This window comes from Pongo abelii, chromosome 20 (assembly GCF_028885655.2).
Source record: "Pongo abelii isolate AG06213 chromosome 20, NHGRI_mPonAbe1-v2.0_pri, whole genome shotgun sequence".
Lineage (NCBI taxonomy): Eukaryota > Metazoa > Chordata > Mammalia > Primates > Hominidae > Pongo > Pongo abelii.
The window spans coordinates 57,235,140-57,304,483 of NC_072005.2; the positions used below are offsets into that span (position 1 = coordinate 57,235,140).

General features: G+C 50.0%; 3 protein-coding genes and 1 long non-coding RNA gene across 14 annotated transcripts; 1 reads left to right on the forward strand and 3 right to left on the reverse strand.

Moving 5' to 3' along the window:
• Positions 1-3,662: 3,662 nt before the first annotated feature.
• On the reverse strand, positions 3,663-13,059 carry KLK13 (kallikrein related peptidase 13). 8 transcript variants are annotated; one of them, XM_054541071.2, is made up of 7 exons: positions 11,983-12,339; positions 10,961-11,230; positions 8,890-9,269; positions 7,673-7,732; positions 6,938-7,206; positions 5,642-5,778; positions 3,663-3,866 (listed from the first exon to the last, which is right to left on the reverse strand). In XM_054541071.2, exons 3-7 carry the CDS (start codon positions 8,922-8,924, stop codon positions 3,678-3,680), a joined length of 690 nt encoding a protein of 229 aa, XP_054397046.1. In that variant the 5' UTR covers positions 8,925-9,269; positions 10,961-11,230; positions 11,983-12,339; the 3' UTR covers positions 3,663-3,677. The 8 variants fall into 8 exon arrangements, with proteins under 8 accessions (XP_054397046.1, XP_002829683.2, XP_054397043.2 ...); XM_002829637.3 differs by lacking the exons at positions 8,890-9,269; positions 10,961-11,230; positions 11,983-12,339 and adding exons at positions 12,401-12,491; positions 13,023-13,059 and having other exon boundaries at positions 7,546-7,732; XM_054541068.2 differs by lacking the exons at positions 8,890-9,269; positions 10,961-11,230; positions 11,983-12,339 and adding exons at positions 12,401-12,491; positions 12,619-13,028 and having other exon boundaries at positions 7,546-7,732.
• On the forward strand, positions 12,409-22,768 carry LOC129052022 (uncharacterized). 3 transcript variants are annotated; one of them, XR_008516695.2, is made up of 6 exons: positions 12,470-12,654; positions 13,116-13,314; positions 13,620-13,806; positions 15,455-16,740; positions 18,559-18,770; positions 20,439-22,767. It is a non-coding gene; the product is annotated as an uncharacterized LOC129052022 (long non-coding RNA). The 3 variants fall into 3 exon arrangements; XR_008516694.2 differs by having other exon boundaries at positions 12,409-13,314; positions 20,439-22,768; XR_008516693.2 differs by having other exon boundaries at positions 12,470-13,314; positions 15,455-16,198.
• A 3,384-nt stretch (positions 22,769-26,152) lies between these two features.
• Positions 26,153-33,397, reverse strand: KLK14 (kallikrein related peptidase 14). The gene is made up of 5 exons (XM_054541074.2): positions 32,643-33,397; positions 31,453-31,624; positions 28,645-28,898; positions 27,044-27,180; positions 26,153-26,385 (listed from the first exon to the last, which is right to left on the reverse strand). Exons 1-5 carry the CDS (start codon positions 32,680-32,682, stop codon positions 26,233-26,235), a joined length of 756 nt encoding a protein of 251 aa, XP_054397049.1. The 5' UTR covers positions 32,683-33,397; the 3' UTR covers positions 26,153-26,232.
• A 13,282-nt stretch (positions 33,398-46,679) lies between these two features.
• CTU1 (cytosolic thiouridylase subunit 1) lies at positions 46,680-58,452 on the reverse strand. Of its 2 annotated transcripts, XM_009232970.4 has the most exons (4): positions 57,936-58,452; positions 53,661-54,189; positions 48,175-48,750; positions 46,680-47,716 (listed from the first exon to the last, which is right to left on the reverse strand). In XM_009232970.4, exons 2-3 carry the CDS (start codon positions 54,166-54,168, stop codon positions 48,212-48,214), a joined length of 1,047 nt encoding a protein of 348 aa, XP_009231245.1. In that variant the 5' UTR covers positions 54,169-54,189; positions 57,936-58,452; the 3' UTR covers positions 46,680-47,716; positions 48,175-48,211. The 2 variants fall into 2 exon arrangements, with proteins under 2 accessions (XP_009231245.1, XP_024094194.1); XM_024238426.3 differs by having other exon boundaries at positions 46,680-48,750.
• Positions 58,453-69,344: the final 10,892 nt, after the last annotated feature.

The window sequence follows — 69,344 nt, forward strand, 5'->3', positions numbered from 1 at the left end:
AGAGAAGCTTCATTCAGGCATGAGTTACACTGCCATCAGCTGTGAGTTCAATGCATATATATTAAGTTGTCTTTAAAGAGAAACACACCTAAAACAAGGTTATACATTGATCAGGTGACAAAAAGATTGTGACCAGAGGCTCGAAGGAACTTAACCCTATATTTCCCCCTAGAAGCAATGCTTTAATAGTTGCTAATTCAGTGTTAGAGGTGACTTTATAGAACATAACTACTGTGAATAATAGGATTGATTGTATTGCTAAGTTTCCTCAATGTGACTGCAAAACTCTCATTCTAATCCATCTTCATCTCTGTGGGCTGAGCCATCATCTTACCCACTGATTACTGCAGTAGGCTTCAGGTTCATCTCCTCGCTTCCAATATTCCCTCCTGGCACCTTGTCTCCACCAGTAACCCAGCAACCAGAATGATAATCCGATTTCAGATATGATTCCTCCCCTGTTGACACTCCCCAGGAGCTCCCCCACTACAATAGGAGAAAGACCACCTCCCTGACTACGGCTAAAAAGATTCCGCATATTTGGCTCCAGCCAAATCCTCCAGTCTCATTCCCTACCCAGTCACTACTTCATCATTACTGTACAGTCATGCTGGCCTTCCCTCAGATCCTGAAATAGGCTAAACTCAAGGACGTTGGCCCAGTGGCTTCCTTTTTCAGAGGTATTTCCCCCATTCTTTGCTAAACTGGCTCCCTTTAACCCTTTGGCCACATGCCACCTCCTCCAAGAAGCCCTTCTTGATCACCCTATTCAAAACAGCTTCCTCCTTTATTCTCTAACACAAATCCTTGTTTATATCCTTCACGGAAATGATTGCATTTATTATTATCATCACACAGAAATCATCATAATCTGCAGTTATGTAGTTTGTGTAGTTGTTTCTTTTCTTTCTTTTTGAGACAGAGTTTCAGTTTGTCGCCCAGGCTAGAATGCAGTGGTGCAATCTTGGCTCACTGCAACCTCCACCTCCTGGGTTCAAGTGATTCTCCTGCTTCAGCCTCTGAGTAGCTGGGATTACAGGTGCCTGCCACCACCAGCTAATTTTTTTATTTTTAGTAGAGACGGGGTTTCACCATGTTGGCCAGGCTGGTCTTGACTCCTGACCCCAAGTGATCCACCCGCCTCAGCTTCCCAAAGTGCTGGGATTACAAGTGTGAGCCTCCGTGCCTGGCCGCCGTAGTTGTTTATTTTCTATAAATTCTCAGAGAACAGTTTGTTTCCGCTTGAGTGTCTAATAAACAGTTCGAGACAAAAGTTCCTCATCTCTGCCCTAAAACATGTTCCTCTCAGTTTCTCGCACTTTTGTAAATGAAAGCTCCATCCTTCCTGTTGCTCAGGCCAAATTGCTGGAGTCATCTTTGACTCTTCTCTTTTTGACACACTCCCCCATCTGATGTTGGCAGATATGGTCCAACAGTCCTATCAAACAGATCCAGAATCTGACCTCTCGCCTCCTCTACAGCCATCACCTCGGTCCAGGAACCGTCACCTTTTGCCTGGGCTAATGTAGTCCCTTCCTCTCTGGCCTCCCTGAGTCTGTTCCCCATGGAGTAGCCAGAGGAATCCTGTGCACATTCAAATCAGTTCAAGTCCCTCCTCTGCTCAGAGCCCTCTCATAGCTCCTGGCTCCTTCAGAGGAAAACAAAGTCCTCATCGTGCCCCACAGGACCCGATGCAGTCTGCTCCGTTCATTCTCTGCCCTCACCTCCCAACCTCTCCTCCTCGCTCACTCAGCTCCAGCTGCACCAACCTTTTCACTGATCTTCAGACACACCAAACAGGCTCCTGCCTCAGGGCCTTTGCACTAGCTGTATCCCCTGCTCCAGCAGCTGCTCCTCAGATATGCGCTTTGCTCCTTCCCTTCATCCTTTCGGTCTTTCTTTAAATGTTACCAACTCAGTTAGGTCCTCTTCCCCGACCATGCTATTTAAATTGCAATGCCACCCCTTCCACATATACAACCCTACATTCCCAATTCTTAATCCTTTCTTCTACCTCTTCCTCTTCCTCTTCCTCTCCTTCCCCTTCCCCTTCCCCTTCTCCTTCTCCTTCTTCTTCACAGGGTCTTGCTCTGTCACCCAGGCTTGAGTATACTGGCACAATCACAGCTCACTGCAGCCTCAAACTCCTGGGCTCATGCAATTTTCCCGCCTCAGCCTTCTGATTAGCTGGGACTACAGACTCGTGCCACCATGTCCAGCTAATTTTTTAAACTTTTTTGTAGAGATGGGATCTTGCTATGTGGTCCAGGCTGGTCTTGAACTCCTGGTGTCAAGCGATCCTCCCACCTTGGCCTCCCAGTGTTGGCATTACAGGCATGAGCCACCACACATGGCCCTTGTTTCATTTCTTGCCATGGCTTGTAGCACCACCTGACAGCCTATTTCTTTATTCATTGTTATGGAGACTTCCTGAAAAGAATGTAAGTTCTACAAGGGCAGCAGTTTTTATCTGTTTAACTCATTGGTTATCACTTGTCTCTGCAACAGTGCCTGGCTCATGATAGGTACAAATATTTGTTGAATAAATAAACTATATTTAACAACACCCAGGAGAGTGCCGGCACATAGTCAACACTGAATAAATGTCTCCTGAGGAAAATAAATGAGTGCAACACTTTTTTTGGACACTCTGCAAATTCGAAGGGCTGTTATTAACATTCTAAGGTAGTATTTTATGGGAACCATGCAAATAATAATAGTGATAAATGCTTGACATTTATTCTTGTAATAATGCTACAATTAAAAAAATTATGAACCCATTTTACAGATGAAAAAGCACAGAGACTGTGAGTTTTATAACTTATCCAAAGCAATGATTTGCACTACATTTTAGGGTCATGGACAAAGATGTAACAGCAAGGGACACTGAACAAGGGTGTTCATGGAGGGGATACAGGACGGAATATTTGGTAGACAATATAGTTCAGGCAAGGAGACCCTTTGGTATACTGAACCCCATAACTCTAGAGACTAGGGTGCCATTGATTCAGAGAGGGAATGTTGGCAGAGGTGAGGTATCGGAAGAATGTGGGATGTAGGTTGGGTTGGGACATCTGAGACACCCATAACAGTGTGAGAATGAACCATTCTGAAGATCCAATGTTAGCTGTGGTGAGTCACAGAGGTACATAGAATGTTGTCAGGGCAGAAGATGGTTGGCATAAGAGGATATTTTCAGGATGAACTATCATGGGAGTCTAGAGCCTTCTTGAGTGCAAAAAATAGAAGGTCTAGGATACTGGCATTAAATAAATACTTGAAGAGTTAGAGGATGTTGTCAAGGATGGTCCATTTATAGGACATATATTATTGAGATGGGCTGATGGAAATATTTAAGAATGTGCCACAGACAGAACTTTCAGGTGGTGATCTGGGCTTATAGAAGCGGCGCTGATGCAGTTGAGAGACCTGGGCCATTGTCTGGGTTGGGACATTCAGGTTGTTGAGATGTTTCAGGGACGCAACATCTGGGAGACTGCAAGCCTGGCAGTGCGTGAATGCTTCTGAAACAGGGAATGTCAGCTGGGATTGAGCATTTTTCAGGACATGGATCACTGGTTCAAATGGAACACTGGGAATAAGGAGCAGAGAAGGGCTAAGCAGACAATGTGAGGAAGTCATGGTGACAGGATGGAAGCCGGTACATTTCTCAACTTTTATTGTGGGCCCTTCAACCATTTTTGCTGCTGGGTTTCGTATTTTCGGATTGTTTCACGGATCCACAGGACGTATCTTGAGACACGGGTGTAGACACCAGGCCGGTCAGGTTGCCCACATGGGAAGTCTCCCCAGGAGACGATGCCACAAAGTGTTCTGTTACAGACCAAGGGGCCCCCAGAGTCACCCTGAGTTGGGGAAAGAAAGAGAGAGAGAGAGGTGGGTCCTTGCTGGGGCTAAACAACGCAGGGACAGGGAGGTGTGGGGAGAAAGTGAAAGATGGAGAGAGATACACACAGAGAAGGAGACTCAGAGAGGCAGAGTCAGACACACACAGTGTGAGAGAAAGCAATGAAGACAGTGAGAAACAGACAAGAAGACAAACACAGAGGGACAGACAGCAAGAGACAGAAATAGGGACAGAAAGACAGAGATAGGCCCAGAGAAAGAGAGACATAGAGAAATTTCTGTGTTTTTCTCTGTTCCTCAGTTTCATTAAAATGGTAACAACTTACTTCATACCCATTTTTGTTTCCCTGGTACTAAATCCCACCTTGCACCCCTGCCCCATACCAGCTGACCCTGCTCCTACTTCAAGGCTCCTTTGTGTCCCTCACTATTGAGTGAACCCATCCATATCTGGGCAGGGTATGCAATACACGTGTAAGTCTATTTCTCTTCCTGGGCCCAAGGCAGACATCACTAATTGATCAAGGCACATATCATTAATATAGTATCATACTCTTTCTCACTGAATCAAATCTCAACTTCTTTATTGATAAAGGCTGTTTTTTGCTCATGTAGTATCCATTTCCTCTTATTTTTAAAAAATTAAACATTCATTTTTAAATTTTTATTTATTTATTAATTAGAGACAGTGTCTTGCTCTATTTATTTCTTTTTGTTTTTGAGACAGGGGCTTGCTCTATCACCCAGGCTGGAGTGCAGTGGCATGATCATACCTCACTGCAGCCTTGAACTCCTGGGTTCAAGTAGTCCTTCTGCCTCAGCCTCCCAAGTAACTAGGACTGCAGGTGTACTCCACCACACCTGGGTAATTTAAAAACTTTTTTTTTTCTTTTTGTAGAGACAGAGTCTCACTATGTTGCCCAGGCTGGTCTCAAACTCCTGGGCTCAAGTAATCCTCCCACCTCAGCCTCCCAAAGTGCTGGGATTACAGGCATGAACTACTGTACTTGGCCATTTCCCCTTATTTTGGTAACAGCCTCTCCTGATTTTTTCATTTGGGGAACTGCCCTTCTTCACTCCCAATCCATGCAGTTTGTCCCTGCCCCTCTCCCGCACCCACAGTTAACTATGTGACTCAGGTTTGGCCCATCAGAGAATCCCACAGCTCTGGTGGAGTGATGGCTCAAGACACATGACTTAGGTCAGCCTAGTGAGCATCATGCTCAAGACTTTTGTGTGAACTATTGGAAAAGAGAGGTTCTCTTTCTAATAGGGTTGCCTAGAGGGTAGGATGTAAGCTCAAAGCTGCTGGGGCCATCTTTTCATGGGAAGAATCTAACCGAGAATGAAGCCAAAACAGAATAAAGAAGAGCTGAGAGTTAAAAGAAAGACAGAATTCCAAATACACAATTTGCATACCTGGATCCATCTGTGCCTAAAGCCAGACAACCTGGATTTTCAGTTACAAAAGCCAGCATTTTATTTAAGCCAGTTTGAGTTGGTTGTCTATCACTCACAAGTGAAAGAATACCAACCTTTATGCATCTCAACACAGGGATCTGGGCAGCCACTCAGTCAAAGCTGGGGCTTATGATGAATTATTCCTGCCATCCCTAGGTACCCCTTTTTGTCTTGACCTCCTATGTGAGGGGACATTGTACCTTATAAAGATTGGTTCCCCTAAGGCTGGAAACAAAGCTTTTTCCCCAGCATCTGTCACTTCCATTCTGGCTTTCTATCCTGTCCAAGGCACCCACCAGCCTCCCGGCCTCACCTCACAGGAGTCTTTGCCACCCTCTTTTGTGCCGGCACACAACATGTTGTCAGTGATCTTTCCTGGGTAAACTTGATGACACTCCTCATCTGAGCGAAGTTGGATGTTGGCACATTGTAGAGTTTTGGGGTAATTCACTGGGGAGAAGAAAGAGAAGGTCTAAGGTATCCGACCTGGATAGGATATGGGATGAAGGTTAAATAGGCGAGTTGAATGGGTAAACAGTAGATAGAAAATTGAGATGGGAAGAGAAAGATGGGAGAAGAGATGAGCACCTATCTGGGTAAAGCAACGGAAGTGACAGAAATATGGAGGGACATGGGAGAGAGGAGAAGGGAGAGATGAGGAGAAAAGTGGAGGGAAGGATAAGGAGGGAAGGGACAAGAGAATGGGAGGTTGATAAGGAGAGTGGTGGAGCCAGTGGTGGGGAAAGAAAGTTGGAGAAGAGGGAGTTGGAATAGGGAGATGGTCAGAAATAGAGAATTAAAGATGGGAAAAGCAGGAACAGGGATGGGAAGAGTTATGGGAGAGTTGGATAGAATGGTAGGAAGAGAGACAGGGCATGTTGAGGAGAAAGATACAAACATGAGGCTGGGAGAGAGTCAGGGATTGCTACGGAGATGCAAAGGGCTCTTGTTGGTATATACATCAACTTTATATTCACATATATAATGTATTATACTTACTAAGTAATGATATATAATTAATTATTAAATTGAATTATTAGAACTTTCATTAATAAGCATATTTAATATATTAAACATTTTATAAATTATAGAAATATAACAATTTTATATGTATGATTTATATATTATAAATGATAAAATTCATTTACAGTATATAAATATATAAATGTATACATTTATAAAATATATTTATAATATATAATTTAAGTATAGATTATATATTTATAATATATACATTATGCAGAAATACATATTTAAAATACATAATCGATAAATTTTATAATTTATAAAATACATTTAATTTGTATACTTTTTGTATAATATATAAATATATTACTATATAATACATAATATACATCATATAATATATTCATATATTAGATCTATTTATATTTCTATATATTCATGAATTTATATACTCATATATATTTTTATATATTCATGAATTTATGCTTATATAAAAGATACAGTTAACTTTAAATATATATATTTATTTACTTATTTATATTTTTATATATAAAGGAACCTACCTCAGACCTTCCCTCCCATCTCTGCCCCTGTTTCCCCAGCCACTCCTATGGGGCCTCAGGCCACCTGTGTGGGTGCATACCCTGGGGGCTGGTGGTGGTGCCCCAGCCAGACACCCGACAGGTGGTGCCAGGGGTTAGGCGGTTGTTGTGGGAAAGGGGCAGGGTTTGGATGTAGCCTGTGAGCTGGACCGGGGACTGCAGCTCCAGAAGCATGATGTCATGGTCGTGGTTCAGGTGGGTGGGGCTTCTCCGGTATTCAGGGTGGGGGATAGAGTGGACAACTTCCCTCACCTGCTCACCAGCTTCCACACGCCCTAGGGCGTGCTTGCCTAGGTAAACTTTGAGCCCGCTGTGGGTGCAGAAAGAGGGTGGTTAGGAAAGAAGATGAGCCCATTTCCATCCCCATCCCAGCCCCAACCTCTTCCCATCCCCAACCTAACCTCTTCTCCATCCTACCTTCCTCATCTCCAAATACATCTTCCCCATCCTCAACTTCAATCCCATCCAGATCCCCTACTTTGATTCTATTCCCATACCCAATCCCCATATCTCAACCCCAAACCTCATTCTCACCCCCATGTCCATCCCCAACCCTAACTCCAACTCCATCCTCAAATCCAGCTCTACCCCATCCATAATCCCAGTCCCATTCTCATCCCTATCCCATGCTCCCCTGGCCCCCACATACTCCTTTAGACAGTGTGCGGCAGTAAGGACCCATTTGGGGTGGACCAGGACTCCCCCACAGAGTAGCCGCCCTTGCACTAGTAGGGCAGCCTGCCAGGGCTGAGAGTGGGGAAAGCAGGTGTAGCCACCTGGGAGAAACCCACTGGTCCCATTGGTGTTGAGAACCTTGGAAGACTCCTGGGAGACACCTGGTAAAGAAGAGAGATTGTTAGAAAACTGGAATCCAGGGGGCAGAGGAGCCCTGGAGCTGTGGTTCCTGGGTTTGGGGAAATGGTCAGATTATTGCCCTGGGTGACCGGGAACTGAAGATGAATTTGCCGACCTCTGGCAGTTGCTATTCTTGACCAAGTGGAGATGACTTAGGGCAAAGAGGTGACATTCTTTTCCCAAGAAGTACCAAATCCTCCACTGGGGGTTAACAGAAGAGGTCACAAAATGAGCATGTTGCTGATAGGTAAGCAGGAGCCTGACTTTCTCTCCACGTGCATTTTTTATATCATTCTACCAGAAGATGGATTTCAGGAGGTAGAAGTGAGACTGACCTACACATCCACCTAGGCAATATCTATCCATCAGTCTATCCAATTATCCATCCCCCATTCATCCTACTGATTTGTCCATCCATCTACTCATCCATCTATCCATTCATCCATTTAGGTAGTCATTTAACCATCCATCCATCCATTCATCCATCCATCCATCCATCCATCCATCCACTCATCCATTTATCCACCAATTCATCTGTGCATCCATCCATCCATCCACTAATCCATCCATCCACTCGTCCATCTATCCATCCACTCATCCATTTATCCATTCATCCATCCATCTACTCATTCATTATCCATCCACTCATCCATCTATCCATTCATCCATCCATCCACTCATCCATCCATCCATGCATCCATCCACCCACTCATCCATTTATCCATCCATCCATCCACTCATCCATTTATCCATGCATCCATCCATCCATCCAACCATCCATCCACTCATCTGTCCCTCCATCCACTGGTCCATTTATTCATCCATCCATCCATCCATCCATCCATCCATCCATCCATCCATCCATCCGTCTATCCATATATCCATCCATGCATCCATCCAGTCATCTTTCCACCCATCTCTCTATCCTTTCACTGCATATATACTGGTTGCCTCCATGGCTTTAAATACCAGCTATAGGCTAATCATCTCCAGCCCTGAACTCTTCTTTAAGCTCAAAACTCAAACACTGTTGATTTGGATGCCTTACAGGCATCTTAAGCTTTGTATTCCCAACTTGATTCTTCTCAATCAAAACTGTTCACTCCAGTATTTCCCACCTCAGTGCTCAGCCCCAAACCTGGGAGTCATCTTTGCTTCTCCTCTTTCCTTCATCACTCACAACCAGTTCCTATTGGTTTTATCTCCCAAATATCCAGTTATCGCCACACTTCTGCCATCATCTTGGTCCATGCCCCATCTTCTCTAGCCCAAATGACTACAACATTAACCTAAATCCTTCCATTTTTACATCCCTCCGATCCAGTCTTTTCAAAGTAGGCTGAGGACTCTTCAAACAAAGAAAGTCAGATGTTGTTCCCAGGCTCAACTTCCTTTAAAATAAAATCCAAAAAGCCTTCCCAAGGTGTGCAGGACTCTGTGCTGTCTGGCCCTTGCCAGGCTCTTTGACCCCATCTCCAACCACTTTCTTCTGACTTCCTCTAGTCCAGCCTCATCGACCTGTTCTTCAAACACACCAGGCATTTAAAGAAAAAAAGAATTTAAATCATCTTGGATGCCCCCATACTAGACATTTTATACTTGCTATTTCCTCTCTCTGCACAGTCCTTTCTCCAAACCTGTGTTGTTTAATATGGTAGCCACTAGCTACATGTGGCTATTTAAATTTAAACTAATTAAAATGAAGTAAAACTAAATTAAAAATTCAGTTCTTAAGTCACACCAGCCATATTTCAAATGTTCAATAGCCTGAAGTGGCTAGTGGATAATTGGACAGCACAGATATAGGATATTTCATATATACATCTATGGAATATTCTACTGGATGACCCTCAGAATTTAGAGGTTGTATGTCTGGGTCCTTCTTAATTCTGAGAGGTCAGCTCAAATGTCTCCTCTTCAGAGAGGCCTTCCCTGACCACCTGGTCTAATGTTGACTCTCCTAGTCCCGACCCATCCCCCATTACATTCTTCCGGTTGGTTTTCATCAGAACAATGATTGCTATTCATTTCTCTTCACATTTGTATACATTCATTTGTAAAAATCTCTCCACTTGGACTGTAAGCTCCATTGACAACAGGCACCTTAACTGCTTTATTCAGTACCATATTCCCAGGACCTAACACAGTGCCTGGCACACAATGGGGGCTCAATAAATAGATGCTGTGTGTGTCAGGCACTGTGTCTGGCATTGAAAGCACAGCAGGGGTCCGTGGGACAGGGAGAATCCAATCCTGAACATGCATGCCATTTTGTGACTGTGTGACCTTATGCAAATCACCAGCCTCAGTTTCCCCAGCTGTCAAGTAGAAAAAGTAATAGTTCATCTCTCATTGCGTAGTTGAAGGATTCAAGATGACCCTGCATTTCAAACCATACAGCACAGCAGGTGGCACAGAGAGCACTCAGTCAGTGGGAAATGTTATTATTAATTATTAGCTACAACAGGAGGTCCCTCTGCCTCCCTAGCTAGTTTCCCCAACTACAGGGCAAGCAGTGGGATTAGCCCAGTGGTTTGCAGTTAGGAACAGAAGTTATCGGTGAGCACAGGATCATTTTAGGTGGTAGAGAGATGAGATATAAGTAACATTAAATCGCACACTCAGACGCTGAGCCAGCATCCAGTTCTCTTTTAATCCTGATTTTGTCAAGGTTAAAGTCTCAGGATGGTGCTAATATGGTTTTAACACCTCCCTAATCCTCACTGAGCTCACTTTTTAAAGCCAGGAGGACACAGAAGCCTCATCAGGCCAGCTAACATTTATTATGTTGAACCACCTGCAAAAGTTGTTTTAGGAAGGTCGAAAAGGGTCAAGTATCAGCAATTTCAGGTGGTCCAACCCAATAAACATATTATTTTCTTTTCATTGTGCAGGATTTATTTCCTTCCTTACCTTCTATTTACGACAAAGAATTCTGTTCTCTATTCAGGACAGTAGTATAAACTTGAACATGCTTTTGTTTGAGTGAAAAAAAAAAAAAAGAAAAAAAAGCTAACTTTAAGCAAATGATTAGGTCAAAAGTTATAAAAATGGTTTTCAGAGCCTCAAGTCCAGGATATGGAGGACAGGGCAGACAACCTTGATTAGGATTCTGACTCAGGCATCGCCGGTGTCATTGGAGCAGGAGGCTTCTGTCTTTGAGTCCTAGGTTTCTCTGCCAGAAATTGGAGTAATTACAATGCACCTACCTTGCCAGGTTGTTGAGGACTCCACAAGGCGTAGCATGTGGGTCTCCTAGCCTAGGGTGTGGCACTCAGGAGTGGCACGGGCATGAATCCAGGGAGTGTCGCCAGAGGAGAAAAGCCACCCCACCTTCAGGCCAAGGATGGTGCCAGGTGCCAGGCACCCACAGACCCCTCCTTTTTCAGGTCTTAGCTCAAGGGTCAAGCCCTTTGGGAAGGCCTCTGGTCGGGAAGCCGCCATTACATCTCTAGGCCCCTGGCTTGGATCCTTGAAGTCTTCACCTCATGTCAAGATAATTATTAACTAATTATTTGGATAATTGTTTGAATAACATCTGCATCTGTCCCTGCTAGACTCCAGGTGCTGAGAGCAGGGACTGTCTCTCTGCTTGTACAGCACCCAGCACAGTGGCCGGTGTTTAATAGCTGTTTGTTGAATGAATAAATGATTCATGAATGGGGTTTCCAGAGAACCTGCCTACAACGGCAGGGAAAGATGGGAAAGATCCATAGGGATCTTAAGGACAACCAATCTGCGGTGAGGTCACATAGGTCTGGGGTCAACCCAAGGATTAGAATAACAATCTAGAAGGTTGTGGAAGGGACTGAGTATGAAGACAGAATAATAGAGGCTGGGCTCGGTGGCTCATGCCTGTAATCCTGGCACTTTGGGAGGCTGACTCGGGCCACTTGAGGTTAGAAGTTCGAGACCAGCATAACCAACGTGGCGAAACCCCGCCTCTGCTGAAAATACAAAAATTAGTTGGGTGTGGTGGTGGGCGCCTGTAATCCCAGCTACTCAGGAGGCTGAGGCAGGAGAATCGCTTCAACCCGGGAGGCGGAGGTTTCAGTAAGCCAAGATCGTGCCACTGCATTCCAGTCTGGGCGACAGAGCAAGTTTCCATCTCAAAAAAAAAAAAAAAAAAAAAAAAAAAAAAAAGGGAATACTACTAATAAAGTAATAACGGCTAAGTGGCTAACTTTCAAGTCCTTTCTACTTGCGACATATTGAAGGCTCGACGCATTACCTCGTTTCAATATTCACAGTGACCTTCTGTGGTAAGCACTTATAAATTGAGCCCATTTTCCAGATGAAAACAATTTAGGCACAAAGCAGCTGCTAGGCTACTGGCTCAAAGCGGCAGCGTCAGGACGCGAACCCATGTCTTTCAGCTTTCCAGAGAGGACAGGAAGCCTTGAACGCGAGAGGGGCTGCTGCGAGGGTATTTTGGGAGGTGAGCGGTCTGGGGTCAGAGGGCCAACCTCAGCCGGGAAACCAGGTCACCCAGGGACAAGGAGGAAGAGCTCTGGGCTGTCCCCACTGGGACCGGCCCCGAGTGGGCGGGGGGCGGAGCTCGCGGCTCCCACGCCCCCTCCCCCTCCGGCCTGACCCCTCCTACCATTGTCCCGAGTGGCCGCCACGCCTCCACCCCCGCGCATTCTTACCTCCTGACAAGGCCAAGGTCAGGCAGGCGATCACTAGGGCCAGGGGCCACATGGCTCCGGGATCGGGAGGAGAGGGCAGGGCGGGCGGGGCCTGAGGAGAAGGTGAAGGGGGTGTTGAGGGCGTGCCCGGAACCTCCGCGTCTGAAACCTCTCTGCTCCTGAATCTCTCCTCCCCTCATTCACTCTTGACAGCCCTGACCCTGGAATCTGTCCCCCACCTCCAATTCCATCCTTGGTGGGGGTGCAGTGGCGAGGTGGGAGGAACAGTGTGCAACCCCCTGGGGCTCCGGCGTGCAGCCCCTCACCCCAGGAAGCCGTCCCTCCTCCCCTGCCCTCTGGCGAGCTGGGTGGTCGGTGCACTCTCTCCCTTTTCCTCCAGAGTCTGCCTTCCATTCTATCCCTCTGGGTCTGTCCACACGCTTGGTATTAGCCCAAGTTCTTATCTGTCCGCGCCCTTCACCTCTCTCCATCTCTGCAGGTTTCTCTCTAGATCTGAGACTCTAGCTTCACTCTCCCTCTCCCTGACTCAGCTGCCCTTCTGCTTTCCCCATCCTTCCTATCCCCTCTTCTCTCCCCTTCCTGCCCTCCTCCGCTCCCCGCCCCCGCCCCAGGCAGACCCTACCTGAGTGAGGGGCCCGCGAGGAGCGTCAGCCGCCAGCTGCCTAGAACTTCAGCCCCGAACCATGGCTTTTAACCCCTGAACTCCCTCCCCCAGCTCACTCAGCATTTCCTGGTCCCTGCCCCCCCCCCTCCACCCCCAGTGGCTCAGCGGGATGTCTCCAGGCACCCCCCCACCTGGGCTTGGCCCTCTGCTTGGGGCGGAGCTTCCAGGACGTGCTGGGACCTAGATCTGACCCCGCCCAAGCCGGAGTTGAACCCACTGTGAACTTTCGGGCATCAGGACCCAAAAAAGGGTAAGGGGAAGGCCCATTTCCTTCCCCCTGCCCCGCTAAGTTCCATGCCCATCCCTAACTTCAACCCATTCTGCACCCGGTTTTCTAACCTCTTCTCCAACCCCATGCATAATTCTTAATAGACAGTCAGCCCCCAGATGGCCATATTCTATCCGATTCCCACCTCCCCATCCATCCCTAACCATACCAAGTACTCCAGCCTGTTCCTCAACCCCAGTCCCATCTCCAACCTCATCTCAGGTTTAGCTCTCAACACATCCAGGTTCCAATTCCCAGTCTCATCTCAACCCTTTTTCTTTTGAAAGACACAAGGACACCCACAATTATCCCATCATCCTGCCTCCCTGCTCCCGCCAACCACCAGACACAAGAAGGAAATCATCAGCTGGGTGGATAGAAAATCAGTTCCCTTGGATTTGGATGGGGGCAGAGATGGGACCTGAGAAAGCAACATTTTCCAGAAATGGCCTTTCAGGAGCAGGGCCAGAGAGGGTGAGGGAGTCCACGGGGACCTAGGTGGAGAGGAAAAAGCAGGAGTCGAAAAGCTTCGAAGATGTGGATTGGGGGTGGGGGAGAGGAAGGAGGAAGGGGTGGTGTTTTGGGAATGAGTAGGTGTCTCCAGGAACTATGACTGGGTGGAGCCCTGAGTTAATCCTAGGGGGTGGAGGGGGCAAGATTAGGGATTAAGAAGGACTGACGTGGGGTCAGAATTTGGAAGAAAGCCAGGGATGTGGACCAGATGAAGTTTGGAAAGAGTGAGAGAGTGGGGGTGTCACAATGAGGATAAAGAACAGAGATGGATGGGGCGAGGGCTCACATGGAAACTTGTACGGTCCTTATTGATGGAGTTCAGGTTTGGATGTGGAGATCAAACCTAGTGTCAAAGGGTAACTTTTAAAACATGGTCTTACCATGACTCTCTGACATATATGAAATGAACATATGTCAAAGATTGTATCTTGACTCATTAATAAATGGCAGAGCCAGTAAGATGTTACAAAGAGCCATATGTACAAAGACAACAAGGAATGCTGAAATGAATTTACAAATAGATGCAAAACTGGCTATTCCACACTGGGAGGAGGAGGGAAATCCATTGTACTTCCACCTGGCAAAATTCATTTAAACATTTATGGACAAGAATTATTTGCATAGCTCTCAGATATCTACAATTTAGAGTCATAAAGTAGCTCAAAGACAGGAAAGGGTACAGAGACCTCATAAAATCAGATAACCCATCTAACTTTGCATTGGGAACACCTCAATGCCCAATGTTGGGTCCATTTCAAAGTATTTTGCTAAGAAGAAAAATATGGATTAATATAGGAAATCAGTAGAGTCTGTGGTTAGGGATGGGCCTGATGACAGCATTACGAATGCAATGAGTTTGGGGAGGTGAATGAAAATTGGATGAGGATGGGTATTGAGTTGGAGGTGGTAGTTGAGCTGGTTTTGGGATAGGATTAGATTGTAAGATGGGAGGTATCTAGGGGTAAGTTGGTGATGGGGTACTGTTGGGTTGGGGCTGAAGATGGAACCAAGATTGAGGTTTTGGATGGGGAAATGTTAAGATGTGGTTGAGCTGGGGTTGTGGGTTGACATGGGTGATGAGGACTGGCCATGAGGTTGAGTGTCTATGATGCAGTAGGTTTTGGTGGGAGTGAGCTGGGTCATACCCCACCTCTCAAGGTGAAAGAAAGGTCACTGTCTTTCTCCACCCCGGACTTCTCCCACCTCACAGGGCGGGGTCTGAGTTCACTTTTTGAGTGGAATTGTGTTCAGGTGGTGTGGCTGGAGGTAGGATGCCAGGTTAAGTGAGGCAACTAGCTTATGTGGGAAATCAGAGTACTTGTGCCCTCTTGTGACCTGGGTCCATGCTTCCAGAGAAGCCTTTCTCACTTGGGAAAGGCTGGAGCCTGGAGTGAGGGTGGTTGGCCTTGTTATTTGCTGAGGGGTGAGTGCCAGGTCAAATTGATGTTAGGGGTTATGATTGGCCGAACGCGAGTTGGGTAGCTCTGGTTGAAGTGAGGTCATGGACCCACTGAGGGCTGGGCACCTTCCACCCCCTCACTTGATGAACAAGCCCACAGCTGAAAGTCACACACAAACTGGACCAAATCCAAGTATACTTCTGTCACAGGTGCAGGTCTTTCCTCCACCACAGAGAACCGGCCTGGAGAAAGGAGAAGAAAGGACCCGAAAAAGAGATGCTGTTCCTAGTGGTTCTGACCTCAGACTCTGGAGCTAGACTGCCTGAGTTCAGCTGATGTGACCGCTTTGTGCCTCAGCATCCCCATTTGTAAAATGGCACAATCAATAGCACTTGCCTTATGGAGAAGTGTTAAATGGATTAATATCCAAAAATGCTTCGAAGAGAGTGTGGCATGGACCAAGGGCCACAATGCTCCTGTTAAATAAGTAAAGCTTAAGATGGAGGCATCCGACGGTTCCGGGAGGCCCCTCCCTAGCTTGGCTTCAAAATGGGATTCTTTGTCAAGCAGGAACTGGAACTTCTGGTTGGAAGTGCTAGCTGGGATGAGAAAGTAGGCCCCACACCCAGGCCCAGAGGAGGGGCCCCAACGCAAACATGAAGGGAGGGGAAGACTGAGAGACACAAAGGGCTAAATACACAGAGACCGAAAGATGGGGCAGGTGGGAGAGGACAGAAAGAAAATTCAGAGAAGGACAGAGGCACAGAGGTAGAAAGAAAGAGATGCCCAGTGAGAAGCAGACTCTTGGTGAGAAAGAGGTACAGAGAGTTGAGAAACATGGATTCTTCTTTAGAGCTGGATCCGTGTTATTCAGGATGTGGCTCCAGTCATCATGCATCCCAGGCAGCAATAACACATCGCTTTCATCCATCAGAATAGCAAAAATTAGAAAGGTCGGTCTTGCCACCTACCTGCGTGCCCGCATCCTCTGTCTCCTCTCCCATTTCTCTAGATGAACGGTCTGCACCTGCAGCTAAGATAGACGCCTCCACTGGTGCTGGTATCCTGTCCCCTCTTGCCTTCTGGAGGGCATTGCTCCAGCCAGCAGTTCTCTGTTCTCTTTCCTGCAACATGTTTTCCTTCTTCTCCAAGGAGCAGCCCCATTAGCATGCAAATATACTACAGTTTCTCCCATCTCTCATTAAAATTTGAAAACCAACCAACAAAAACTTTCTCCCCACTCTCATGTTCTCCTCTAGCTCCTGGCCCATTTTCTGCTCTGTACAACTGCAATCCTTCCCTAAAAAGTTGGCTAAGCTCACTGCCTGCAATTTCTGCCCTCCCGTCCTCCCTGGAGCCCACACTATGAAGGCTTTCTCTCCCATTGCTGCACCAACCATGCTCCTGTTTAGGGCAACAGTGACCTCCATGGTACTGAATCCAAGGGCCGTCTCTTCAGGTTCATCTTACTTGAGTTATCAGCAGCGTTTAACAGGTAGACTACTCCCTGTTTCTTTCCTTGGCGTCTGAGACACTATGCTCTCCTGGTTTTCCTCATCACTCACTGGTTGATTCTCATCCGTGTCTGGAGGTGGTTTCTTCCTGTCTTCCCAGTCTCTACATGGTGGAGCACCTCAGGCTTCGGTCCTTGGCCTTGTCTCCTCTGTCTATATTCACTCCCTCGGTGATCTCATCTGGTCTCGTGGCTTTAAATGCCATCTACATGCTGACGACTCCCAAATTTATGTCTTCAGCCAGGTCTGACTCTCAAACTCTCCACTTAACATCCAGCTGCCTACTCAACATCTCCATGTTCAAAACCAACTTCTGTTCTCTGCCCTTCCCATGTTCCAAACATACTTCTCTTGTGGGTCTTGGGCTTCTCAGTGGATGTTCACACCATCCTTTTCATTACCTGGTCAATACTTCAGTCTCACCCTTGAATCCCTTTTCTCACACCATACATACATTTTGTTACCAAATTCCATCAGTTCTACCTTCAGGGTGGATCCAGAATCTGACTGTTTCTTACCACCTTCCATCTTTGCTACCCTGGTCCCACTCAGCCTGCATCATCTCTCACCTGGATTACTGCAAGTTTCCTATCTGGTCTCTTTGCTTCTGTCCTTGTCCTCCTACACTCTAATTTTAATGCAGCTACCAGAGTGACCTTTTAGAATGTAAGTCAGAGCAGGTCACTTTTCTCAAAACCCTGCAGTAGCCTCCACTGCACTCCAAGTGAAAGTGGCATTTCCTTATGGTTGGCATATAAGGCCCAAGACCAACTGGTCTCTGATCCTCCTCTGATGTCATCTACCATCTTCTCTTCTCTTGTCCCTCTAATGCTGGGCATGCTTCCATCTCAGGGCTTTTGTACCTGAAACCCTCTTCCCCCAGATGTCTGCATGGTCCCCTGTATTCTTGTCATCTTCTTCATGAAGGCCCTCTTGACCACTGTACTTGGGAGTCTCCAGGACAGGTTCAGTGATTCACTAGAAGGACTCATAAAACTCAGAAAAGTTGTTTTAGTTTTGGTTTCTTACAGTGAAAGGACACAGATTAAAATGAGCAAAGAAAAAAGGTGCATCGGGCAGAGTCTGGGAGAGACCAGGCATGAGCCTCCACCTGTCTTCTCCCAGTGGAGTTTGTGGACAGTACATAATTCCCCCAGCAATAATGTATGACAACACGCTGGAGCATTGCCAGCCAGGGAAGCTCACCCAAGCCTTGGTGTCCAGGGTTTATATTGGGGGTTAGTCATATCGACATGACTGCCTGTTTGTGTGGCTGATCTTAGCTCCAGATCTTCTAGAGGTCAAATTGATACAACATGTCCTTAGGTCCCCACCATAAGTCGCATTGTTATAGATTATCTGGCATGGCTCATGCCCCAGAGAGACAAAGACACTGTTACTCAGCAAGATATTCCAAGAGCATAGAGGTTATCTCCCAGAAGCCAGGCAAGGGCCAAAAGTTTCACTGTAGTGTGCAGGGTTTGGACAGTCCAAGCCTGCTGGGTTGTACAACCACCCAACATAAAATTGCAGCTCTCCTCTGACATTCTCTATCCTGTTACTCTGCTTTATTTTCTTCTATGGCATTTACTCCCATCTGTCAGACGTAATGTTTTACTTATTCTTTTGTTTCTGTCTGCCTCCTCTCTAGAATATGAACTCCCTGAGGAAAGAATTGTTCAAATATTTTGCTCCTAGAACAATACCTGGTACACAATCAGATTTAATGAATATTTGCTGAATAAATAAATGAACTATGGGCATTAAATATTTACTGAATGAATAAATATGTGTTACAGGCCGAGAAAATTGGGGTCGTGACCAATTCAGTTTACCACTGGAGGCTATATGAGCACAGAAAACTGTTCTCATGAAAGAAAGATTTTGGAAAACTGACAACTGCATCTGCCACCAGAAAACGTGCTGAGGGCAGTCACGCCTCAAGCACAGTGTTCCTTGTGATTATCCGAAAGAACATCTGAAGTCTGTTGTACAAAGAAAGCAATTATAGGTACCTGTGATTAATCAAGCAGCTGATCAACCGTTACCTCTCCCTCCCTGCTCTTTCTACCTAATATAAATGAAGGGCTGTAGAAGCTCAAGGCTGCCTTTGCTCAGCAGAAGCAAGGAGTTCCCTGACACATTCTTTCAAAACAGATCTCTTGTCTTTATTTCTGCATTCGTCCCCCTTCATTCACTTCCGTAGGAACTGTCAGCGACAAATATGGATATTGTTGAAGGTGTGGAGAGGGAAGAAACCTATTTTTTTTTTTTTTTTTTTTTTGAGATGGAGTCTCTCTCTGTTGCCCAGGCTAGAGTGCAGTGGCGCGATCTTGGCTCACTGCAACCTCAGCCTCCTGGGTTCAAGCAATTCTCCTGCCTCAGCCTCCTGAGTAGCTGGGACTACAGGCACCCACCACCACACCCAGCTAATTTTTTGTATTTTTAGTAGAGATGGGGTTTCACCGTGTTAGCCAGGATGGTCTCAATCTCCTGACCTCATGATCTGCCCGCCTTGGCCTCCCAAAGTGCTGGGATTACAGGCGTGAGCCACCGCACCTGGTCGAACCCTTCTTTGTTAGACAAAAACTTGCCAGTATTCCGTGAAATTAAGAATAGGCCTTTAGGGCCCTTGGTCCCACTCCTGTGTGAATGGTCAAGAGGAGTCTTGTATAGATATATAAGTGGCACACTCAAAGTGAAGGGAACCTAGGTGTCCATCACTGAAGGACTGGGTTACTAAACATGGTGGATGTATACTATGCAGTGGCGCTTCTCAAATCCTAACATGTACTGAGTGCCCTGGCAATCTTGTTATATATAACACAGATTCTGATTCAGTTGGTCTGGGTGAGATCTAAGACTCCAGTTCTAATAAGTGATTCAGAAGCTGCTATTTTCTGCACCACGCTATGTGAAGCAAGGGTAAAAACCAGAGTAGTGCTGTTCAGTGGGACTTCCAGTGATGATGGAAATAATTCTATCTATAATATATCTGTGCTGTCAGTATGGCAGCCGCTAGCCACATACAGTTATTGAAATGTTGTGAGTATGACTAAGGAATGGAATTTTAAGGTGCATCTAATTTTAATTAATTTTAATCAAAAATTAAATGGCCACACCACTTGTGGCTAATGGCTACCACATTGGACAACATATGTCTAGAAGACTCTGGGGCAGTTAGAAGCAATGAACTAGATGAGCAAACAGTGATGCAGATAGATTGTTACAAGATTATTTGACGAAATCAGATGACGTATTTAATAATATAACCTGACTCCTCACCTAAACTTACCTTCCTTCACACACTATTTAATTGAATGTAAAATACTGTTGATTATATTTGCACTTTATTTTGTAGACCACTCAGAAAGAAAAAGAAGTTGTCAATTAAATTATGAGGTGTAAGACATCATGCTGAATTAAGATGTAAGATGCTTCCTCATTTCAGAGATGTGAAAAATATGAAAAGAATGTGTCTTTAAATCAATAAAATATAATGTTCAACCACCATAGCTGGAACCTTGAGTCGCAAATAAGATTAAAGTTGTCTTTAAACTATTTTTATTTAGCTTTATAGAAGGATGCAGGGTGAGAATTATAGCATGAGTTATATCATGTCACTGGGTGCCCAAATCTACCCAAGTACACAACTTCTTTTCTCTCCTTTTTCCTATAGGGCTTGTATGGCTGCTAAGTATTAAATCCACAGTGTGTGTTTATCACCTTGACACAGAAGTTGCAACCTCCACAAACTGAGACAAGGACACTATAAGAAAAGAAAATTATAGGCCAATAACTCTGATGAATATAGATGCAAAAATTCTCAACAAAACACTAGCAAACTAAATTCAGTAGCATATTAAAAACATCATACACCATGATCAAGTGGGATTTATCCCTGGGATATAAGGATGGTTCAACATGCACAAATCACTAAGCATGGTATACCTCAACAGAATGAAGGATAAAAATTATATGATCATCTTAATAGGGACAGAAAAATCATTTGCAAAATACAACATCGTTTCATGATAAAGACAGTCAACAAATTAGATATAGAGAGAATGTACCTCACACAATAGAGGCCATATATGACAAGTCCACAGCTAACATCATACCCAATGGTGAAAACTTGAAAGCTTTTCCTCTAAGATCAGGAACAAGACAAGTATGCCCACTCTAGCCATTTCTATTCAACATTAGCACTAGAAGTCCTAGCCATAGTAATTAGGCATGAAAAAGAATAAAAGGCATTCAGATCAGAAAGAAAGAAGTAAAATTGTCTCTGTTTGCAGATGACATAATCTTATATGTAGAAAACCCTGAAGAGTCCACCAAAAAACTGTTAGAACTAATAAATGATTCAGTAAAGTTGTAAGATACAAAATTTGGTTGTGTTTCTACACCCTAGCAATGAATTATCAGGAGAAAATTGAGAAAGCAACTCAATTTACAATGGCATCAGAAACAATAAAATGCTTAAAAATAAACTTAAGCAAGGAAGAAAATAATCTGTACACTGAAAACTATAAAACGTTGATGAAAAAAATTGAAGACAACATAAAGAAATTGAAAGATATCCCATATTTGTGAATTGGAAGAATTAATATTTCTAAAATGTCAATGCTAACCAAAGCTATCTATATTTTCATTTTAATCCCTATCAAAATTCCAATGGCTTTTTTTTCACAGAAGTAGAAAAAAAAATCATAAATATGGAACCATGAAAGACCCTGCAATCTTGGGCAGGAAGAACAAAGCTAGAGACATCATATTGTCTGATTTCAAAACATAATACAAAGCTATAGTAACCAAAACAGCATGGTACTGGCACAAAAACAGGCATATAACCAATGGGACAGAATAGAGAGCTCAGAAATAAATCCACACATTTACTGCCAACTGATCTTTAACCCAAAGGAAAAGGATATTCTCTTTAACAAAAGCTGTTGGAAAAATTGGATACCTGCAAGGAGAAGAATGAAATTGGACTCCTATCTCATGCCATGTACAAAAATCAACTCAAAATGGGTTAAGGATTTAAACATAAGACCTGAAACAGTAAAATGGCAAGAAGAAGACATGGGGGAAAAACTTCTTGACATTTGTCTGGGCAATGATATTTTAGACATAACCCCCAAAGCACAGACAACAAAAGTAAAAATAAACAAATGCGATTGCATCAAATGGAAAAGCTTCTGTGCACCAAAGGAAACAACCAACAGATAATGATCAACAGAGTGAAAAGACAGCCTACCAAATGGGAGAAAATATTTGCAAATGATGTATCTGATAGAGGGTCAATATCCAAGATATATAAGCAATGCAAAAACTCAACAGCAAGAAAACAAATAACCCAATTAAAAAATGGACAAAGGGCCAGGCACAGTGGCTCATGCCTGAAATCCCAGCACTTTGGGAGGCTGAGGTGGGTGGATCACCTGAGGTCAGGAGTTTGAGACCAGCCTGGCCAACATGATGATATCCTGTCTCTATTAAAAATACAAAAATTAGCTGGGCATGGTGGCAGATGCCTGTAATCCCAGCTGCTTGGGAGGCTGAGGCAGGAGAATCACTTGAACCCAAGAGGTGGAGGTTGCAGTGAGCTGAGATTGCACCACTGCACTCCAGCCTGGGCAACAGGGAGAGACTCTGTCTCTGAAAAATAAAAAAGGGCAAAGGACCTGAATAGACATTTCTCCAAAGAAGACATACAAAGGACCAACAAGTATATGAAAAGGTGCTCACTATCACTAATCATCAGGGAAACACAAATTAAAATCACAGTAAGACATCACCTCACACATTTTGGAATGACTAGTATAGAAAAGGCAAACAATAACAAACGTTGTCAAGGATGTGGGGGAAAAAAAGTGAATCCTTGTACCCTGTTGGTGGGAGTGTAAGTTGGTGCAAGGAAATGAAATTGGTATCTCAAAGTGATATCTGCACACCCATGTTCATGGCAGCATCATTCATGATGATCAGGATGTGAAAACAACCTGCGTGTCTGTTGATGGATGAATGGATAAAGGAAATGTAATATATTAGTATCAGTATAATTTAATATTATTCTGCCTTATAAAAGAAAGAAATCCTGTCATTTGTGATAACATGGATGGACCGGGAGGACACTGTGTTAAGTGAAATAGGTCAGACACAGAATGACAAATACTGCATGATCTCACTTATATGTGAAATCTAAAAAACTCAGACTCTCAGAAGCAGAGAGTAGAATGGTGGTTACCAGAAGCTGGAGGATGGGGTGGGAGGATGAGGAAAAGGAGGGAGCCTCTACTTCCCAGCAATCTTTCGTGCATGTCCCAGACCTGCCACCTTAGGGTTCCCCAATATTGTGCTGTCCCCATAGAACATAAGGTGAGTACAACATTCTATTTTATCTGTACTCTGTAGTATCCAAGCACAGAACTTTAAGAAGACAGACACTAAGATCATGAGGTCATTCCCAGGCAGACCCATCCAAGGGTGACTGGTAAAGGTTTAGCAATGACTGTCCGGCAAAACCCTATCTATAGTGTTTTTCAATTTCAGTGCAGTAAATGCTTCTACTTTGGCTATTGTCAAGCTACCGGTGCATATAGAGTTGGGGAGCTGGAAAGAAGTATGCAGAAACTCATCATTACAGATGTAGTACAAGAGACATACCTCACTCCCAAGCATAGGTATTAGTTGAAATAATTAGCAACAGTTGAGTTTTGAGTATTTACTGACAATTTTTTAAATCAATTATGTACTTATAAGTTTATGTAATTTAATTTTTAATAATGGCTGCCTTTAGCCAACCGGCTCTCAAAATTCCTGAAAATTTGCTGGTAGACCCTTGCAAGCATGTGTGAGCTGGCCCTGGCACACATTGGGCCTGCCGCCAAGCCCAAGTTTATTGACCTCGTTACTCATAGGGACTCTGCTTTATTTTAAAATTATGTTTATGGCTTCTTGTCTGTCATCTCCTGCTACAATATAAGTTCTGTGAGGGCAGGGATTCTGACTGGCTTGCTCACAGTGCTTCCTCCAGCACCCAGAACAATGCCTGGTGCATAGCAGGTGCCTAATAAATTGACCAATGCCTGGCGCGTAGTAGGTGCTCAATAGCTGTTGATGAGTGAAAGTAAGAAAGAGAATGAGATTCCTAACACAATGGTTTTATGTAAATTAGAAACGATACACTGTGACACTGCCTCGTTTTCCAAGGATGCAGGGCATTCAAAGCCATTTATGTCGGTGCCTGTGGGGAGGGAGGGGAGCAGAGCCAGAGATGAAGAGTGGAAATAAATTAATAAAATGAGAGAAGGGCTTTGCCTGGACAGGAACTGAAGCCTGTGATTAACTCAACTCTCCTCACCTGAGATCTGATTAGGAAAACGAGGACATCTTCATTTGCATAGAATTTTCCAGGAAACAAGGCACTTAGTTCCCTGCCCTGGACCACAGGGGCTCCAGGAAGGAGGCTGGTAGAAGGCAGTCATGCTCAAGGTCACTCTGCAGGGCTCAGGTGTTTCCGTCTAGAAACCTGATACAGTGGGGTGGACAGGGGACTCCCAAGGAAAAACACGCAAAGAGGGAGGCAGCCACTTGTCAGTACACAGCTCCCGGCTCGGCATGGTGGAGCCACCGTGTACGTGTTTCTTTAAGTCATTAATTGGATGGATAAGGCCGGGCGCGGCAGCTCACACCTGCAACCCCGGCACTTTGGGAAACCGACGGAGGCGGATTGCTTGGGGCCAGGTGTTCGAGACCAGCCTGAGCAACACAGGGAAACCTCATCTCTACCAAAAATTTAAAAAGTAGCCGGGCATGGTGACGGGCACCTGTGGTCCCAGCTACTTGGGAGGCTGAGGTAAGAGGATCACTGGAGCCCAGGAGGTTACGGTTGCAGTGAGCCATGATTGCGTTACAGCACTTCACCCGGAGACTGAGCAAGACCTTGTCTCAAAAAATAAAAAATAAATAAATGGATGAATGAATACAATTTAGGATGATTCCACTTTTATTGTCATTATTTATTCGGTTTTTAGAGACACCAAGCGTGTTAAAAATTGTCTTCTTTGGAATACAATGCCAGTTTAAGGGGTCTGTGCTCCTGCCCTCTGTGCCTCTGGTCTTGAGTAGTGATGGTGACACAGCAAGCGTGGGGGCGTGGTGGGGAGAAAACGCCTGAAGCAACTGCTCTGGGCAAGGAGAGACCAGAGCCGGAGTAAAGATCAGGGTGCTGGGAACGGGGGCTCCCGGGTCTGAGGGAGGAGGGGCTGGGGGTCTGGACTCCTGGGTCTGAGGGAGGAGGGGCTGGGGTCTGGACTCCTGGGTCTGAGGGAGGAGGGGCTGGGGGCCTGGATTCCTGGGTCTGAGGGAGGAGGGACTGGGGCCTGGACTCCTGGGTCTGGGGGAGGAGGGCCTGGGGCCTGGACTCCTGGGTCTGGGGGAGGAGGGCCTGGGGCCTGGACTCCTGGGTCTGGGGGAGGAGGGGCTGGGGCCTGGACTCCTGGGTCTGGGGGAGGAGGGGCTGGGGCCTGGACTCCTGGGTCTGGGGGAGGAGGGGCTGGGGCCTGGACTCCTGGGTCTGGGGGAGGAGGGGCTGGGGCCTGGACTCCTGGGTCTGGGGGAGGAGGGGCTGGGGCCTGGACTCCTGGGTCTGGGGGAGGAGGGGCTGAGGCCTGGGCTCCTGGGTCTGAGGGAGGAGGGGCTGGGGCCTGGGCTCCTGGGTCTGAGGGAGGAGGGGCTGGGGTCTGGGCTCCTGGGTCTGAGGGAGGAGGGGCTGGGGGCCTGGACTCCTGGGTCTGAGGGAGGAGGGGCTGGGGTCTGGACTCCTGGGTCTGGGGGAGGAGGGACTGGGGACCTGGACTCCTGGGTCTGAGGGAGGAGGGACTGGGGTCTGGACTCCTGGGTCTGAGGGAGGAGGGGCTGGGACCTGGACTCCTGGGTCTGAGGGAGGAGGGGCTGGGGGCCTGGACTCCTGGGTCTGAGGGAGGAGGGACTGGGACCTGGACTCCTGGGTCTGAGGGAGGAGGGGCTGGGGCCTGGGCTCCTGGGTCTGAGGGAGGAGGGGCTGGGGCCTGGACTCCTGGGTCTGAGGGAGGAGGGGCTGGGGCCTGGACTCCTGGGTCTGGGGGAGGAGGGACTGGGGACCTGGACTCCTGGGTCTGAGGGAGGAGGGACTGGGGCCTGGACTCCTGGGTCTGAGGGAGGAGGGGCTGGGGGCCTGGACTCCTGGGTCTGAGGGAGGAGGGGCTGGGGGCCTGGACTTCTGGGTCTGAGGAAGGAGGGACTGGGGCCTGGACTCCTGGGTCTGAGGGAGGAGGGGCTGGGGGCCTGGACTTCTGGGTCCTGAGTGGAGAGAGGAGGGCCTGGACTTCTGGGTCCTGAGTGGAGAGAGGAGGGCCTGGACTTCTGGGTCCTGAGTGGAGAGAGGAGGGCCTGGGCAGCTGATGAGGTCCATCCCACCATGAAGACCATCATTTGTCCCGCATCGTTTCCTCAATCCAGCTTCGGTACTTGCACAGGTTGGTGTAGACACCAGGGTAGCCAGGCAGGGCACAGCGCTCCATTCCCCAAGACACGAGGCCCTGGAGCTGTCCTCTGCACACAAGGGGTCCCCCAGAGTCACCCTGAGGGGGAGGAACAGAAATGGAGACACTGATGGACAGGTGGCCACAGCCACCATGGCACAGAGAACCCAAGAAGCAGACATAGTCAGGGAGACAGGCAGAGACACTGGGGTGGACAGTTAGGGACACAGTCCTGCCGCAGCTCTGAGATCTCAGCCCCGGAGGTAGGGGCACTTCCCTCCCTCTCCGCTGGGTCTGGCTCTGTCTCTGTGTGCACCTGCCTGTCCCTTGAGTCTCACCAGGCCCCTCTCTGTTCGCTCCATCTGTAGAACATTTGTGTGTCTCTCTTTTTCTATTTCCCCATCTCTGCCTCTCTCAAGGATGCATTAAGATTTCTAGAAGCCTCAGCACAGCCTTTCCCAGACCCATATGAGCAGAGGCCACTCTGCGATCTTTCCCCAACCTGCCTCATCCCACTCCACCAACTACCTTAAGAGGGTTACTCCCACCTGACAGACGAGGAAACTGAGGCATGAACGCTCTGAGTCCATTACCCAGGGGGCACAGGGCTAGGAAGCGGGGTGGCCTGGCTATCGGAATCTCTCTGTGCCTGTTCACTCTCTTCTGAAGACCTCTGCAGACTTCCATGCTCCTGACATCGTTTGCCTAAATCCCAGTCCCAAATAATCCCTACCACAGCTCCCATCCTGGGCCTTACCTGACAAGAGTCCTTCCCGCCCTGGGGAACTCCTGCGCAGACCATGCCAGGCGTGATGGCTCTAGGATAGGCCTTCTGGCACACCTCATCCGGGGAGATGTTGATGTTCACGCATTGCAGAGAGGCAGGGTACCTGGCTGAGGGGGCACTGCAGGATTACAACTGGGTCTACCCTCCCATAAGACCCAAGTGTCCATGTCCCCAGCCCCTCCTCCTTCCGACCCAGGAGTCCAGCCCCAGCACCTCCTCCCTCAGACACAGGAGTCCAGGCCGCAGCTCCTCCTCCCTCAGACCCAGGAGTCCAGGTCCCAGCCCCTCCTCCCTCAGACCCAGGAGCCCCAGTCCCCCAGCCCCTCCTCGTTGAGACCCAAGTGTCCAGGTCCCCAGCCCCTCCTCCTTCCGACCCAGGAGTCCAGCCCCAGCACCTCCTCCCTCAAACACAGGAGTCCAGGCCGCAGCTCCTCCTCCCTCAGACCCAGGAATCCAGGCCCAGCCCCTCCTCCCTCAGACCCAGGAGCCCCAGTCCCCCAGCCCCTCCTCGTTGAGACCCAGGAGTCCAGGCCCAGCCCCTCCTCCTTCCGACCCAGGAGTCCAGCCCCAGCCCCTCCTCCCTCAGGCCCAGGAGTCCAGTCCCCAGCCCCTCCTCCCTCAGACCTAGAAGTCCAGGCCTCAGACCCCTCCTCCCTGAGACCCAGGAATCCAGGCCCAGCCCCTCCTCCCTCAGACCCAGGAATCCAGGCCCAGCCCCTCCTCCCTCAGACCCAGGAGCCCCAGTCCTCCAGCCCCTCCTCGTTGAGACCCAGGAGTCCAGGCCCAGCCCCTCCTCCCTCAGACCTAGGAGTCCAGCCCCAGCACCTCCTCCCTCAGACACAGGAGTCCAGGCCACAGCTCCTCCTCCCTCAGACCCAGGAATCCAGGCCCAGCCCCTCCTCCCTCAGACCCAGGAGTCCCAGTCCCCCAGCCCCTCCTCATTGAGACCCAGGAGTCCAGGCCCAGCCCCTCCTCCCTCAGACCCAGGAGTCCAGGCCCAGCTCCTCCTCCTTGAGACCCAGGAGTCCAGGCCTCAGCCCTTCCTCCCTCAGACCCAGGAGTCCAGGCCCCAGCCCCTCCTCCCTCAGATCCAGGAGTCCAGGTCCCCAGCCCCTCCTCCCTCAGGCCCAGGAGTCCAGGTCCCCAGCCCCTCCTCCCTCAGACCTAGAAGTCCAGGCCTCAGACCCCTCCTCCCTGAGACCCAGGAATCCAACCCCAGCCCCTCCTCCCTCAGACCCAGGAGCCCCAGTCCCCCAGCCCTTCCTTCTTGAGACCCAGGAGTCCAGGCCCAGCCCCTCCTCCCTGAGACCTAGGAGTCCAGGCCCAGCTCCTCCTCCTTGAGACCCAGTCCAGGCCCAGCCCCTCCTCCCTCAGACCTAGGAGTCCAGGCCCAGCTCCTCCTCCTTGAGACCCAGGAGTCCAGGCCTCAGCCCCCTCCTCCCTCAGACCCAGGAGTCCAGGCCCAACCCCTCCTCCCTCAGACCCAGGAGCCCCAGTCCTCCAGCTCCACCTCCTGGAGACCCAGGAGCCCAGGCCCAGCCCCCTGCTTTCCAAGACGCAGGAGTCCTCACCGATGGGGCTGGATATAGTTCCCCAGCCTGACACTCGGCAGGAGGTCCCGGGGCTGGCACAGGCCTGGGTGACCTCAATGGGCCTGACTGCCCTCCCGATCCGTGCGGGCTGCTGTAGCCGCAGCAGCATGAGGTCGTTGTCGTGGGTCCGGGAGTTGTAGTTGGGGTGCGTCACCTGGCGAACCACGCGCAGCACCTGCTGGGTGGCCTCCCACCTCCTCAGGTTGTGCTTGCCCAGGGCGACCTGAAGGATCCTGGCCACGACCCCCAAGAGAAGCGCTGCTCAGGGTCTGAGCCGGAGACTCCTCCCCACCCTCCAGCCCGGTTCCCTGGCCGGGTGACGAGTCTTCCCCGAGGTCTAGTCTGCTTCTCACTAACTGCAGGCCGAGCATTCTTGGCCTCCTGTGCCCTTCCCCATGGCCAGGGCATTCTCTCGGCCCAGCCCCAGCTGCCTCTCCTTCTGCTCTTGGGCTGAGCTCCAGCTCCTGGCTTGGGAAGAAGGTGATGATTGGGAGAGCTTGGTTCTGCTCCAGGGTCTGTGCTGGGCTCCGTGCATTGAGTTCTAAGTGAAACTGCGTTATGACTCTAGGCTCTAAATCAGAACTGATATTCTGGAGTAGGCTCCATTCTGTTTCTAGCCTGGGCTCTGGGTTCTAGACATCTTAAACTTTTGACTCTATGCTAAGATCAGGATTCTAGATCGAACCTGGATTATGACTTGATTTGTTTTTTTTTTTTTTTTTTTTTTTTTTTTTTGTGATGGAGTCTCACTCTGTCACCTAGGCTGGAGTGCGGTGGCACGATCTCAGCTCACTGTGACCTCCACCTCCCGGTTCAAGTGATTCTCCCACCTCAGCTGCCTCAGCCTCCCAAGTAGTTGGAACTACAGGTGCCCGCCACCACACCCGGCTAATTTTTGTATTTTTTAGTAGAGACGGGGTTTCACCATATTGGCCAGACTGGTCTCTAACTCCTGACCTCAACTGATCCACCCCCCTCGGCCTCCCAAAGTAATGGGATTACAGGCGTGAGCCACTGTGCCCGGCTACGACGTAATTTCTAGATTCTGAGGTTAGGTTTCTGTTTTAGGATAGGCTGAGGGTTTTACTTTGAGCAATGGGTTAAGACCTGGGCTACGGGTTCTGGACACATTGATAGCTCCAGTTTCTGGGTGGTGCTCTGGGTTTCTTATTAAGCTCTGGTTTATGAGCCGTTCTTAGACAACAGTTTGAGCTCTGTGTTCCAGATGGGGTCAGGGTTCTCGACATTGTTCTGAGCTCTTGATTCTACAGGTCTGTTTCTTTCTTTCTTCTTTTTTTTTTTTTTTTGAGACGGAGTCTCACTCTGTCGCCCCAGCTGGAGTGCAGTGGCACCATTTCGGCTCACTGCAAGCTCCGCCTCCCGGGTTCACGCCATTCTCCTACCTCAGCCTCCCTAGTAGCTGGGACTACAGGTGCCCACCACCACGCCTGGCTAATTTTTTGTATTTTTAGTAGAGATGGGGTTTCACCGTGTTAGCCAGGATGGTCTCGATCTCCTGACCTCGTGATCCACCCGCCTCGGCCTCCCAAAGTGCTGGGATTACAGGCATGAGCCACAGCACCCGGCTCTACAGGTCTGTTACATATTGGATTATAGGGCTCTTGGTTCTGGACTCTGGCCGTAGCCCTTGACCTCAGGTTGGGCTCTGGGTTCTAGTTGGAGCTCCAGGTCATGGCCTGGATCCAAGATTCTAGAGTGTGGTTTGCATTCTGGCCTTTATATTCTAGACTCTGGCCTGAGCTTTGATCTCTAGGTTCTAGACTGACCTTCTGTTTATGGCATAGATATGGCTTATAGGCATTTTGACCTCTTAGCTGGGGTCTGGGTTGTAAGTTCAGATCTAGAATTTAGGAGGGGTCTAGGTTTTATATAGGGCTTCTGATTAGGATCTGCATTCTGAGATTGACTGATTGATTGATTGATTGATATGGAGTTTTGCTCTTGTTGCTCAGCCTGGAGTGCAATGGTGTGATCTCCGCTCACTGTAACCTCTGCCTCCCGGGTTCAAGTGATTCTCCTGCCTCAGCCTCCCGAGCAGCTGGGATTACAGGCATGTGCCACCATGCCTGGCTAATTTTGCATTTTTAGTAGAGACAGGGTTTCTCTATATTGGTCAGGCTGGTCTCGAACTCCTGACCTCAGGTGTTCTGCCCGCCTTGGCCTCCCAAAGTGCTAGGATTACAGGAATGAGCCACCGCACCCAGCACATTCTGGGATTCAAACACTGGGTTGAAGTCTGCTCGTAGTGGAGCTATAGACTAGACTCTGAACTAAACCTTGGGTGTGAAACAGCCTCCAGGTTTTGCCTCTATTCTTAGGGTTGTATGTTCCAGCTGTGAGCAGGGTTCTAGTTCTGGATTTATGGCTAGACTGCAGGTCCTGAACTGGGCTCTGAGTTCTACGTAGTGCCCTGAGTTTCTGAATGTAGACAGGGTCCTGAATTCAGCCACCAATCTGGAATGGGCTAAACTTGGTCTTGATGTAATGTGTGGCCTCTGGATGAATCACTGGATTAGATGTTTGGTTCTCAGCAGGCCCATGGGTTCCAAGCTGCCCATCTGCTTTCAGAACCTAGGCTGAGTTCGAGATTTATGGAGGAGTCCACATCCCGAGCTGTGTTTTTGGTTCCAGGCTCTTCTCTAGACCTCAAACCGGGAGTCAGCCACTACATTGGGTTCTATACAGAGATCCAGGTTCTCAGCACAGCTCTAGGGCTTTAGACTCTGGAATTCACCGGGTACGGGGACAGGGGAGGGGGTCACTTACGGGCGGCTGCAGTGAGCAGCGGTGATGACCCACTGGTCTGAGAGCAGGGCGCCTCCGCAGAGGAAGCGGTGCCTGGGACCCGCCAGCAGGGCCGCCTGCCACGGCTGGGAGCTCCGGGTGCATGTATAGCCACCAATTATCTTGTTCTCATCCTCTTGGCTCCGTGTCATGGCTAGGAGTGGACGGGATTGGGTGGGGAAAGTAGATGAGCAAACACTCTCCACTCCGCAAGTTTGTAGAATTCCAGAACTGACAAATCCCCTTCCTTTTGGTCTAACCCCTAAACCACCCACCTCTATCCGTCCCACCCAGGGTGGGACGTGTCCAATATTGACCCCGTTATTGCCCCAACACGGAGAGCTTGCTGACTCACCTCCCAAGTCACCTCCGTAGCATCTCTTATTTTGTGCCATGGCCACCTTATCCAGGGACTTGCTATATCTACGACCCTCAGCTCTATGTTCCCATAATTTCTGTGATCACTTCTCGACATATGCCACATTTTCCCCCAATGAGTCCTTCCCCAACACATTCAAGGACCTCCCTGTCTCTTCCCCAACGTTCCCACTCAGTGGGACCCCAAGGATCCGCCATCTGTTGCCCCACACTTGCCCCCATCCACCTTGCACACCCATGCCACGATCCCGCCACCCCATGCCACGATCCCGCCACCCCATGCCACGATCCCGCCACCCCATGCCACGATCCCGCCACCCCATGCCACGATCCCGCCACCCCATGCCACGATCCCGCCACCCCATGCCACGATCCCGCCACCCCATGCCACGATCCTGCCACCCCATGCCACGATCCCGCCACCCCATCGTCCTTCTCCACCTTCCCTCTGACAACAAAACATCCTTCCCACATTGTTTCTTTCCTAACACAGTCAAGTAGAGCCCCGTGATCTTTCTGTTATGACCCACTCAGGACCTAATAGTTCTCTACGATTCCTTATTTATTTTGCACCAGATCTTATAAACACCTCTCTCCCCAGCCCCACAATTTCCTAGCACCTCTACAACTAGGAATTTAGGCCTCCAGCACGCTCCCCCGCCATGACCCCCAAACCACTCCCTGCTCTTTCTTATGAGGTCACCATGAGCATCCAGGGGCCCCAAGGACCCATCCCCATCTCTTCTCAGAGTCTCCAGGGGACCCCCTTGTCTCATACCCAACGGTTCTCTTACCTATAGACAGGACTTGTAGTGCTGTCAGCAGGAGGAACATTTTAGGGGCTGAGGGCCAGGTTCTGTCAAATGCAGAGAAAAAGTGAGAGAGAAGGAACCTTCAACAGAACCAGGGGCTGAGAGGCAGAGACGGCGAGGGGCGCTTACCCAGAGCCCAAGACCCTCAGGGACATGAAGACAGAGCAGAGTGGTAGGGACCAGAGACCAGGAGGGCGGGGCCTGCAGGCTCTGCGGGTGGCAGGTGGGAGGATGTGGAGCAGGGCACAGGTCCCTCCTTGATGTCTTGATGAAGGAAGGAGGGGAGGTGTCTCTCTTCCTAGTCACGCTGGCAAAGCCTTTTATCCCTGGTCAGGACAGCTGGCCCTGCCCCCACCTCCCGCCGCCCTGCTTCTGACATTTTTTTTTTTTTTTTTTATTGCCTAGTTCCCATTCCAGGACTCCCTGATCCCATCCCCTCCCTCCCATGTCTGGCCAAAAAAGCAGCCACAATTGTTCATGAGAACCCGCCCGGGGAAGATGGTATAATCTAGAAGGAATCCTGGGAGGGGACCCCAGGGCAGGGTGGGCAGGGGAGGGTTCCCAGTTGCTGGAGGTGGTGGATCTAGTGGTGGAGTCAGGAAACCAGGGTGGGGAGTGTCAGAGGAAAGGGCACGAAGGGGCTGAGAGAGGGAGGAAGAGAGGCATTGAGAAAGGGAGTCACGGGAGGAGAGAGAGAGGGAGAGATAGAGAGACAGAGAGAGAGAGAGAGAGACAGACAGAGACAGGGTGACAGAGGGGGAAGAGAGAGAGAGAGAGAGAGAGAGAGAGACTGGGAAAATGAATGAGAAGATATGACAGTGGAGAGAGAGGAGTCCAGGAATACGAGCACAGAGGGCGGGAGATGTGCTCATGAGAGAAGGAACTGAGGGGAGAGCTGGAGAAACAGGTGGAAGCTGGATGTGACAGGGAACAGGAGAGGCAGATGGTGGGAAAAAAACAAGACAGAGGAAGAGGGAGACACAGAGACGCAGGGAGAGAGGGGTGTGGAGAAGGGGAGAGAGAAAAGCAAAAGACGGAGGGAAGAAGGTGGAGACAGAATGGAGACAGACACACAGAAAGAGAAAACAGCGGCGAGAGAGGAGAGAGGCCGAGATGCCCCCACCATGTGGCACTCACCACAAACACACACAGAACAACAGCGATGATGACGAAGGCAGTGCAGGCATGAGACGTGGAAGAGAACGGGACACGGTGGGAGGAAAAGGATGGGACAGGCAGGCCGATGGCAGAGGGGAGACGGGAAGGATGGGCACCTACAGGAGATGTGGACAATGACAGAGGAGACGGAGGCAGAGATGAGAGATGGCAGCACCAGGGAGAGATGGAGAGGAGGGGTGGGATGGAGGACGGGCAGGAGGTGGGCGGGAGATACCTGGACCTGGAGCAGAGCTGCCCACCTTGCTTTCTCACTTTCGACTCCTGAGAGATGGGGGAGCAGAGGCCCCAGCAGGGAGCAGGAAGGTTGGTGCCAGAACTGGCATCCCCCAGCTTGGGATTTGCAGAGGTGTGGGGAAGAGCTAGGTGCAGAGACAAAGTGAGAGCTGGAGATGCAAAGAGAGAGTGACAGAGACCCAGAGGGAGAAGGACGGAGACCCAGAAAGAGAAGGGGACAGAGATTCAGAGACAGAAGGACAGAGTCTTAACAGACGGGGTCAGAAATTCAAAATAGGAGAGGGCAGAGAGCGGGAGAGACAGAGTGAATGAGACGGGGAAGGATTCTGGCCAGCCTGCAGAGGGGTTCTGGAGTTGGGGGGGTTCCATACTTATTTGGGGAAGGGCCTACCCTCCTCAGCCCCTCCCCTAGCCCCTTAAATTCCCCAGTGCTTGTGTCTGTCTCTGGGCCTGGCAGCCCCGTACCTGGACCACGTGGTGACTCAGGAGGCTGCTTGCCTCTCTCGGCTATCCCGACTGTTCCCCGGCCTCAGGCTGACTCAGCCTCCCTCCACCTGGGCACCCGCCTAGGCTGGCTCTTTGAGCTGGTCTTGGCCTGGGTCTGTCTCTACACCTGGGGATGCACTGTCTGCGCACCTGCATCTGGATCCACATACCCATCTCTCCCCAGGTGCCTTTCTGTGATTCCTAAACTGTTTCTGTTTAACTATGGGCCTCCCTGCTTTGAGCTGAAGGCCTTGGGGAGCCTTCCCGGCTTCCTTTGCCATGGTTCAGGCACTGCATTAACACAAGAACCCCCTCTTTATTTTTAAATTTATTTATTTATTTTATTTTACTTCATTTTTTTTTTTGAGACGGAGTCTCGCTCTTTAGCCCAGGCTGGAGTGAAGTGGCTCAATCTCGGCTCACTGCAACCTCTGCCTCCTGGGTTCAAGCGATTCTCCTGCCTCAGCCTCCTGAGTAGCTGGGGCTATAGGCGCCCACCACCATGCCCCGCTCATTTTTTTGTATTTTTAGTAAAGACAGGGTTTCACCATGTTGGCTAGTCTGGTCTCAAACTCCTGACCTCAAATGATCCACCCTCCTTGGCCTCCCAAAGTGCAAGGATTACAGGCATGAGACACCACACCCGTCAAGAACCCCCTCTTTTAAGAAAGGATTCTCTTGGGACCCAGGGATGGGGTGGCAGGAGGGATCTGCTCTGTGGTGACGAATCAGCTCTGCACTGGATGTGGCGGTGATTACACGATTCTACACATGAGATAAAGAGACACAGAAGCCCATGTGCACACACATGTGCAAAGAAATGTGTGTGAAAAATGAACGTGCAGTGTGATCTGTAGTCTCGTTAATAATTTGGTTTCTGTGTTGATTTCCTGGTTTCCATTCTGAATGACAGTTACACAAGGTGTTGCCATGGGGAGAAGTAGGTGAGGGAGATTCCCTACGCTGTGTGTGTAGCCTCCTGTGAGTCTGTAATTATCTCAAAGGAAAAAGTTAAAAATAAAACAGAATTTCCTAGTAAACACAAGGTCTCCCTGTTCCTAAAAAGAACACTCTACTTAAGCAGAAGGCCTTGGTCAACCCCCAGGAGCCTGGGAGTGGCTCCTTCATGCCACTCTAACCCCGGGATCCAAGAAAATCCTTTCTTTAAAGGGTGGCAGGGGGCAGGCGCGGTGGCTCATGCCTGTAATCCCAGCACCTTGGGAGGCCAAGGCGGGTGGATCACCTGAGGTTAGGAGTTCAAGACCAGCCTGGCCAACATGGTGAAACTCAGTCTCTACTAAAAATACAAAAAAACTGAGCCGGGCATGGTGGTGGGTGCCTGTAGCCTCAGCTACTCAGGAGGCTGAGGCAGGAGAATCGCTTGAACCCGGGAGGCAGAGGTTGCAGTGAGCTGAGATGGTGCCACTGCACTCCCGCCTGGGTGACAGAGTGAGACTCCATTGCAAAATAAATAAATAAACAAACAAACAAATAAATAAAGAGGGGGTTCTCGTGTTTATGCAGAGCCTGAGCCAGGGCACAGAATGCCTGGAAGGCTCCCCGAGGCCTTCAGCTCAAAGGTAGGGACACAGCTGGAGATGCAGCTGATGAGGCCCAGTTCACCGCCCGTGTCTCCCAAGGACTTGCCGTCCCCAGCCCGGCCCTTAGCACCTGCCGTGCCGTGGCCGGGTTGCTGGGTCCTCTTCCCACCACATTCTAGATTCCCAGGGTATCTGGATCACCACTCCACCACCTGCTTGGCACGGTCTTGTTCGCTGTGCCACGGGCATCGATAAATATCTGATGAATGAATGAACACAGAGCCTCAGTCGCTGCTCCTCTGTGAACACACGGTCTGGTGAAACAGGCCAGCGGGGCAACAGGAAACTCCATCTGGTGTCACGTGTGCCTCCCCTGGAGGAGGTTGAGGGGCTGGATGGAGCCTCAGGTGTGGGAAAGGGTTCCAGGAGGAGGGGCTGTCTTAGCAGGTTCCTGCAGATGAATAGGAGTTTGCCAGGGAGGATGGACAGTGTGTGGAGAGGGTAGAAGGGAGGTGAGTGGTTTTGAGTAGGGATGGTGGGGCAGGAGGATGGTGAGAGAGCTCAGAGCGTAGGAGAGAGGAGTGGCCAAGATGAGCAGGGCCCTGGTGCTGCAGGGGCGAGAATTTTACTCCGAGGATAATGGGGGATGGTGGCGTGATCCTGAGTAGGGGAGAGCAGAATCCTTCGGGATACTCAGGTCTGAAGCTCAGGAGAGTGATGGGGCATCATGGCACAGATGGTGCTGGATACCAGCGGTGTAGAGCCCACCTAGGGAGAGGGTATACAGTGAGAGGACCCCACTGAAGACTCACAGCTCAGGGGGTGAGAAGCAGTTACGCCAGGGGTAGCAGTGATTGAAGAGCTAAGAGGGACACCAGGAAGGAGCAGTGTCAGGAAATTTGAGAGCTTTTTTTTTCTTTTTAAACAAGGTGTCACTCTGTTGCCCAGGCTGGAGTGCAGTGGTGCAATCACAGCTCACTGCAGCCTTGAATTCCTGGGCTCAACCATCCTCCCACCTCAGCCTCCTGAGTAGCTACAGGCACGTGCTACCACAGTCAGTTAATTTTGCATTTTTTTGTAGGGACAGGGTCTCATGATGTAGCCCAGGTTGGTCTCCAACTCCAGGGCTGAAGTGATTTGTCTGCCTTGGCCTCCCCAAGTGCTGGGATTACAGGTGTGAGCCACTGTGCCCAGCCAGAGAGCATTTTTTAAATGAGGGAGTGGCGGGGGGGGCGGTCACATGCCTCTGGAAGGAAGACAGGTGATGGGTGATTTTGGAGAGAAAGGTTTTTTGTGGTGTGGTAGGGGTGGAAGCCGGGCAGAGCAGAGGAGACCATAGGTGCGGATAGCTCTTGGGTGTGAGGGGAGAAGGGTGGTTGACAGTGAAGGCTGTTTATAAGAAAGGAAAACCCGGATGGCACTTGGAACAAAAACAATCGCTCACATGTATTCTGTGCTCAGCACAGCCAGGGACTGTGATGAAACCTTGGTTGTTTTTGTTTTTTTTTTTTTTTGAGACGGAGTCTCACTCTGTTACCCAGGCTGGAGTGCAGTGGCAGGATCTCGGCTCACTGCAACTTCCGCCTCCCAGGTTAAAGCAATTCTGTTGCCTCAGCCTCTCGAATAGCTGGGACCATGGGCGCCCACCACCATGCCTGGCTAATTTTTACATTTTTAGCAGAGACGGAGTTTCGCCATGTTGGCCAGGCTGCTCTCAAACTCCTGACCTCAGCTGATCCACCCGCCTCGGCCTCCCAGAGTGCTGGGATTACAGGCGTGAGCCACTGCGCCCGGCAGATGATACCTTTTTAAAAATGTTTAAATTTTAAGAAAATTTTACAATTTTTTATTGTTGTAAAATAAACATAGCATAGGCCAGGCGCAGTGGCTCACGCCTGTAATCCTAGCATTTTGGGAAGCTGAGTGGGCGGATTGCCTGAGCTCAGGAGTTTGAGACCAGCCTGGGCAACACGGTGAAACCCTGTCTCTACTAAAATACAAAAGAAATTAGCTGGGTGTGGTGGCACACGCCTGTAGTCCCAGCTACTTGGGAGGCTGATGCAGGAGAATCGCTTGAAACCCGGAGGCAAAGGTTGCAGTGAGCCAAGATCAGGCCACTGCACTCCAGCCTGGGTGAGAGAGTGAGACTCCATCTCAAAAAAAAAAAAAAAAAAGGCATAAAATCTAGCATTTTAACCATTTTTAGGTACAATTCAGTGGGATTCAGCAGATTTGAATTGCTGTGTAGCCATCACTACTCTCTAACTCCCCCAGACGTTTTCATTGTCCTCAAATTCTGCACCCACTAAATGATAACTCCCTGCTTCTCCCTTCCCCAACCCCTAGCAACAATCATTCGACTTTCTGTCTCTATGAATTTGACTACTCTAGGTCTAGGTACCTGACATAATAGGAATTGGATTTTTTCTTTTTTTTAAGAGATAAGTCTTACTCTATCACCCAGGCTGGAGTGCAGTGGTGCAGCCATCGCTCACTGCAGCCACAACCTCCTGGGCTCAAGCGATCCTCCCACCTCAGCCTCCTGAGTAGCTGGGACTACAGATGCGCACCACCACACCCAGCTAATTAAAAAATTTTTTTATAGAGATGGGGAAGCTGTGGTCAGAGAGTAGGATGTGGGATTTTGTGGTTTCAGAGGTGGAGCCCTTCCAGATGGAGATAGAGGCTCACTGTGCTGCCTAGGCTGGTCTTGAACTCCTGGGCTCAAGTGATTCTCCTCCCACCTCAGCCTCTCAAAGTGCTGGGATTACAGGCGTGAGCCACTGCGCCTGGCCAAAAGGAATCATATGATATTTGTCCTCTTGTGACTGGCTTATTTCACTCAACCTAATGTTCTCAACATTCATCCACGTTGTAGCATGTGCCAGGATTTCTTTCCTTTCTTAAGGCTGAATGCTATTCCATTGTGTATATAGACCACATTCTGTTTAACCAGCCAAGTTCTTTATCTGGGTTAGTGTCTTCCCTTTCTTTTCCTCCCTCTTTCCCTTCATCCCTCCCTCTTCTCCCATCTGCCTTCCTTTTCTCCCCCACCTCTTTTCAGCAAATATTTATCAAGCACCTACTATGTACACCCTCATAGTTCTAGGGGATACAGCAATGAACACAATAGATACCCCTTCCAAAAAAATCTTTGCCCTACTGATCTCTATATTCTGGATGAAAAAGAAAGTAAATAAATACAATATATGACATTACAAGTTATGAGGGTCTATGAAAAGGTGGCAGCAAGGGCCTCCCTGCAGTGGAAGGGGTCTGTAGGTTTGGGAACTGCAAGAGGGTCAGTGGGGGGCCAAGTGGGTGAGGGGAGAACAGACAATGAGGGTAGTGAGGTCATGGAAAGTCTGGACTCCTTGGAAGAGGTACTATCTTGTCCCCATTTTACAGACAGGGAAACTGAGGCTGAGAGAGGAGGTGGCTTGTCCAAGGTCCCACAGCTGGTAGGCGCAGGAGGCAGCAGAGACTCCAGGACTGTCCGAACCTCCGCTCCACACTCTTAACTATTCCTTCTGTTGTCTCCCAAGGCCACTATCAAGTTCATTTGCACACCGACGTGTTTGTCCAACACGATTTGAACACATTTCATGAGAATTAACTCGCTGACACCTTCCCCTAGCCATGGGAGAGCTCATGAGTACCTCCGGTATTGTTACTCCCCACATTGTATAGATGGAAGAAGCCAAGACGGAGATGCTCGGCCACTCGCCAAGGTTACACAACGCTGAATGGGGGCGCCGTGATTTGAACCCAGGTGGAGAGCTCTTAACCACCTCAGGAAACGTTCAAGAACAAAGGAGTGGATGGTGCAACCAGCGATGTGGTGGGATTAGCCCCAGACATGGGGAAAGACGCCTCTTCCATTGTTTCAGGAAGGAAGAAGGAAAGGGCAGGTCAGGTGCGGGTAGGGTGTGGGCCCGATGGCAGGAAGTAGAGGCTGGTCCGTCCTGTGGCTTGTTTCTTCCAGGGAGACCTCAGTCGGCTCATCTCAAGGGGCCTTGGTGGGTGGGGTTGGGAAGGCTGAGGGTGGTGGTGAAGGGGCCCAGGTGACATTGAGGATCGTATGTTTCAAAGGGCACCCTCTCAGCAGTTGGCAGATGTTTTTTTTCTCCAACTTCCTGGATGTAGACAAAGAGAAGGCGCCTGCAGGACTGGGTGATGGCGGGAGGGATGCTGGGACTGGGGAGCTGAGGGTCGCCAGGGCAGAGGGGACTCTGGGGCTGCCCTTGAACTCCTGGGCTCAAGTGATCCTCCTCCCACCCTCGGCCTCTCAAAGTGCTGGGATTACAGGTGTGAGCCAGTGCACCCGGCCAAAAGGAATCATATTATATTTGTCCTCTTGTGACCGGCTTATTTCACTCAACCTGAAGTTCTCAGCGGGTGGAGACAAGGGGGCTTGGCGGGGAGGCTGCCTGAGGAGGGTCAGACGTCTTTGAGGTGGAAGAACAGGAATGGCACAGACAACCATGCACAGAGGCATGGGAAGCTGTGGTCAGAGAGTGGGATGTGGGATTTTGTGGTTTCAGAGGTGGAGCCCTTCCAGATGGAGATAGAGGCTGGGTGTGACTGTGGGAACGATGGCGGGGGAGGTGGTCTCTGGCCACGTGGAGGTAGTGGGATGCAGAAGCTGGGGTGTCTTATCTTTGGAAGCTGGGGGGTCCTCTCTCCTGAAGCTCCCCACTCCATGTGTCAGCCAGTGCCCGTCTCTCTGTCCACTTATCATAGCAATGGGGCAGGTCACCAAGGGCTTCACATACATCCTCTCACATTTAATCCTCACGAAAGCCCTGTGGGGTGAGGGACTCTTATTAGTACCATGTTATAGATGAGGAAACCAGGCCTTAGACAAGTAACTTGGGCAAGTGGCACAGCCAGGCCTCGAACCCAGATCATTTGGCTGTTAAACACCATGTTACTCTGTCTGCAAATCTGTTTCCAGGTCAGCGAGGGTGGGGAGTTCTGTTTGCCTTGTTCCCCGATGGGTCCCCAGCTCCTAGAACAGCCTGGCGTGAGTGTGCACACAGTGAATGGTCATGGGATGAGCGGACAGACCCCCGTCTCTGTCTTCCCTCGGGTCCTGATAGGCTCTTGGTTGGCAACCTTCCTAGTGTCTACCAGCCCCATGAGACACGATGACACCCATTTTACAGTTGACGAAATGGAGAGAAATGAGGTCAGTTGTCTAACGTGGCATGGAAGGGCTGGGATTTGAACCCCAGTCAGCCTGACTTGATGCCTCTCTGCTTCTGATCTCATGTGTGTCGTCGATGATCCAAACTCTCTCCGGGTAATCTCTCAGACGTTTCTGAGCCAGCACTGAAAACTGCTTTGTGCCAGGCAGCCTCTGTGCAAACCTGGGGGCCCCTGATGCTCAGCTGATGGACAGTGAACATCCCTGCCCCACCACCCCACCTCTATTACCTCCCATTTATTTCTGTTTAAGCTCCACGGTGTACCCCAACCTTCCCCCTGTGTCTCCTCTAAGTTAGTATCCTCTCTCCAGGTGCTTGGGTCAAAGACACTTGGGAGCGTCTCTGATCCCTCCCTCCCTCCCTCTCACCTCCCATTTTGGCAGTTCCTGTCACTTAGCTCCAAAGTACATAGTAAAGAATCCACCCTCTTGTCTCCTCTCAGTCACCCTCTTCCAAGTCACCCTTATCTCTCACCTACACAGGTGCAAGAGCATCCAAACTGGTCTCGCTGCTTCCAGCCTCGACCCCCAACCCCTCCCTCCCTCGCCCTGCTAAGTCCATTCTTTCTACTCAGCAGCCAACGTCTTCTTAAAACAGTATCATGTTAAAACCTGCTTAAAACCCATCTGTGAGTCCCCACTGCAATTATAACAAAACGCAAATGCCTCCAAGGCACTTGGTGTCTGGCTTCTGTCCATCCTTCCAACCTCATCACTCCATTGTGTACTGTGCCTCTGCCCTCTGGAACTTCTTCCATCTTCTCAACATGGGAGGCGCCTTCCCAACTTAGAGGCTTGGCCTTTGCTGTTCCCTCTGCCCGGGACACGCTTCCCACCACCCTGCCTGTGATCTTCCTTCAGATTTCAGCTTAAAGGTCATCTCCTGACCACCTTCTCTAGAGCTGGCATTCCCTTCCAGTTTCTATCTCAGTTTCTTGTGGGTTTCCTTCCTACACCTTATTTCAATCTGTAATTGCTCTATTGGTTTGCGTCCTTGTTTATTATTATTGCTGGTTTTCTTCCTCTCTATGGTGTTTATTACTGTTGGATGTCTCTCATGTTTTATTTATTTACTTTCTTACTCTTACGTCTACTCTGTCTCCCACAACTTGAATGCCAGCCCTGAAAGCGCAGGGATTTTCACCATCTTTATCTGCTTCTACGCCCTGGCATATAGGAGGTGTTCAGTAAACCTTTGTGGAAGGAAGAGACATCTCTTATTAGAACTGAGGCTTCACGAGGGCAGGGACCTCGTCTATCTTGTTGCTGAATCCCTGGTGCCACGTCTGCTACCCGGCATGTGGCAGGGGCTCTATGAAAACAGGCTGAAGGAGGAAGATTATCTCAGAGCCTGTTTAGAATCTCTGCTTTTCTCCAGAATCTCTGCACTCAATGTCTCCACCTCCTCAGACCTGACAGCGATCTCCAATGACCCAGCCTCGGGAGAGCACACAGGTGGAAGATGGGGAAGCCGGTCTTTCTGAGACTGGGCTCCAAATCCCTGCAGGGGGAAGAATGCTTCTGACCCGATGGGATGAGACGCTGGCTGTTTCGCTCCACTGCCACCTTTAGTTGTGTTTATGTAGAGGCTGTGTTTGCTGAGGCCACAGGCCACAGCAAAAGTCCCTTTGTCCCCATGAAGACTGGAGCCTCCTGTTTAGCTAAAGGATCGTCTGTGTTCACTTGGGCCTCCAGCCTCAGCAGCTACCTGCCCCTGCCCTCCAGCAAAAGAATTTCCCGGGTTTACCATGGCCACCGGCATATGTGGCGAACATCCTTTTTGTTTGTTTTTGTTCAGTCTGCTTGGAAGAAACATCTCTTGGATTTACACTGCCTTTGATTACACGTAGGGCTCTTCACCCTTAGGAAACACACCCTCAGCATTGAGTAGGGTTCCCAGCTCTTGGTGAAGACTTCTTAAATGGCCCTCACATCCGTTCTCACCATCCTGACACCCTTGCCACTGCCCCAGTTTTGGCTACCAAATCCATTCCCAGACCTTTGTCCCAGCCCTCTCCCTGGCCTCCTGGCTCAGAGTCTTCCCTACTCCAGTCCTTCCTGGGCACGGCCCCAGAGGGATCTTTTTGACACCCAGAGCTGGCCCTGTCTGCTCTAGCCCTCCCTAGCGCCCCATCCCGGCCAGAAGAATTCCAGTGCTTTATGGAGGGCTGGCCACCCCCTCCACCATCCCGCACAGGGAGGAGCGGCAAAGCCTCACAGGGACTCGGGGCTCCCACGCCTGCAGGCCTCTGTGCCTGCCGTTCTCTCTGCCTTGCACATTTGTCCCCATCTCGCCCTTTCCTGTGCTCATTCTTACTCATCTCCAGCTCCCAGTTTAAACATTACCTCTTTCAGGAAGCATTCCATGACGCACCACACTGAGTTAGAAGCCCCACCTCGAGCCTCCCCTGTGTCCCTCCTAAGCCCCACGGTGGCACATATCCCTCCGGGTCTTGACTTGCCAGTATCCCTGCCCGCCTCTGCTGCCAGACAGGGAGCCCATTGAGGGCAGGGACTGGGGCTGACTCAGCCGCATTGCCCCACCGCCCTGCGCAGGGCCCGCCAGCTCCAAGGAGGTGTCAGGAAATGTCTGCTGCATGAATAAAGGGGTGATCAGTATCCCTCCTTTGCTCAAATATCCTCCATGGCTTCTGCAGTGCTTGGAACCAAAGCCAAGCCAAAGTCGCTTCTCCCTCTCACCTCTCTCCTCCACCTGCCCCCTCTCCTTTTTCCCTCGATCTCAGAGTTTCCACTTGCTGTTTCCTGCCAGGAACACTTTCCCAGAGACCCTCCACCCCGGTGCTCTCTGCCTCACCCTGCACCTGTCCCTGAATATCTCCTCTTTGAAGCCTCCCCGTCCCTCCTACTTAAATAGAAGTGATTATCACGATCCAACATACCATATATTTGACTTATTTTTCTCGTTTTTTTTTTTTTTTTTTTTGTCTCTCTCTCAAGGGCATGGTTTTGTTCTGTTCACTGCTGTCACAAATCACGTGCTCAAAAAGTATTTGTTGAATGGATGACACAGGGGTCTTGAGGTCAAGGAGTGTCTGGTGTTTATACGGGGACTTAAGATCTCTGCCAACCTGTGTCTCTCACCCTTGAGGACTGGCTCAGAGACCAGCGGGCAGGTGGGCGGAGACAGCTGCGCTCCCAGTCCGGGCAGGGGAGTGGGAGACCTGGCTTTGCTGTCAATGACCACCAGATGCACAGGCGAGGTCACAGCGATCCCTTGTGGTCAGAGACGAAAAGAGCACCTTCCTCCCGCCTTTTTTTTTTTTTTTTTTTTTTTTTTTGAAACGGAGCCTGGCTCTGTCGCCCAGGCTGGAGTGCAGTGGCCAGATCTCGAGATCTCGGCTCACTGCAAACTCCGCCTCCAGGGTTCAAGTCTCAGCCTCCTGGGTAGCTGAGATTACTGGCACCTGCCACCCCGCCTGGCTAATTTTTGTATTTTTCGTAGAGGCAGGTTTCCATTTCAAACTCCTGACCTCAAGTGATCTGCCTGCCTCGGCCTCCCAAAGTGCTGGGATTTCAGGCGTAAGCCACCACGCCTAGCACCCCCAGCTCTTCAGAAGCCCCCATGAGGAAGGCTGCAAGCCCAGGCTAAGAGGGACGGCGAGCACTCACTAAATGCCAGGTGCTCTTCTAAGCACTGATATGTATTTTTAACAATAACCACAGGACGGAAGTACCATTCCTCCCCACACTGTACAGCTGAAGAACCTGCTCAAAGTCACACAGCTTTCCGGGCAGAGCTTGGTTCTGAACTCAGGCAGTCTGGGTCTAGGAAGCACATTGCAAAGCTGCACAGTCCAGTGGAGTGCCCACAGGTCCCATGTGGTGGCTGAACTGTCGGGAGTCTGGATTGAGATGGGCTGGAAGTGTAACGTATGCACTGAATTTTGAAAACTCCATATGAAAAAACACGTATAAAACGTCTCGCTTAAGTTTTAACAAACTGATTACATATTAAAATTATAATATTTTGTATAAGTGGGTCAAATAAATTTATTAAATTGTCACTTGTGTCCCTTCTCTAAAAATACGGTTATGAAAATATTTTAAATTATACATACGGTTTGCATTTTTGATTGGAGAATGCCTTAAACCACAAAAGAAATCTAACCCACTGCCCACCCCCTCATGCAGAGGGACAAACTCCAATGAACAGAAGGGGAAAGGTCCCTTGCCCAAAGCCATACGTTAAATCACTGGCATATCAGCAATAGGAACCTAGGTCCCCTGGCTTCCAGCAGGCAGCCCAGCAAAAGTGTCCAGAGCTCCAGCTCCTTTGCTGATTTGCTGCAGTGTGGCCCTGGGCAACTTACTTCACCTGTCTGGGCTGTAAGTTCATCCTTTATAAAATTGGTGCTGAAGGAACCAACCCAAATGCCCATCAATCAACGAGTGGATAAAGAAACTGTGGTATATACATATATGATGGAATACTACTCGACCATAAAAAGGAATGAATTAACAGCATTTGCAATGACCTGGATGAGATTGGAGACTATTATTCTAAGTGAAATAACTCAGGAATGGAAAACCGAACATCCTATGTTCTCGCTGATATGTGGGAGCTAAGCTATGAGGGCGCAAAGGCATAAGAATGATACAATGGACTTTGGGGACTTGGGGGGAAGAGTGGGAGGGGGACGAGGGATAAAAGACAACAAATACAGTGCAGTGTATACTGCTTGGGTGGTGGGTGCACCAGGATCTCACAAATCACCACTAAAGAACTTACTCATGTAACCAAATACCACCTGTACCCCAACAACTTATGGAAAAATAAAATATTAAAAAATAAAAAATAAACTTTTAGATCCTTCTACATACCAGTTAAAAAAAATTGGTGCTGAAAACCCATTCCTTATGTCACTGAGCTAATGAGGAAGGCAGGCAAACTTGGCACCAGGACTGGCACACAAACGTCATCCTATACAATTGATCTTGATCATCTTGCACCCCCTACAGCTCATTCTCCTCACAGCAGCTGGACTTTTAGAAAATGGAAATTGGACCTACTGCTGGGACCAAAGCCCTCCAAAGACCTACCATCACTCTTAAAATACAAGTCTTTCTTGCCAACAGAAGACCATGCACGGCCCATCCCTGCTTAGTGGCTTGTTTCAACTCTTGCTATTCTCCTCCTCACCCACTCTGTTCCCGCCACACTGGACTTGCTGTTCCTTGCACTTGCAAGCTGATTCCCACCCCTCCAGGCTTTTGCACCGGCAGTTCCCTCCACCAGGAAAGCTCTTCCCCCAAATGGCTCCATGCTTTGTTCTTTTGCTTCTGCAGGTCTGTGCATAACGTCACTTCCTCCAAGGCCCTTCCTTCCCTGACCCCTGTGGAAACAAGCTCTTCCTGTCTCTCTCTCTCTCATCATTTTTTTTTTTTTAATTTGTAGCATTCATCACTACCTGACATTACATATTGATGTGCTTACTGTCCATTTCTCCCAGACTGAACTTCATGAGGGCAGGGATTTGTCTCCTGTTCACTGCCATGTTCCTAGAACCCAGAGGAGTGCCTGATGCAAAGGAGGTGCTCATACACATGTTTTGAGTGAATCATCTAGTCCTTGCCCTCCAGCCCAAGTTTGGGTGGCCACACAGTGAGGACAGGACTGAGAAGCAGGGGTTTGCGAGAATACTAAGCCCTGGGTTGGGTGGTGGGAGGAGAGAATTGAGAAGCCTTCTAGGAGGACCCTGGAGGATCTGAGCAGGGTGATGGGAAGAAGGGGCATTTCTGACAAGAAGCCAGCCCAGCAAGTCCTGGAGGTGGGACTGAGAGCACCATCTCCCCGGGAAGTTTGAGATTCTCACAACCTCCCCGTACCTGTACAGGACAGCAACCCTGAAACCTAGCGCCCCCTGGTGGTCAGACAGTAACATGAACGACCAAGTCCAAGTGGTCACCATTTATTAAGCACCTCAACTTCTCTGATCTTCCATTTCCTCCCAATGGCGCCTTGATGCGGGGGGGGCGGGGGCGAAGGGGGCTGATTACATTTGCAGAGGAGAAATGGGAGATGAAAGAGGCTAAGTCACCGACAGGCTCACACAACCCTGCCTCCAGAGTCCAAGGTTTGGGGAGCCCATCCAACCCCTCCTCACCCATGACAGAGATACCAGGAGAGATTCGAGAGGGGATGGGTGGGGGAGGGCCAATTCCACAACCTGCGATATTCGAGAGCTTTGGAGGGAGCCCTCGGTGTGACCCCTTCCGACTGGGTGTCTTAGGGCCATTTTACCACTTCAGGCTACAGCCAGTGAGGCCGTGGTGGAGACGAAATGAGGGTGCAGTGCACGCTGCACACGAAGCGCTGGAAGGGAGGCATTGTGACGGCGGCTGTGAATGGCGTGTGTCCATCAAGTCATGTCACTCCGCTTACCCCACTGCGGGCAAACAAGAAACATCAGGAATCTGGTGCTCAAGGAGGGTCAGGACCATGCTGAGCGCACCCAGAACCAGCAGAGGCACTGGGCAGGAGGTCCCCAACCAACCCCCACTCGCTCAGGAATCACAAGGTGTTCAGCCCCATCCTCCCTGAGACCCAGAAGTCCACGACCCCAGGCCCTCCTTCCTCAGCCACAGATGTCTGGGGTCCCCAGTCCCACTTCTAGGCCTAGTCCTGGCCCTCTCCTCTCTCAGACCTAGGATGGCCCCCCAGCCCCCTCCTCCCTCTGAGCCAGAAGCCCAGTTCGAGACCCTTCTTCCCTGAGACCTCGAAGTCTGGGGTCCCAGCTTCTTCAGGGTTTCAGGTCAGTGGGCCCCCGTCTCCTTCCCAACCCCACATGGAAGGCCAGGTAAGGTAACGGGTTTATTCACAGTGTCATTTACAGGCAGCCCCTACCCCGGGGCATCAGATCCCGGCGGGAGGCCCGAAGTCGCTAGAAGGTGGGGACGGCCTTGGAGGCAGGGGGCCGGACCGGATCCCCGGGCGTCCCCGGCGTCGCCTCCTCGTCCAGACCCCGGCGGCCCTTGCCGATGGCCAGGCGGGGCCGGCCGCGGTTCAGGCCGTCCAGGAGCGCGCAGGCCTGGCAGAGCGTGCGGCTGGCCAGCGCCCCACAGCGGGAGCAGGCGCCGGGGCGCGGGGGCCGCGCGGCCGGGGCCAGCGCCAGGCGCTCGGCCGAGTGCACGAGGTCCAGCACCGCCGACGGCCGCGCAGCCTCCAGGCGCTTGAGCAGGTCCCGGGCGTGGCCGCGGAAGGCCTCGGGCGCGTAGACGCACTCCTCGGAGAAGTAGTCGAGGCGGCGGAAGTGCGCGTACAGCACCACCTCCTTCTGCGACGCGAACTGCAGCGGGCGGCAGCGCGGCAGGGCGCCCCCCTCGCCCGGAGAGCCCAGGCCCCCGCCCCGGGCCAGCCGCCCCGCGTCGCCCCGCAGAAAGTTCATGAGCACGGTCTCCGCCATGTCGTCGGCGTTGTGACCTGGTGGGGAGAGAAGGGAGCGGGTGAGGTGGGGCGCGGAGGGCGCTGCTGGCCAGGGAGCCCCCCGGGGAACCGAGGGTCCACCAGGACTCAGAGAGAGACTGGGAGGGGAGACCCACGGAGACCCAGGGCACAGTGGGGCCGCCAGGACCCAGAGAGAGACGGCGACGGGGAGAGCAAGCCATGGAGACAGACCCCCAAACATGGTGCGACAGCCAGAATACAGAGACAGGGAGGGGGAGACAGAGCCATGGAGACCCCTTGGGCACTGTGGGCAACCAGGGCCCAGAGAGAGACGGGGAGGGGAAGAGCGAGCCATGGAGACCCTCCGGGAACCGTGAAGCAGCCAGGTGCAGGCTGGAGGTGGACACAACAAAAAATCAAAGAGAAACATAAGCCCCCCTGGCGCAACTTGGGGGTGCCTTCATGTACCACCCGCCTACTGCATAGCGGACCCTTGTGCTAGTTGCCCTTTCATATAGGGAGTAAAAGTGCATTATGCTGCTAATAACCTTATCAGCCTCAGTTAAAACCGTAATTCAAACTGTCCACAAAAATCAGAATGGCATTTAAGGCATTTAACCGAGATTCTCAGGAGAGCTGGTGGGGTAGGCAGGCTGCTCTCTCCCCCACCGCCTAGGGAATCCATGGCCTAATTCTGGGAACCTGTTAATATGTTTGGTTGTAGGGCAAAGGGGAATTAAGGTTGCAAGTTGAATTGGGGCTGCTAATCAGCTGACTTTACAATAGGGACAGAATGGTGCGTTATCCAGGTGCGCTCAAGTTAATCACAAAGACCATTAGAGTGGAGGACGGAGGCAGAAAAGGGAGAGATAGGACCATGGAGACCTTTGAACATAGTGGGCAGCCAGGACCCAGAGAGAGATGGGGAGGGGGAGCCTGAGCCATGGAGCCCCTCTGGCACCGTAGGACAGCCAGGACCCAGAGACTGGGAGAGGGAGATGGGGCCATGGAGCCCCCCTGGGCACTGTGGTACAGCCAGGTGGTGGCTGGAGGTGGACACAGCAGGAATCGAGAGGGGAACACACACAAGCTCCCTGGGGAACTTGGGGATACCTCATTTGCCACCCGCCTACTGCATATGGGGGGTGTCAGGGCAGCGGCAAAGTTAGAGTGATGCAACGGTGTAGGACTCAACCTGCCATCCTTGGCTTTGAAAATGGAGGAAGAGCCGGGCACAGTGGCTCATGCCTGTGATCCCAGCACTTTAGGAGGCCAAGGTGGGAGAATCACCTGAGGCCATGAGTTCGAGACCAGCCTGGCCAACATGGCGAAACCCCCATCTCTACTAAAAATACAAAAATTAGCAGGTCATGGTGGCAGGCACCTGTAACCCCAGCTGAGGCATGAGAATCTCTTGAACCTGGGAGGCAGAGGTTGCAGTGAGCCGAGATCGCTCCAACTGCACTCCAGCCTGGGCTCCACAGCAAGACTCTGTCTCAAAAGAAAAAAAAAGAAAAGAAAATGGAGGAAGGGACCATCAGCCAGGAATTTGGGCAGCCTCCGGAAGCTGGAAAAGGCAAGGAAATGGACCCCCTTGCCCCAGAGCCTCCAGGAGAAACGCAGCATTGTTGACACTTTGATTTTAGCCCGGTGAGACTTCCCAGACTTCTATCTACAGAACTACAAGATAATAAATCTGTGTTGTTTAAAGCTGTGAAATTTGAAGTAATTTGTTACAGCAGCCAGAGAAAACAAATGGTTCTTGACACAGAGCCTCTGACAACACAGACTGTAGTTTTTTTTCATTTTTAGTGTGTGTGTGCGTGTGTGTGTGTGTGTGTGTGTGTGTGTTTGAGACAGGGTCTCACTTTAGTGCCCAGGCTGGAGGACAGTGGCACGATCTCAGCTCACTGCAACCTCCGTCTCCAGGGCTTAAGTGATCCCCCTGCCTCAGCCTCCAGAGTAGCTGGGACCACAGGTGTGTGCCACCACGCCCAGCTAATTTTTGTATTTCTGTACAGACGCAGTTTCTCCATGTTAGCCAGGCTGGTCTTGAACTCCTCTGAGCTCAAGTGATCCACCTGCCTCGGCCTCCCAAAGTGGCTGGGATTACTGGCATGTGTCACCACCCCTGTAATCACTGCAGTGTTTTTGTGTTATCTTTGTTTAGAAGTAACAGTGAGAAATATTTACGCACCGGTCACCATGAAATTGAAGCTCAACTTGTCCTGTGTCTTGTCAAGTTATACTTGAGTCTGTATCAGTGGTTCTCAATCTGGGATGAGTCTGCCCTTCTTCCCTCCCCTAGAGACATTTGGCAATGGCTGGAGACATTTCTGTTTGTCAGGTTGGGGGTGGGGCACTACTATTAAATAGCATCTAGTGGGTAGAGGCCAGGGATGCTGCTAAAATCCTATAACGCAGAGGACAGCTCCCTAACAACAAACTATCTGGCCCCACATATCAATAGGGCTGAAGTTGAGAGGCCCTGGTCTATATGCTAAAAACCCTCCAAGAACTTGGCTCTAATTGTGTTTGTAGTAATGGTTACCTTCCAGAGACCTGCCAAGCCCTGTGACCTTGAGATCGGGCACGTTTGCTACTGCAAACGACATCTGGTTGAATGTTTATTGACTTAAAGTTGTAAACCACATTAATTAGGGGAGACTGGATTTGCTCCACACCTTGTCATTCCAAACCCACTTAAGAGCTCCCAGTTTTGTAATAATTATTACAACAATTATTATACTACGCCTTTGAAAATGGAGTGTATAAACAAAGGGTAGAAATCACCTTGCAAGTCAGGGATTTTTCTGGAAGGCTTCATTACTTTTAGAAGTACAATTAATAAGTGATTCTATCAAATTAACTTTAAAACCCGAGGCAGCCTCTCATTCTTTTTTTTTTTTTTTTCCCCAGCTGGAATCTTGCTCTGTCACCCAGGCTGGAGTGCAGTGGCGTCATCTCGACTCACTGCAACCTCCGCCTCCCGGGTTCAAGCAATTCTCCTGCCTCAGCCTCCCGAGTAGCTGGGATTACAGGCGCTCACCACCACACTCAGCTAATTTTTGTATTCTTAGTAGAGACGGGGTTTCACCATGTTGTCAGGCTGGCCTCGAACTCTTGACCTTGTGATCCGCCTGCCTCAGCCTCCCAAAGTGCTGGGATTACAGGCGAGAGCCACTGTGCCCGGCCGAAGCCTTTCGTTCTTTCCATACGCTGTCTGTTCTTGTATGGAAAGGATTATTCTTCCCATTTTCAATCACAGAGATCTAGGGATTTCTCCAAAGTTACTCAGTAAGGAAAGGGCCACACCAGTGAATGAAGCTCAGTAAGCCTTCCCCAGAGCCAGTGGCCCTACCTAGCATGGTGGCAGATGACAGACTCAGAACTACTTTTGCCTTCATATGCTTTGAGTGTGCTGATCGTCTCCAACCATCATCTCTCACCTCCATCACCGCAGCTGGCTTCCCACTGACTGGTCTCCTTGGCTTTGTCCCTGCCCCTCCAACCCAGGTTCCTCACCATGGCCTGGGTAAGCTTTTCAAAGTGAAAGTCTCTTCATGTCACTTTTACTGGTTCCACCACAGCCTACAGGGTAAGGCCTGACCTCTTCCAGCTCTCCAGCCTCCCCTGCCCTTGCTTTCTGGGCTCCAGCCACACTGGACTTCTTGGGGTAGCCCAAATTGGCTTTTCGCAGGCCAATAACCTCTCCCCAGTTCTTACCCCCTTTACCTCTTCACTGTGAGCCTTCAGATTTCAAAACAGTTCCTTGACCCCACTCCTTCCATGTCATAGGGTTCTCTGTGTGTACACATAGTCCATAACATGTCCATACATGGTCAATAACATGTATAATGTTTCTCATTTTGTACCTGATAACCATGCAAAGGTAGGAACTTGTGCATAACTGTATTCTCAGCCCTAGCCTGACAACGATGATGATAATAGCATGTATAAAATGTGTAATCTATATTATATCATACAGGTTATGTAACATAACTATAATATAGATAACGTTATACTTCTACTGACTCATCTAATTGTCATAACAAGTTTATGAGCTGGGTACCATTCGTAGTCCTGTTTTAGGGATGGGGTGAAACAGAAGTACAGAGTGGTTAAGAACTTTGGTATGGCCACAGTTGGGATCCGGCATATAGCAGAAACTTAGCATCTGTTTGTTGAAGGAATGGATGAAAAAGAGAGAATAAAAAAGTTATCTTCCAGCACTTTGGGAGGCCGAGGTGGGTGGATCACGAGGTCAGAAGATCGAGACTCTCCTGGCTAACATGGTGAAACCCCGTCTCTACTAAAAATACAAAAAATTAGCTGGGCATGGTGGCAGACGCCTGTAGCCCCAACTACTCGGGAGGCTGAGCCAGGAGAACAGCGTGAATCCGGGAGGCAGAGCTTACAGTGAGCCGAGATCGCGCCACTGCACTCCAGCCTGGGAGACAGAGCGAGACTCCGTCTCAAAAAAAAAAAAAAAAGTTATCAAAGAGGAGAGGCCAACCAAGAAAAGGAATTAAGAGATGGAGATACTTTTTAGAGAAAGAACTGGATTCTGAAAGGTGGACCATAAGAGATCATAGAAACACTTAAAAATAAGTAAAGAACCAGAGATCTAATCTCCAGAGATTTTCACCTCCCACCCCTTTGGCAATCTGTGGAGACCAAGACGGTGGCCAAGACCCAAAAACCTTTGCGATCACTGCCTGGCCCCTCTGTCTCCCCAGCGTCTTGAACCTTGAAAGGGCCCCAGCCCCAAACTGGAGCATGCGCACTTCACATCTCCATACAGGGATCCTCCAGTTAAGCCACCAGGGTCTCCTCGCCTGCTTCTGGAGCGTGCGCCTGAGTCCCCTTTCAGGTCCCGCCTCCTCGCCAGTGCATGCGCCCCACTGCCTCCGAGAGTGCCGCTCTGCGGCCGGTACTACGCTCACCTGTCACGATGTGCGTGGCTCCCACGCGGCGCGCCCCTTCCTCCAGCGCCCGGCGCCGCAGCACTCCACAGAAGGTGCAGCAGGAGCGGCTGCGGCCGGAGCCGGCTGTGCTGCGGGCCACGGCGTCCATCGTCCAGCCCCCGAAGAGGTCTTCGTAGGCCACGACAGTGAGCGGCAGCTCCCAGCGCGCCGCCTGGCGCCGCACGGCCGCCAGCGCCGCGTCTCGGTAGCCACCGATGCCCTCATCGACGGCCACGAGCTGCAGTGAGATGCCCAGGCGCGGCGCCAGCGCGCGCAGCACGTGCGCCAGCACCGTGGAGTCCTTGCCGCCCGAGGCGCCCACGGCTACCACCGCGCCGGGCGGCAGCAGGCGGCCGGCGAGCACCGTGTGCAGCACCTCGGCCTCGAAGGCGGCGCAGAAGCAGGCACCGCACAGCGCTTGGCCCGAGCGCGGACGGCGGAGGGCGGCGCGTGCAGCATGGCAGGAGGCGCACGGCGGGGCGGGCATTGCGGGAGGGGTCGGCTTCTCCTAGACAGGGAGAGAGAGGAGGTGGGTTACACGTGGATTCCGGATTGCAGGGTCCCTGCCATCGGGGAGATTGTCTGGATTGCACCTCTGCCCGGAATAGACCAGGGAGACGTGTGCGTGAGTGGAGCAGCTTCTTCTAGCGCTGGGGATAGGATGGTTATAAATAGGTCCGGTGTAAGGAAGCCACTGCTTTAGGGAAGGCTTCTTGGATTGCACCCATTATGCACGAAGAAGAGAAGTAGCTTAAGAAGCTGGCTTCATGGGTAAAAAGAGGGAGCGACAAGCAGGTTATACCCAGGATTAGGTTGTGTCCTGTGCAGAGGGATGGGGGTGTATATTAAGGCCCATTTGTCACAACCTCCAGGGAGGCCACCCTTGTTACAGCCCTGATCAGGACAAGGTAGGTATCATTGGCCTGGGCCACCAGGGCTGTTAAAAGCCCTTGGGAGGTGAGGGGTTTATGACTCTAAGGGCAGAGGGAGGCCAGGGGACTGAAGCTCTGTGCAGCGGGAGGTGGAAAACAGGAAAGGCCAATTGATTTCACTTTGTAGGGTGGGATACGGTCTCCAGGAATGGGTTCTGATTGCATCCTATGAAAGGCAGGGTGATCACCTTCTCCAGGGAACACAGGCAGCCTGGATCACACCTCTCGGGAGACCAGCTGGGGTTGCACACATTTTGAGGGTGAGAAAATGGGTGGGCCTCCAAGATTGAACTCAACCCTGCTCTGGTATCAGAATGCCCCACAAGCTTCTGTGGTCTCATCAAGACATGGATCAGCCCATCTTTGACCTTCATCTGTTATCTTTCCTACTTCATCCTTCCCCATCCAGCCAAGACTCCAACCCTCCAGTCAAATCTTGGTCCTGCCTGCCTGGTGAACCCATAAAAACTCCCCAGGCTCAGTTCCCCTCCCCAAGCCACCATCACCTCCAGCCTGGACTACTGCAGTCACCTCCTTGCCATTCAGAGCAGGTCACACTGCTTCTAGGATTTACCACAATGTGTAGAATTATTTTATGTGACTATATATTTACCATCTCTAACTTCTATGAGGGCAGAGACCAGTGCCACTCAGATGTCTAATAGGCATCTTAAAACCCAAATTCCTGATTCCTCTAACCCAACGTGCTTCTCCTGGAGTACAGGGCAGCTCCATCCTTCTAGCTGCTCAGGCCAGAAGCTTTGGGGTCCAGGACCCTGGACTGCTCTTTCTCTCACTGTACTTGTCACGCTCCCAGTGGGTGGTACCAAATTGCAAGGCCAAGTCCGGACCTTTTCAAACTCCAGGTACCTAAATGAAATTTAGCAAATCCTGTTTGAATGTAGTTTCAAAACAGCCAAACACTTAGGACCGTCTCCACGGCAGCACCCTAGTCTGGTCTGTCTCTCTCCTGGACGGCTGCATGGGGCTCCCCTGCTCCCACCTTGCCTCCTCTGCAAACACTCCTTCACATAACAGCCAGTGGGATCATGCCCTGAATCTTCTCGGCATCCTCCCCTGGAGCCCATCTCACTTTAGTATAATGACTGCTAATGGCTGATGAGGCCCTACATGTCTGGCTCCTTGTTTCTCCAACCTCCTCTCCTTCAGCCTTGATGTCGTTTCCTCTGACACCTGAGGAATACTCCTGCTCCAGATGTTTGCACTGGCTCTCCCCTCTGCCCTGAGTACTCTTCCTGCCAGTGAGCCCAAGAAGCAGCCCTTAGGACTCATCTGCAGTGACCATCAGGCACATCTGTCACAGCTGAGCAGCAACTCTTGGAATCTTTCCTCCCCCGACTTTTGACTCACTCCTTCTGTGCTCCTGGATTTCCTGCTCAATTCTCTCTTGGGGAGGCCTCTTCATGTCCTCAGGTCCTGCCTAGTACCCATCTCTTTCCATTCTTTTAAAGATTTTTAGATTTTTATTTTTTATTTTTTGAGATGGAGTCTGGCTCTGTGACCCAGGCTGGAGTGCAGTGGCACAATCTCAGCTCACTGTAACCTCTGCCTCCCAGGGTCAAGTGTTTCTCCTGCCTCAGCCACCCGAGTAGCTGGGACTACAGGCGTGTACCACCATGCCTGGCTAATTTTCTTTTTTTTATATTTTTAGTAGAGACGGGGTTTCACCATGTTGGCCAGGCTGGTCTTGAACTCCTGACCTCAAGTGATCCGCCCGCCTCGGCCTCCCAAAGTGCTGGGATTACAGCTGTGAGCCACTGTGCCCAGCCTCTTTCCATTCTTATGAGCGCCTCTGAATCATGATATTCAGATGTCCCTCCTGGCTGGTCCTCCACATGGCTGGGGCACCTTTCAGATGTTCAGACCCTAAGTGCCCAGACAACCTATTTCTTCCTCGAAAGGCAGAAACCTGTTCTTGCCCATCTGTTCCCTCTCTTCTGAGAGCAGCCACCACCTTTCATCCAGCACATCTGCAGGACAGGATGTAATGTCACCCTGGACTCATCTCTCCTCACCCCCTAAATCTAAAGTCACCCAGTCCTGGGGGTCCACGTCCTGAGGAAGGGAGACCCTCACAGGGGACAAGGCTGCAGAAGTTAGCAGAGCCTCATAGGCCTTGATGTGGAATTTTAGGTTTATTCACGAGGAGATGGGAGCCTTGGGAGGTGTCTGAACAGGAAAGTGGTATGGTCTGACATGTTTTTAAAGGATTCCTAGACTGGTCAACATAGCGAGACCCCATCTCTAAAATAAATAAATAAATAAATTAGCTGCACCTGGTGGCACAGGCCTGTAGTCCCAGCTACTCAGGAGGCCAAGGCAGGTGGATCACTTGAGCCCAGGAGGTCAAGGCTGCAGTGAGCCATGATCGCACCAGTGCACTCCAGTGTGGGTGATAGAGACCTTGTCTCAAATAAAAAAAAAAAAAGTGGGATTCGTTTGGCTGCTGTGTGGGGAGGACTGTTGGTTGTCAGGGACAAGGACAGAAGGCTGGAGGTCAGCACAGTAGACAGGAGTGGTGGCAGTAGAGGTGGGAAGAAGTGAAATTTTGGATCTATTTTGAAGGTGGAGCCCACAGGACTTGTATAAGACATTGGAGTGGGGACTGGGGCAACGACGAGAGAAAGTGATGAAGGGTAACTTTGAGGTTCTGGCCTGAGCATTGGAGGGACGGTGGGGCCATTTTGTGAGGGGAGAAGACCAGGAATTCCATTTGGACATATCAGGTTTGACATGCGTGTTAAGCGTCCTCCCTCAAAGACTTTATGGACCCTAGTCACTGAGTCGAGCGCCTCCACCAGGGCCCTCAGAGCTGCCCTGATCCTGACTAGCTGTCACTGGTGACAGGTCTGTCTCTCTGCTTCTTCAAGGCAGGGACAGGGTTGGTTTGGTGCCCTCGCTCCCGCCGCCTTGCGCAGAGTCGGTGCCCAGTAAATATCTGTAGGATGAGGGAATAATAAATGCTCCCAGAAGAGAGGCCGCGGACCCCAGGGAGGCCTCTGGATTGCAGCCTTGCCAAAAGGACAGATAATGTGTGGCATGGGGGCGGGGACAGGCAGATAGTAACATAGGGGCGGGGGCAAGCAGATGGTCTTATCCTGTCTTGGGGAAGGCAGTGGCCCGGTAAGAGACAGGCCGAACCGCAGCGTTCAAAGTGGGAATCCTGGCTACAAGGCCTCAGGGACACGGGCGCTGGGAAATCACAGAGGCCTTACGCTCGAAGAGACCCTCAACCCTCCCACGGCACCGCAACAAAGAGCCGGAGTCCACATGCCGACCCACCGCAGGAGGAAATACTCACCCGGGCAGAACTCTGTGCTGGGACGCCCACACTGCCCGCCACTCGGAAGCCTGGCACGGAAGTGACTCCGAGACTACCACTCCCACGAGATCTTGGGGCTTTCTTGCCTAGAACTCCCAGAAGCCCATGCGACACTTCCGCTGGATGCGCCCGCGGCTCCGGAGTCCCGCTTGGCCTACAACTCCCAGAAACACTTGCATTGCTCTTTCTGCCGCCCCCAAAATACACGGCCCCCCATCCCCCCGCGTTTACTTTCTGCGCCTGCGCGCGGGCGCAGGGCGCGGCGGAGCTGCGTGTACTGTTGTTGTCAGGGCAGCGCGCTGTCACCCGGCAGGTTGCTGGATGGGCGAAGTAGTTGTATTCTGATTAACTGATTTTGTGGGATTATTATAGGATTTTAAGGGGATTACAGGGCCTATGATTTCTGCCCTTTGAGGCGGAGTTGCGGGTGGGAATTGAAGGTGGAACTGCACGGGTTGGTGGCTAGTGTGAAAGGCGCAGATAGCGCATGCGCAGAGCAGACTTCGCGGATTGGAGTGGAACTCCGCGCGCTCGCGGGGGCGGTGGTGATGCGCGTGCTGGAGACCCAGACTCTAAACGGAAGGATCCAAAGACCCTTCTCACCTAACCCAGGAGCCCAGAGGCTCAGAGACTCAGACCCTTGAGACTAAGGGGGTTAAAAACGCAGACCCCTGGCACCAAAGCACCTGAGAGAACCAGTAGACCTGGAGACAACCGTCTGCACCCTAGACACGGATCTGGAGGCCTCCACCCTCCCCACAAGGCCCAAGGGCCTTGAAGACCCCGGTGACTCAAATATCGGGGCACAAGGAGTCTAAGGACTCAGATATCTGAGACCCTTGAGACCCGGGTCCCCAAACCTAGGTCCTCAAAAAAACTGAGGCTCAAAATTCCTCTAGATGGCGCGGTGGCTTACGCCTGTAATCCCAGCACTTTGGGAGGATGAGGCGGGTGGATCACGAGGTCAAAAGATGGAGACTATCTTGGCCAACATGGTGAAACCCCATCTCTACTAAAAATACAAAAATTAACTGGGCGTAGTGGCGCGCGCCTGTAGCTCCAGCTACTCGGGAGGCTGAGGCCGGAGAATGGCTTGAACCCAGAAGGCAGAGGTTGCAGTGAGCCGAGATCGCGCCACTGCACTCCAGCCTGGCCACCGAGTGAGACTCTGTCTCAAAAAAAAAAAAAAATCCTCTAGATTAAGGGACCACCAGAGCCTTAGACTGAGATGTGGAGATGTGCAGAGAGCCCCAGGATGTGTAGGTCTACGGCGGGTGATGACGTGAGAAGGCACCCCATGCACCCTGTAGCCCATTTTTTCCCCCATAACAGGAAACCATGATGCCTTCCTTTCATATTAAATGAGCTCCGTAAGGTCACTGTTAAGCCTTATCATGGGCCGGTTCTCTTCATCTGTGTGAGTTGGTTCATTTGTTGAATTTATTTCCTGAGGTCTCCTTGTGCCAGGCTGCCCCTGGGCTAGGTTTAGGTGACACAAATGAATCAGACTTGGTTACTGTCCTCTAAGCATCCCCCACCCCTTACACCACCACTCAGTCCTCCTGTTGGGGGAGACAGGGACTTAGTCAGTATGGAGTGATAAAGCTTGACATGGAAGTGTTAAGAGCCTTGAAAGCTCAATTTCAATCACTGCCAGCCAGAGTGTCAGAAAAAAAAAAATTTCAACAAAGGCTGCTATGTGCTATGTGTCATCTCAGTTTGTTCATCTGTAAAAGGAGGGCAATAATAGCCTGCCTCATAGGATTTATGCGAAGTCAAATTGAATCAACAACACCTCTAAAGAATTTAGAACAGCTTCTGGCACATAGTATGTGCTCAACAAGTGGTTATTATTCTCATCTCAATTCTCATAACATTAAGATTATATGTTACATATGAGTTGGGTACAGTTGTAATTCTTCTTCTTCTTCTTTTTTTTTTTTTTTTTTGAGATGGAGTCTCACTATGTCACCCAGGCTGGAGTGCAGTGGTGCGATCTCGGCTCACTGCAACCTCCACCTTCTGGGTTCAAGTGATTCTCCTGCTTCAGCCTGCTGGGTAGCTGGAATTACAGGCGCGCTACCACACCTGACTAATTTTTGTATTTTTAGTAGAGATGGTGTTTCACCATATTGGCCAGGCTGGTCTCAAACTCCTGACCTCAAGTGATCCCAAAGTGCTGGGATTACAGGTGTGAGTCAGCATGCCCAGCCTTGTAATTCTACTTAGGTGAGGATCTTGAAGCTCAGTGATATCACTTCCCTGGACTGCCTGACTCTACAACAGGGGTTGCAAACCTTTCCTGTAAAGGGCCAGATAGCCAATATTTTAGGCTTTGTGGGCCATAGGGTCTTTGTGGCAACTCTGCTGTTATATGTTGAAAGCAGCCATTGATATAAACAAGTGAGGGTGGCTGTATGCCAATAAAACTTTATTCATGGACACTGACATTTGAATTTCATGTAATTTTCATGTGTCAGGAAATATTCTTCTTTTGAAGAATTTTGAAGATTTTACACCTTTAAATGGTGTAAAATCATTCGTAGCTTGTGGGCCATGTAAAAACAGGCAGCAGGCCAGATTTGGCTGGTGGGCTCTGGTTTATAGCTCCTTGCTCAAAGCCTCCCTCCTTAGTCTCCAAGCTGTGCTTGCTCCTGGAAGAGGTGTGAAGTGTGGCAAAGGAGGTTGAGAATTTGAGGGTTGAAATGGCCTTTTAATACAGAAGAAATCGCCTGAGCAAAGAAAGATCTTGTGGCAGGAAAGCACAGGGTGCCTTTTGTTTGAATGCAATTTATGTTATCTAATCAGGTTATGCACTTAAATGCTATAAAATGGAAACAGTGCACAGACTCTACAGTGAAGTCTCCCCACCGTCTCCCCCCACCCACCCACTGCCTAGTTCTCCTCTTCAGAGGCATCCTCTGTCCTGCAACAATCTGGGAGTGCCTGCTGAATCAGGGTGTATAGAGCTTCCCCATTCTCCTCTATGGGACCAGGATAAAAGTGGGATGTTTGGGGCTCCAGAGATAGATGGGAAAAGAGGTGAGGTCAGCCATGAGAAGCCCTCTTACTCCCAGCCCTCTGCTGTGTGGTTGCTTTCCTGTCTCCCCTAACACAGTCTCGCGATCAACACCAGTGGCCTCTTCATTGACAAATAGAGGTTTAACCTGGGCTGTACCTACTTCTGAGTCTCTTTGCCCTGACCACAAAATCTACCCTCCCTGGTCCTGTCTTTGGCCAAACCATGTCAATCAACTTCCCAGGAGCCTTGTTCTCCACAGCTCTGTCATTTCTCTGCAAAGTCCCCAGGTGAGCTCATCCACTCCTGCCACTCCCGCAACTTCCGTCTCTGCTCTGGTGCCTCCCCACTTTCCTTCATATCTCTACTGCATCCTGAGACTCAGACCTGCACAGTTAGCCCCTGGTGGTGGCACTGGCATGCTTCAGCCTCTAGGTGAGGATCCCGAGTCACTTCGCTGACTCTTTTTCTCACCCATTGCCCCCCATGGTTCAGTGAATCTTGCCAATTTTGCTTCTTGAAAGTTTTTCAGACCATTCCCTTCATCCTTGTGGCCCCTGCCTCGGCTCAGCTCATCCTTTTTTTAAAATTATTATTTATTTATTTATTTATTTATTTATTTTTTGAGATGGAGTCTCACTCTGTCACCACGGCTGGAGTGCAGTGGCGTGATCTCAGCTCATTGCAACCTTCGCCTCCCAGCTTCAAGCGATTCTTGTGCTTCAGCCTCCGGAGTAGCTGGGATTACAGGTGCCTACCATCATGCCCAACTAATTTTGTTTATTTTTAGTAGAGACACAGTTTCACTGTGTTAGCCAGGCTGGTCTTGAACTCCTGACCTCAAGTGGTCTGCCTGCCTCAGCCTCCCAAAGTCCCAGGATTACAGATGTGAGCCACCGCACCGGCCGTTTCTTGCTTGGACTCTCTCACCCCAACCTCATGTCTGGACTCCCTTCCTCTAATCCCCTCATTCTTGAATCCTCCCATGCTAGCCCCAGGTTTAACCTTGTCTCTCCCCTTCTCGAAACTCTTCCATGGCTCCCCATTGCCATCAGGCTTTCCATTGTGAAACCTTTGCAGATTGCAACGGAGGTACTGCATGATCTGGTTCCTGCACATCCTTCCAGCCTCAGAATGCTTTGCCCTCTCCAGGTCATCTAGCTGCCATCCTAAGCAATCCGTGTCTGGTGGAAGAGATGGTGGCTGGGCTCAGCTGTCTCTCTCCAGCTCTGGGAGCTTTGGTTCCTGCAGCATCATTGTGCATCTCTGAGGGCCGTTTCCTATATCTGGTGCTTGTTACTGGCAGCACTTGCTTCCCCACCCCTCGAAGGGCTAGAAGCTTCCCTGGGTAGAATTTCTGCATGAAGAGAGTTCGTTCACCCATGGAGCCTACTGAGGAAAGGGATTTTTGTCTGTGGTTGGTTGGTTTGTCTGTTTTCATTGTAGTGTATCAAACAGTCCTTATTTTGCCCTAAGTCCAGCTCTGTCCCACTGCCTTCTTGTTAGTTTTTGCATCTCCTTACTAAATGGTAGGTCTTCCTGGGTTCCCACAGCAGCGCTAATAAACTTTGTTGGCCAGAGGAGGCCCCAGGAAAGACTCTCTGTTGGCGACACTCTCTGAAGGGCCCTCTGTTTCTCTTTGATCTTGTCTCTCGTTCTCTTCATCCCAGGAGCCTTTTATGTGAGTTTCCACAGCTCCTCCTCGCGCCCTCTCTTCTCTCTGCACTTCTCGTGGCTCTCCCCTGGTGTCTTGCACACCTTGCTATTCATCCCAGTCTGCTCTGAGCCCCAGACAACCACATTTCCCCCCTTCTCAGTGATAGAACCACCATCATTATCCAAATTAGGATTCTAGGAGTCAGATAGATGTTTCTCTATCACCTACCACATCCTGTTTGCAAGATGTCTTGCAAACTTCCCTTCCTGGAATAGGCTAACTTCACCCCCCTTCAAACATCCCCATGGCCTCTGCTCCTAATCATTTCATCCTCTTCCTCTTCTGCTCAGACCTCCACTCTGGTTTCCTCTCCAACCTCTTGGCCTCCACTCTCCTCCTCTCCCTAAAGTCTCCCTCACATCACCCCAGAGGGATATCTTCTCCCACCAAGAGCTGACTCTGCCCCTCCCCCTCGCTCTTAATCCTTCCAAGGCTCCCCAGTGCCCTCAATATAAAGTCAAGACTTTTTTTGATATGTAAGCCTGCAAGATACGGCTTGCAACTATTCTTCCAGAGTCATCATGCCTTGATACCTACCTCTGGGGTCATTTAGCTGACTACCTGCCCCACATTTGAACGTCTCTGAACGTTTGTCACCTGGTAGCCCAATCCTCGAGAGGAGAGAAACAGGCCTGCCAGTCTTGCCCTTCTCCTTTATCTGTTTGTGCTCAGCTGTGGGGCCCTGGACAATGCTCCTCACTCCTCATTCCCAGGGCAAGTCTCCAGCTAACATGTGGTAATAGGTGAAGACATTTTTGTCTATTTTGTTCAACAAGAATCATACCTGACATATAATAAACTCTCAATATATGTATTCAAAAATTAAAAATAAAGCTGTTACCTGCGAAATCTCTGCCTGTAGCCCAGGTCTTTGTTCTGACCCCAGCATCCTCCTAATGGCCCCGTTGTCTGTGAAGGCATTTTCAATGCTCTCCACTGTGCTAGATGGTGAGCCCATAGGGACAGAAATTGGGTTTGTTTTGACTCCTAGAGTGACTTGGTAAATATTGTTGATATAGGATAAGGCTCAGAGAAACATCTGTCTCAGGTTGATAGGACCCCAAGAAACAAAACTGGCAAGTTGGAGAATCTAGCTCCTTTACAGCTAGCAGTAAGCGAGCCTACTCTTTGTCCTGGAGGGAGACATTAGCCCATCCCTCAGGGTGGCTCCCTGCAAACACAACCTGAGAACTAGGCCAGGTAACGAGATCTCAGAGCATCATGTTTTGGGCAATACCCAACGAGATGTGTAGGAAGACGGGAGGCTCATGGAGATCTGTCCTTCCCAACAGGCTGCCCTACTCTTCTTAGATGATGTGGGAAACTGCAGAATCCTCTCATCAAATTCTCTTTTACCAGCATACACAAAGATTCCACCACTTGTGATCGACGTCTTAGTCAATAAGTCTGGACCATTTTGACTGGTTTCCAGTCAGAAAACCAGGAGGATGTGGTGAACAAAGAAACCCCAGTACTCAAACATTTCACAATTCTTTGCTTTCTCTCTTCATGCTTTGTTTGAAGAAGTTGAAAAATGAGATGACTGGAAGAAAGGGACATGATAGTTAAATAAACCTTCCTTTTCTTGGTCAGACACTATAAATCTATTGCACTTTCTCCTGTCTAACAGAAGTCAAACTTTTCTCTTTTTTGAGATGGTGTTTTGCTCTTTTTGCCCAGGCTGGAGTGCAGTGGTGCCATCTCAGCTCACTGCAACCTCCGCCTCCTGGGTTCAAGTGATTCTCCTGCCTCAGCCTCCTGAGTAGCTGGGATTACAGGCGCCCGCCACCACACCCAGCTGATTTTTGTATTTTTAATAGAGACGGGGTTTTTCCATGTTGGCCAGGCTGGTCTCGAACTCCTGACCTCAGGTGATCCGGCTGGCCTACTGATGACAGAATCTGTTGCTCCCCAAATCCTTTTCTCTTGGGCAAGCCAGACCTTCTCACCAGCCCATGTTATATGGCTGCCCTCTTGGCTCCAGGCTTAGGTTTCATGCTTGTGGGGTCAGACCCCTCTGCAGAACCGGGTAATACTTGAGCTCAGGAGCTGATGGTGCTGCAGTTCCATGGACAGCACCATCCCTGCTGCCCGGGGCTTACCAGGTCTACCCTGTCTTGGGGGGACACCTATGACTTTGTGTGGCCCTTCCTTCATCTGCATCTCAGACAAATTCGTTCAAGATAAGGTTGGAGGGAGGAGAGAGTTCATTGTATCACAGCACATAAAGGATCAGGGTAGATACACATTTCTAGGTCCTTACCCTACAATCCTAGGGATGTGACCTCAACTATCCTGATGTGTGATGTCTTCTAGAGCTCCTGTGATCACCAGCTCAATGTCTCCTGTGGTGGTGCAGCGCGGTTGGGGGCCAGGATTCCCAGTCCTCTGTGCCCAACACGGGGTCCAAGGAGGGTCCAGGACTTTGGATACTTAGTGCCTGGTTCCTGGGGACCAGACTGAGGAGGGGACAAGAGGAATTCCTCAACCCACCTTCTTTGCTGTTTTGGTGGCTGTAGAAGGATGCAGGGCCACCACCCCACTTCACCTCCTACACCGATGTGGGAACTGTTCCATTTCTGTACCAGACACTCCAGTTTTGTTTTTGTTTGTTTGTTTGTTTGTTTGTGACGGAGTCTTGCTCTGTCGCCCAGGCTGGAGTACAGTGGCGCCATCTCGGCTCGCTGCAAGCTCTGCCTCTCGGGTTCATGCCATTCTCCTGCCTCAGCCTCCCAAGTAGCTGGGACTACAGGCGCCTGCCACCACATCTGGCTAATTTTGTTTTTGTATTTTTAGTAGAGACGGGGTTTCACCGTATTAGCCAGGATGGTCTCGATCTCCTGACCTCGTGATCCACCCGCCTTGGCGTCCCAAATTGCTGAGATTACAGGCGTGAGCCACCGCGCCCGGCTGAGACACTCCAGTCTTCTAGACATCATTGCCTTTCAAGGAAACAGCACAGGTAAGAATCTTCCTTCTTCGGGGCTGGTTAGGAATGGGGTCGCTGCCCACCCATAGCAGAGCTGGATTCGAGGCTCATATGATGAGAATGATGAGATTTGACAGAAGAAGTTCTCATTCCACCACAGTCAGGTTTTTGCCCACAAACCTTCGTTTAAAAACCATAGTCAATCCAAGATCACCACCACCATTCTCTCAGACCTCACAAGTTGAAGACTTGGAAACTGAGAAATGGTAGCATCAGCACCAAATACTCAGAGGACAGATGCCGGTGGGGAATCCCAATCCTCCAGACTTCTGTTCTGGTCCTGGAGCCTGAGACCCCTCGGGGGAAGGGGCGCCTCAAACACTTGTTCTTGTGGATCAACTGTATCTCTAGTTAATAGATTACAAGTGACTTTATGCAAATTCCTTAGTATAGGGAAAGAAATGCAGGCTTTAGAATAAGAGAAACATGGATTCTATACTAGTTCCTCCACTTACTAAGAGGGTGAAAATGGGCAAGTCACTTTACCTCTCTGTGCCTCAGTTTCCTGCTTGTAATGTGAAAAATAACAAGCCCCAGCCCACAGGGATGGCATGGCACATGCCAATCACCATACCCAGGTCCTGGCACAAGGTGCAGGTTCTGTGTATGCTGGTTTCTTACCCCTTGAATAGTAAGGTCCTGGGGTCAACTTATCCTGATGCTAGCAGTGCAAGTTCCCCAGTGCATTAAATGAATGCCCAACATTTAAATAAAAGGAGATGAAACTTCATCAGCAATGTCAAAACCAGCAAATGAATAAAACATCGCACCACACACTTCAAAATGGGGTCAAGTAGGAAGGACACCGAAAGGTGTGGGGTGGCACTAACAACTTTCTCCCCCCGAATAGTGGGAATAGTGGGGAGGAGTCCCCAGAAGCAGCTATGGAAGAAAATTTGGGTGGAATTAACCCTGAGAATTTTCCGAGATGCCCCCACCCCCATATGCACATGTGCCCACTCATATGAGTAGACAAAGCTGGCTAAAATAAACAAAAAGAATTCCAGAGAAGAAGCCTTACATACTACTGGGGCCATATCAGAGGATAACCAGAAGTTAACATCTTTTAACACCCTGTTTTGAGTTGAGGTCATTGAGAAATTCCACTCTAAAAAATACGCAACATAAGTGCATATACATACCAGAAGACATGTTCATAGCAGACTCCTCATAATAGCCCCAAACTGAAAATAATCTCAAAGTCCATCTAAAAATGAAGAGTTACATAGTGTTCAGTATATGTACAGAATGGAGATCTTTCAGCAGTGAGAATGAATGAATTATTGACAGGTGAAACATCATGGACAAATTTAACAAACAGAGATTGAGCACAAGAAGCCAGATACAATGGCTGGGTGCAGTGGCTCACGCCTGTAATCCCAGCACTTTGGGAGGCCAAGGCAGGTGGATCACGAGGTCAGGAGTTTGAGACCAGACTGACTAACATAGTGAAACCCCATCTCTACTAAAAATACAAAAAATTAGCTGGGCGTGGTGGTGGGTGCCTGTAATCCCAGTTACTTGGGAGGCTGAGGCAGGAGAATTGCTTGAACACAGGAGGCAGAGGTTGCAGTGAGCTGAGATCGTGCCACTGCACTCCAGGTGGGGGGACAATGCAAGACTACATCTCAAATAAATAAATAAATAATAAAAAGAAGAAGAAGCCAGATACAAGAGTACACACTGGCCGGGCGTGGTGGCTCACGCCTGTAATCCCAGCCTTTTGGGAGGCAGAGGTGGGCGGATCACAAGGTCAGGAGATTGAGACTATCCTGGCTAACACTGTGAAACCCCGTCTCTACTAAAAATACAAGAAATTAGCCGGGCATGGTGGCAGAGGCCTGTAGTCCCAGCTACTTGGGACGCTGAGGCAGGAGAATGGTGTGAACCTGGGAGGTGGAGCTTGCAGTGAGCCAAGATCACGCCACTGCACTCCAGCCTGGGTGACAGAGTGAGACTCCGTCTCAAAAGAAAGGAGTACACACTGAAAGTTACATAAAAACACAATACAGACAAAACTAATCCATGATAATAGGAGTTATACTGGTGACTTTGCGGGCGGGGTAATACCTAGGAATGGGAACTGGTGAGGCTCCTGGGTGTAGGTTGTTGTTACAAAAATGTATTCATTTCATAGACATTGATCAGGCATACCTTTATAATTGGAACAGCATTCTCTGTGTATGTTTTGCTTCAAAATCTTTTATTTTAAAAGACTATAAGAGGAAGCTTGACACAGTGGCTCATGCCTATAATCCCAGCAATTTGGGAGGCTGAAGTGGGAGGATCACTTGAGGCCAGGAGTTTGAGACCAGACTGGGCAACATAGTGAGATCCCTGTATCAGAAAAAATAAAAAAAAAATTAGCCAGGTGTGAGGGTGTGCACCTGTAGTCCCAGCTACTGGGGAGGTTAATGTAGGAAGATCACTTGAGTAGGTCAAGGCTGCAGTGAGCTGTGATCGTGCCACTGCACTTCAGCCTGGGTGACAGAGCAAGACCCTATCTCAAATAAAAGAATATAAGAGAATACTTCACATATATATTTGCTAATTAATTTTAAAATTTACATAATATAAAAAGATTATTGCAGAAATATAAATAACTGGGACTGTCTCAAGAAAAAACAAAACAAAAAAAACCCCAAATAGTTCTATTGTCTTAGTCCGTTTTGTGTTTCAGGTTAAAGGAATACCTGAGGCTGGGTCATTTATAAAGAAAAAAGGTTTATTTGGCCCATGATTCCGATGTTTGGAAAGGTTTGAGATTGGGCATCTGGTAAAGTCCTCAGGCTGCTTCCAGTCCTAGTGGAGGATGATGGAAGAGGGGGCTGATGTGTGCAGAGATAACACGATAGGAGAGGAAGCAAGAGAGAGGGAGGGAGGTGCCAGACTCAGAGATTGAGCACCAACTCACTGGCAGGCAGGGGCATTCATCTATTCCTGAGGAATCCACCACCATGACCCAAGCACCTCCCATGAGGCCCCACCTCCAACACTGGGATCAATTCTCAGCAGGTTTGAGGGGACAGACATCCAGACTACAGCACTGATATTCATATAGGAATTCACTCGATAGCAAGCATTGATTTCCAGGGAAGAAATTCACCAGTAAGTTCTTCTGAATATGCAAGGCAGAAATATTTCCACGTTTTCATGAGCACTTCCACATGTGGAAGTCTTTCTGCTGGTGAAGGACACATTCGCCAGCAAACTCTGAGGAGTCTTTTGCTTTCCCTAGACCTCACTGAATTCTGCACAGCAGGGAAGAGGGGAAGGCTGATCTCAGAAAACCTCCCATCTCTGGCAGTGGGGGGTCTGACACTGCACTTATGTGCACGATTACCATTTTGTCCAAACCCTGTGGCTTCCTGTTGGAGTTTACCTTTGTTTTTCCCAGACTATGACTATTCTTCCCACATGGAGGGACTCTGTGACCAGACTGTCCCGGGGCAGTGCCTGGTGCTCATGGCTCAAGGCACAATTCTGCTGGGGCTAGTGCTGCTGCCATCCACGTGGTGAGAAAGTAAGTGGACCCAGAGGGCTCCTGAGCGGGGAGCGGGGTCAGTGTCTGAGCCTCTCCTTCTCTCCCCAGGGGCTTTGGCTTAGGGTCCAGGAGATGGCCTTAGAGTGCAGGAGCTGGTGACGGTGCAGGAGGGAATGTGC

Excerpts from the sequence above, each read along its gene's own strand:
- KLK13 (XM_054541068.2), bottom strand. The coding sequence starts at position 12,870 with ATGGAGAGAGGTGAAGGGCGCGGACAGATAAGAACTTGGGCTAATACC. Across the intron at positions 12,492-12,618 it reads CACCAAGGATGGAATTGGAG|GCCCCGCCCGCCCTGCCCTC; the intron begins GTGGGGGACAGA and ends CCTTCTCCTCAG. Across the intron at positions 7,207-7,545 it reads GCCGCACACTGTCTAAAGGA|CGGGCTCAAAGTTTACCTAG; the intron begins GTATGTGGGGGC and ends CTGCACCCACAG.
- KLK14 (XM_054541074.2), bottom strand. The coding sequence starts at position 32,682 with ATGTTCCTCCTGCTGACAGCACTACAAGTCCTGTCTATAG. Across the intron at positions 31,625-32,642 it reads ACTACAAGTCCTGTCTATAG|CCATGACACGGAGCCAAGAG; the intron begins GTAAGAGAACCG and ends GTCCACTCCTAG. Across the intron at positions 26,386-27,043 it reads GCGGGAAGGACTCTTGTCAG|GGTGACTCTGGGGGACCCCT; the intron begins GTAAGGCCCAGG and ends CCTCCCCCTCAG.
- CTU1 (XM_009232970.4), bottom strand. The coding sequence starts at position 54,168 with ATGCCCGCCCCGCCGTGCGCCTCCTGCCATGCTGCACGCGCCGCCCTC. Across the intron at positions 48,751-53,660 it reads AGCCACGCACATCGTGACAG|GTCACAACGCCGACGACATG; the intron begins GTGAGCGTAGTA and ends TCTCCCCACCAG.